Source organism: Bufo bufo, chromosome 1, assembly GCF_905171765.1.
Source record: "Bufo bufo chromosome 1, aBufBuf1.1, whole genome shotgun sequence".
Classification (NCBI taxonomy): domain Eukaryota; kingdom Metazoa; phylum Chordata; class Amphibia; order Anura; family Bufonidae; genus Bufo; species Bufo bufo.
This window is the reverse complement of record NC_053389.1, coordinates 134,041,285-134,113,373: the sequence shown is the minus strand read 5'-3', so window position 1 is coordinate 134,113,373 and position 72,089 is coordinate 134,041,285. Positions and strand designations below refer to the sequence as shown.

Genomic DNA, 72,089 nt, shown 5'->3' with positions numbered 1-72,089 from the left:
ATGAAGCTGTACAAACTTTGTGAGAGTACCTCAGGGCACACTTACAAGTTTCGTGTGTACGAGGGGCGAGATTCCCGTATTGAACCCCCAGAATGTCCCCCCACTGTGGGTGTTAGCGGGAAACTTGCGTGGGACCTTATGCACCCACTGCTAGATAAGGGTTACCACCTGTACGTGGATAACTTTTATACTAGTATCCCCTTGTTTCAGTCCCTCGCCGCCAGATCCACGTCCGCTTGTGGGACCGTGCGGAAAAATCAACGCTGCCTCCCTACCCACCTCCTCAGGTACCTATTCCCAGGGGTGAGACCCGTGCCCTTACCAGTGGAAACCTGTTGCTGGTCAGATATAAGGACAAGAGGGATGTCCTTGTACTGTCCACGATTGACAGTAACGGCATCACCCCTGTCCCTGTGGGAGGTACTGCAGCAAACGGTCCTCAAGCCTGATTGTATCGTGGACTACAATCGGTATATGGGAGGAGTTGATCTCTCTGATCAAGTCCTCAAGCCATATAACAAGCATGGTACAAAAAATTTGCAGTCTATTTGGTACAGGTTGCCTTGTACAACTCTTTTGTGCTGTCCCGAAGCGCTGGCAACACAGTTCTATGAGGCAGTCCTCAAGTCCCTGATCTTTTCTGACCGGGAAAGAGCAGGCCGGAGTGTGACACAGGAGGGGGATACGGAAGGACACCACCACTCAGTGTGACACGTGCCCTGATCATCCGGGCCTCTGCATTGACGGTTGCTTCAGGAAGAACCACACTTCCATGGAGTACTACATTTCTAATCCACTTCCCCAATTTTAATTCTATTTGGCCACAGAAAATCGCCCAGAAAAAAAATAAAAACTATGGCTCTCAGACTTTGGAGACACTAAAAAAATTATATTATTTTGAAAAACTAAAATAAATAAATAAATAAGTATTCATATTAGGTATAGCTGCGTCCGTAAGAACCTGAACTAAAAAAAAAATACCACATGACCTAAACCCTCAGATGAACACAGTCAAAAAAATAAAATAAAAACGGTGTCAACTTACATCACAAAAAGTGTAATAGCAAGTGATCAAAAAAAAGTCATATGCACCCCAAAATAGTGCCAATAAAACCGTCCTCTCATCCCGCAAAAAATTAGCCCCTACCTAAGACAATCAGCTAAAAACAAAAAAATAACTGACTCTCAGACTATGGAGATACTAAAATGTTTTTTTTTTGTTTAAAAAAGGATATTATAGTGTAAAACCTAAATAAATTTTAGGTATTAGGTTAGGTATTGCCGCGTCAGTAAGAATCTGCTCTATAAAAATAACACATGACCTAACCCCTAAAATGAACTCAGTCAAAAAAAAAAACAAAAAAAAAAACGGTGTCAAAACAGCTATTTTTTGCCAAATTTTCAATATTAATCAATTTTCTCCGTTAACAAAGCAAGGGTTAACAGTCAAACAAAACTCTATATTTATTGCCCTGATTATGTAGTTTACAGAAACACCCTATATGTGGTCGTAAAATGCTGTATGGCCAAACGGCAGGGCGCACAAGGAAAGGAGCGCCATATGGTTTTTGGAAGGCAGATTTTGCTGCCTTCCAAAAACCGTATGGAGCTCCTTTCCTTCTGCGCCCTGCTGTATGGCCATACAGCATTTTACGATCACATATGGGGTGTTTCTATAAACTGCAGAATCAGGGCAATAAATATTGAGTTTTGTTTGGCTGTTAACCCTTGCTTTGTTACTGGAAAAAATTGAATAAAATGGAAAATTTGCCAAAAAATTTAAATTCTGAAATTTCATCTCCATGGGTTAACAAAGTTTGTAAAATTAGTTTTGAATACCTTGAGGGGTGTAGTTTCTAAAATGGGGTCATTTTTGGGTGGTTTCTATTATGTAAGCCTCACAAAGTAACTTCAGACCTGAACTGGTCCTTAAAAAGTGGGTTTTGGAAAATTTCTGAAAAATTTCAATATTTGCTTCTAAACTTCTAAGCCTTGTAACGTCCCCAAAAAAATTAATTGGCATTCCCAAAATGATCCAAACATGAAGTAGACATATGGGAATGTAAATTAATAACTATTTTTGGAGGTATTACTATGTATTATAGAAGAAGAGAAATTGAAACTTGGAAATATGCAAATTTTTCGACATTTTTGGTAATTTTTTATTTTTTTTTATAAATAAAAATGAATTTTTTTTACTCCATTTTACCAGTGTCATGAAGTACTATAAGTGACGAAAAAACATTCTCAGAATGGCCTCGATAAGTAAAAGCATTTTAAAGTTATTCACACATAAAGTGACACTGGTCAGATTTGCAAAACATGGCCTGGTCCTTAACCCCTTAAGGACTCGGCCCTATTTCACCTTACGGACTTGGCCATTTTTTGCAAACCTGACCAGTGTCCCTTTAAGTGCTGATAACTTTAAAACGCTTTGACTTATCCAGGCCATTCTGAGATTGTTTTTTTTCGTCACATATTGTACTTCATGACACTGGTAAAATTAAATTTAAAAAAATCATTTTTATTTATAAAAAAATACCAAATTTACCAAAAAAAAATAAAAAAATTGCAAATTTCCAAGTTTCAATTTCTCTACTTCTATAATACATAGTAATACCTGCAAAAATAGTTATTACTTTACATTCCCCATATGTCTACTTCATGTTTGGATCATTTTGGGAATGATATTTTATTTTTTGGGGATGTTACAAGGCTTAGAAGATTAGAATCTTGAAATTTTCAAAAACCCAATTTTTAGGGACCAGTTTAGGTCTGAAGTCACTTTGCGAGGCTTACATAATAGAAACCACCCAAAAATGACCCCATCTAAGAAACTACACCCCTCAAGGTATTCAAAACTGATTTTACAAACTTTGTTAACCCTTTAGGTGTTCCACAAGAATTAATGGAATATAGAGATACAATTTCAAAATGTAACTTTTTTGGCAGATTTTCCATTTTAATAATTTTTTTCCAGTTACAAAGAAAGGGTTAACAGCCAAACCAAACTCCATATTTATGGCCCTGATTCTGTAGTTTACAGAAACACCCCATATGTGGTCGTAAACTACTGTACGGGCACACGGCAGGGCGCAGAAGGAAAGGCATGCCATACGGTTTTTGGAAGGCAGAATTTGCTAGACTGTTTTGTCCCATTTGAAGCCCCCCTGATGCAACCCTAGAGTAGAAACTCCATAAAAGTGACCCCATATAAGAAACTACAACCCTCAAGGTATTCAAAACTGATTTTACAAACGTCGTTAACCCTTTAGGTGTTCCACAAGAATTAATGGAAAATAGAGATACAATTTCAAAATGTAACTTTTTGGGCAGATTTTCCATTTTAATAATTTTTTTCCAGTTACAAAGCAAGGGTTAACAGCCAAACAAAACTCAATATTTATGGCCCTGATTCTGTAGTTTACAGAAACACCCCATATGTGGTCGTAAACAGCTGTACCGGCACACGGCAGGGCGCAGAAGGAAAGGAATGCCATACAGTTTTTGGAAGGCAGATTTTGCTGGACTGGTTTTTTTGACACCATGTCCCATTTGAAGCCACCGATGCACCCCTAGAGTAGAAACTCCAAAAAATGGCCCCATTTTAGAAACTATGGGATAGGTTGGCAGTATTGTTGGTACTAGTTTAGGGTACATATGATTTTTGGTTGCTCTATATTACACTTTTTGTGAGGCAAGATAACAAGAAATAGCTGTTTTGGCACCGTTTTTATTTTTTGTTATTTACAACATTCATCTGACAGGTTAGATCATGTGATGTTTTTATAGACCAGGTTGTCACGGATGTGGCGATACCTAATATGTATTCTTTTTTTTTATTTATGTAAGTTTTACATAATGATTTCTTTTTTGAAGCAAAAAAAATCATGTTTTAGTGTTTCCATAGTCTGAGAGCCATAGTTTTTTTCAGTCTTTGGGCGATTACCTTGGGTAGGGTATGATTTTTTCGGGATGAGATGACGGTTTTATTGGCACTATTTTGGGGTGCGTGTGACCTTTTGATCGCTTGCTATTACACTTTTTGTGATGTAAGGTGACAAAAAATGGTTTATTTAGCACAGTTTTTATTTAAAAATTTTTACGGTGTTCATCTGAGGGGTTAGGTCATGTGATATGTTTATAGAGCCGGTCGATACGGACGCGACGATGCCTAATATGTATACTTTTTTTCCCCCCTATTTTTTATTAATTGTTTTCAACTTTATTTGGGGAAAATTACGTTTTTGTTTATTTTTACTTGAAACTTTTAATGCTTTTTGGGCGGAAAACTTTATTTTTAAAACTTTTTTTTTCACTTTATTTTTTGTCTCACTTTCGGACTTGAACTTTTGGGGGTCTAATCCTTTACAATGCATTCCAATACTTCTGTATTGGAATGCATTGGCTGTATGAGTAATACTGTCTGAATTGACCTGCGGTTTGCGGTGCCGATACGGGGGGGTCACGGGACCCCCCGGCGCATTTAGCCGTGGTGCCTGCTCAATAATTTGAGCAGGCACCGTGTTCCGATCACCGCCCGCCGGTGATCGGAACTATTGATGACGTACCGGTACGTCATGGGTCCTTAAGGACTCGGGATCCATGCCGTACCGGTACATCATGGGTCCCTAAAGGGTTAAAGGGTTTCTACCATCAGAAATACTGTTATGTAGCTGACTGACATTAGCGATGCGCTAATGTCAGCACTACATAACAGTATGTTTTTAACATTTATCCCTGCAGCCGTTCTGATAAAATAAGCACTTTTATAGGTGCTATGTGGGCGTAGAATCAGCACCTAGAGGCTCGGTCTACCAGTGGCGGATCCAGGGGGGGGCAACGGGGCAATTTCCCCCCCCCCCAAGCTGGCGGCGGCGGGGCACAGGGAGATGAGCGCTTCCCTTGTGGAAGCGCTCATCTCCAGTCATCTGTATCGCCGTCCTCAGGACAGCGATACAGATGCCTGTGCTGCGGCAGGGGAGGGAGAGGCGTGTCCCTTTCCCTTCCTCTGATAGGCTGCAGGAACTAGGCCGGCAGCCTATCAGAGGCCGGCGCAGGCGGCGCGATGATGTCATCGCGCCGCCTGAGCCATACAGCGCGGGACACAGGCCGGAAGAGGCCTGCATCGCATCGCTGACATGGAGGTAAGTATAAGTGTTTTTTTTTTTTTAATATATATACAATGCTGTTATTACTGGCACAGAGGGGCTGTTATTACTGGCGGGGGGGCTGTTATTACTGGCAGGGGGGCTGTTATTACTGGCACAGGGGGGGGCTGTTATCACTGGCACAGGGGGGGGCTGTTATTACTGGCACGGGGGGGCTATTACTGGCACAGGGGGGGCTGTTATTACTGGCACAGGGGGGCTGTTATTACTGGCATGGGGGGGCTGTTATTACTGGCACAGGGGAGGGCTGTTATTACTGGCACAGGGGGGCTGTTATTACTGGCACAGGGGGGCTGTTATTACTGGCACAGGGGGGCGCTGTTATTACTGGCACAGGGGGGCTGTTATTGCTGGCACAGGGGGGCTGTTATTACTGGCACAGGGGGGCTGTTATTACTGGCACAGGGGGGCTGTTATTACTGGCACAGGGGGGGGCTGTTATTACTGGCACAGGGGGGGCTGTTATTGCTGGCACAGGGGGGGGCTGTTATTACTGGCACGGGGGGGCTGTTATTACTGGCACAGGGGGGGCTGTTATTACTCGCACAGGGGGGGGCTGTTATTACTGGTACGGGGTGGCTGTTATTACTGGCACGGGGGGCTGTTATTAATGCTGGCAAATGGGGGGCTGTTATTAATACTGGCACATGGGGGGCTGTTATTAATACTAGCACATGGGGGGCTGTTATTAATACTGGCACATAGGGGCTGTTATTAATACTGGCACATGGGGGGCTGTTATTAATACTGGCACATGGGGGCTGTTATTAATACTGGCACATGATTGGGGGCTGTTATTAATACTGGCACATGGGGGGCTGTTATTAATACTGGCACATGGGGGGCTGTTATTAATACTGGCACATGGGGGGCTGTTATTAATACTGGCACATAGGGGGCTGTTATTAATACTGGCACATGGGGGGCTGTTATTAATACTGGCACATCGGGGGCTGTTATTAATACTGGCACATGATTGGGGGCACTATAGGGGCATCTGCTGAGGCCACAAAGAAGGGGTATTTTATATGGGGCGCTCTGTACAGTACAATTTTATACTGGGACACATTATGGTGGGTACTATGGGGAAGGGGGGAGAGGAGTACTATGGGATCATCTACGGGGGGCACTAAGAAGGGGTATTTTATACTTGCAAATTATGGGGGACACTGAGGGCATCTACTGGAGCATTTTATACTGGTACATTATGGGGGACACTAGGAGGAAGGAGTGTGTGGAGCACTATGGGGGCATTTACTAGGGGCACTATATAGGGGTATTTTATACTGGGACATTATGGGGGCACTATGGGGACATTAGATCAACTGGGGGCATTACAAGGGGGTATTTTTTGCACTGTCACATTATAAGGAGAATTATTTCTACTGGGGGGGGGGCTTTATTACTCCCCCATGGTATGACCCCCTAGTAGCAGCACCAGCCTCTCCCTGCTCTGCTATCTCTCTGTCCTTTCTCCAAATCTTTATTATGAAATCGTTCTCATTAGGATAAAACACAACATCAGCTCCGCCGAGCCCCCGGCCAAAGTGCTGAAGTGGTGTCCGAGATCCCCAAGGGCCAAGTCAAGTAATTGTAAGTTTTCATGTGAAATATGTTTCTTATACACATATAGCATACACTGTGCCACACAATATACAGTATACCTCTACACTGTGTAGTCTGTTCTATAAGCACCATTGTTTTGTGGCGGCGGACAGAAAAAAATCTGAAAGTGCCCCTCCCGAGACCAGGCTCTGGGTCTACTCACCCTTTATCCCGCCCAGGTCCCCTGTTCTGTCCGCCCCGCTCCTCTTGATTGATGTCACGGTTCGCAGCATCGCTGCTGAAATCCCGCGCCTGCGCCGTTCACTTCTGTATTTGGCGCAGGCGCAGTGAGTGAATGAAGCGCTCCTGGTGCCGGATTCCTCACTGCAGCTGCTCCGACTACGTCACAGTGAGGAAGCCGACATCAGGAGAGCGGCCTTCACTCACTGCGCCTGCGCCGAATACAGAAGTGAACGGCTGGTTACTGAATTGCTGTTCTCATTCATCTGAATACTCAATTTTCCTTTGCTGAAATCCAAGGAGGATATAGAAAGCAACAAATGCTCTCACTTGGCAGTTTCTATAATTTCTATGAATTTCAATGGTTATAACCACATAATCCAGAAGATGACCACGATAGTTTGATCACACTTTCTTCAACAGCTGTTGGGCGAACAATCATTTGGGTGACAGCTATCTCTCCCCACTCCCCCATACACATACTAGTTTGGCTCAACTGAACGTGTATGTGTATTCAACGGGGAGAGGGGAGAAAGCTGCTGCCAGATACTTCTGGTGGCAGCTTATTTCCCAGGAGAAAATATTCATTCCATCCAATCCTTCTCTCCCCGACATCGCCTGTCGGGAGAGAGTCGGAAAGTCCCCACATTCAACTGTCGGTCGACAATACCCTCATGCATGTGGGGGCCTTAAGGAGGTGTTTATTAAAAGAATAGCTGACCAAAAACCTTTCTGTATTTTGGTAATGTTTTACTCATCGGAGATCTTTATCTGCAGAGATAGTCCGGGTTCTCCTATCTTTTGGACCGGAAACACACGATAACCATACATAGATGGTTGTGTTAATGGGGCCTAAAGAAGTTTTTTCAGACTGGCAAAAGGTTTCAATGGGGCCAGATGTAACATCTCAGAGTGGTGTTACCACTTCTGCACCTTACTACTATCTTTTATGGTCTAACCTGTATGTCACCTATATCTTTATATCCAGGTCCCTCAACACTGTGCATTTATAACAATGTTATGTAACTGTTCATGTAATGTACCTGGTTCACCAACAGGTGGCGGCAAACACGGCAGCGCTATAGTTAGATATAATGGAACTCACCATTCCACTCTCCCCCCCTTTGGTCAGAAGTGGACTAGTGCTACCAGAAGGAGATGGGGCAGTTCTGGTTTGTTCTGGTTGAGACTCCATGTTGGAGCTGCCAGGATTCTAACCTACTTTTTGGCTGAACATAAGTCCAACTACAAGAGTGAAGTGCAGCATAAAGAGAAAAGACACCAAGTGAGCTTGTCAGTACAGAAGAGTGAGAGAAGGATAGAGCAGAGTTGAGTTTGCCTGCCAGTTTAATGCTAAAGCCTGCTGGAACCAAGACAAAACCTGAAACTTTTTGGAGAAACGTTTATTCAAGTAAAGCTGCTATTAAACTTCATCTCAAGGTCTGGACTCAAGTTATTTCTTCAAATCCCTCAATTATTCCCCCTATTTATTGCTTCGGAGCCAAAGCCTGGGGTCCAGCCATATCCAGGTAGGAGCACCGTGACACACATAAAGAGTCATTTAGGCCGCAACATACCACTCAGCATTCCTACTACACCTGGGACAACATAAAGGGCCCTGGGGCGCGGCCGCCCGTTGCACAGACATTACATAACACCTTGGCAGAGCAACCCAGTTCCAGCGTTGCAGTTCCTTTTACAGCAGCTTCAGGTCCTTGCCAAATTGGAAGTGTGACATGATGTCTACATGTAAGGCACCACTGCCAGCCAATCAATGGCCTCAGTGGTGATGTGTGCAATAAGGGTGCCTGACCCCCAGCAGAGTCAGGAAGTGCAGCCCTAGACCCGCAGCTCTCTGACAAGATGAGTGATTTATTTTTTTACAGCATGTCGGGCCCCCTGGCAATTCTTTTCCAGTCACTGACAACCGCTGAAATTTTTGTCCGGCCGCCTCTCTGCATATTTTCCGTGCTGCGGCCGGACCATTATAGTGAATGGGGCCGGAGCAGACTTCTGGCGGCACGGTGGGCTTGCATTAGCATGGATCCGGCAGGCTGTTTCCCCGCCACAAGTGTGAAAGTAGTCTTAGAAAGGTTTTGTCAAAAGTGTCAGAACAATATAAATATGATATTTTACCACTTACCACCCTGCACAATACTATTATGTTGCTTCGGGTACCTAGTTAATGCAAAATGGCTTAATAGAATGGCACTGTAATGGCACAGGCTCAGGAGCTGTAGCTATACCATGAGGTAGTATTTTACAGCTAGAATCCTGCAGTGATTGCCGAGATAACGCCGATCCCAGCATTTTAACCACTCGGATGACGCAGTCAATAGCAACCTCTGCATCTGAGCAGCAGGGTTGCCAACCGTCCAGAAATTTCTGGACAATTTGTAAAAATAGGTGACTTTTTCCTATGTCCATGAAAAAAAATAGATGTGTCTGTGATTTTTTTCGCAGGTAGTACTTGACTAGATTATTTTGGTGATATTTATGAGGTGTTATCAGTATATTGAGCTATAGACATGGATTACTAATAGCTTTATCATTTATTATGGTATTTCAATTTGTCTATAAAAAATGTTGGCTGTCCGTGATTTTGGGATAAGTTGTCCAGAAAAAAACCCAATTCTGGTTGGCAACCCTGCTGTGCGGTTAGAGAGAGGGAGGGGGCTCGCTCTGTCCTCATTTGCCACCCCACAAATGCCAATTGTGGAGTGGCAAGCAGTTATGGCAGCTAGGGGCCTTCTGTCTCTGGCAGGATTTAACAGAATGCCTGTGAAAATCCCTATATACCGTAAGACCCCATGTACACGACCATATCCGTTTTGTGGTCCGCAAATCGCAGATTCGAGAAAACACAGAGGCAGTCTGTGTGCTTTCAGCATTTATATGGTAGTTCCACAAACTGATAAAATATGTTCTATACTTGTCTGCAGTTTTCAAACCAGCACCTGGATCTGAATACTTTTGTAATTGCATGTAATTAAAAATTTTGCATAGCCACTGAGTTATTCAATAAAATGTATCTGCATAGCGCCACCTGTTTGTTTATTTCTTTGACCTGGTTAATTTCTTTGACTTGCTCAATGAGAAGGCCGCACATGCTCAGTTCCATCCTTTAATTGTATCCTGAGCTGTGATAGTGAGAGCTGAGACACGCCCCCTTATCTGCAGCAGAAAAGACACTCCCTTGAGCTGTCAGCTTGACATACAGTACAGACCAAAAGTTTTGACACACCTTCTCATTCAAAGAGTTTTCTTTATTTTCATGACTATGAAAATTGTAGATTCACACTGAAGGCATCAAAACTATGAATTAACACATGTGGAATTATATACATAACAAACAAGTGTGAAACAACTGAAAATATGTCATATTCTAGGTTCTTCAAAGTAGCCACCTTTTGCTTTGATTATTGCTTTGCACACTCTTGGCATTCTCTTGATGAGCTTCAAGAGGTAGTCCCCTGAAATGGTTTTCACTTCACAGGTGTGCCCTGTCAGGTTTAATAAGTGGGATTTCTTGCCTTATAATTGGGGTTGGGACCATCAGTTGTGTTGAGGAGAAGTCAGGTGGATACACAGCTGATAGTCCTACTGAATAGACTGTTAGAATTTGTATTATGGCAAGAAAAAAGCAGCTAAGTAAGGAAAAACGAGTGGCCATCATTACTTTAAGAAATGAAGGTCAGTCAGTCAGCTGAAAAATTGGGAAAACTTTGAAAGTAAGGGCTATTTGACCATGAAGGAGAGTGATAGGGTGCTGCGCCAGATGACCTGGCCTCCACAGTCACCGGACCTGAACCCAATCGAGATGGTTTGGGGTGAGCTGGACCGCAGAGTGAAGGCAAAAGGGCCAACAAGTGCTAAGCATCTCTGGGAACTCCTTCAAGACAGTTGGAAGACTATTTCAGGTGACTACCTCTTGAAGCTCATCAAGAGAATGCCAAGAGTGTGCAAAGCAGTTATCAAAGCAAAAGGTGGCTACTTTGAAGAACCTAGAATATGACATATTTTCAGTTGTTTCACACTTGTTTGTTATGTATATAATTTCACATGTGTTAATTCATAGTTTTGATGCCTTCATAGTCATGAAAATAAAGAAAACTCTTTGAATGAGAAGGTGTGTCCAAACTTTTGGTCTGTACTGTAAATCTAGCAGAGCAATGAATGTGGAGATCTCTGGATCCATGTGAGGTACAGGGCTGGTTTTAACTTTGTTAGAAAGAGATTGTCATGTACTATATGATGTCTGATTATCATTGTATACATAAGTCATGGGATAAACCCTTTAAAGTGGTGTTCCCATCTTGGACATTGGGGGGATATTGCTAGGATATGTCCCCAGACTCCCCAATGTCTAAAAGTAGTGATGAGCGGCAGGGGCAATATTCGAATTTGCGATATTTCACAAATATTTCGTCGAATATTCGTCATATATTCGTGAATTTGAGAATTCACATTTTTCAAGCTGGTATAAATTTCCTGAGACTGGAGAAAATGGTTGACATGGCAGAACATTAGAATAGCTTTATATGAAGATAGAGTGCTCCAATATATTTGCGCTTGTGAATTTTCGGCAATTAATGATGCGCATATTTTTTTGCAATACGTGCAACTTGTATAGTAAGGGACAGGCAAATTTTCTATTGGTTGCTAGGGATGTTGCTAAGCTGTGACAAAGCCTTATCATTGGCCCACAAGCTAGAAGAAGGGAGGAATGATCACCTGATGTGTACTGTTAAAAAAAAAAAAGCACTATATTCTAAATATTTGCTAATTCTCGAAGTGCCGATATTCACAATAAAAATGTGCTTTTCGAATATTCGCGCTCAACACTATCTAATAGGTGCAAGGCCTGCACCTAGATTTAGAACGGAGCCTGCAAAGTTCTGGAGGGCTGGCGGCCGCCATCCAGTAATTTCTATGGGACTGATGAAAATTTGCGGAAGACCCACTTAAATGAACTTGAAGCGCACTGCGCAAGCACAGCCACAGCTCCATTTATTCTTTGGGGCTTACCGAAATAGCCGAACCAGCGCTCAGCTATTTTCAGCAGTCCCAAAGAAATAAATGGAAATCAGCCGCACTTTGCCGAGGTGGGACCTGCACCTATCAGACACTGGGGTCATATCCTAGCAATATACCCCAAATGTCAATGATGGGTATATTTAACACTTTAAGAAAAAATTAATCCCATTTCTCGTGTATAAAAAAAAAAAATACAAAAGCTAAACATAATTGGTATGGTTGAGTATGTAATTGCCCATCTAGTTTCTCAAAAAATTATAAATGAAAAATGTTCAAAAGGTCACGTGTCCTAATATGGTATCAATAAAATCTACCGCTCTCCCAGCAAAAATAAGTGCCCTCACACTGCTCTGTTGGTAGAAAAAAAGTTAAGGGTGTGAGAATATGACATCATAAAGCAGGGGCGGACTGGGAGCTTAAAGGGGTTGTCCGGGTTCAGAGCTGAACCCGGACATACCTCCATTTTCACCCAGGCAGCCCCCCTGACTTGATCATCGGAGCAGTTCATGCTCCGATGCTCTCTTTTGCCCTGCGCTAAATCGCGCAGGGCAAAAGCATTTTCCAGCGTTCCGGTGACGTACTGGGTTCTCCATGGGGCTGCCAGGAAGCCTGGTGACATCACAGGCACTGATGGGTGGGCTTTAGCGCTGCCCTAGCCAGTAAACCGGCTAGGGCAGCGAGTCACTGAACACACTGCCGGGCAGAAGCTTATGCCCGGCAGTGTGTTATTGCAAACAAAAGAGCCCTTGCCCATGAGATGCTCCGATGCTAACATCAGGGGGGCTGCCTGGGTGAAGTTATGGGTATGTCCGGGTTCAGCTCTGAACCCGGACAACCCCTTTAAAGTGGCCCTGGAAAAAATGCTAAAAGTGGCCCCGTTTTGTAGTCAGGTCCAAACTGATGGAAGGCAATGCCAGCAATACCATATTGTGGCACATTATGCCACCCCAACCGAGCTAAATACCACAGTCCATCACAAAATACATACCCAAAAACTTCCACTAGCCAGCTGTGAGGAGGACCCAGGCGGCCCCCGGGCATTGGCCCACCGGGAAATTTCCCTGTAAGGTCTATGTACGCCCCTGTCACAAAGCAATTTCAATAAAAAAAGAAAGGAAGGCTTTTTTTTTTTAAGCTAAAAGTGGTGGAATTGCTGCATTTTCCCACACTGTCACTTTTTACATTATACAAGACATTAGATGTACCTCAAAATTGTGTGACTTAAACATACTACTGGTACTGCAAAAAAGCATGGATATGTTGATTGAAAAATAAAAAAGTTATGGCTTTTGAAATTAGATCAAATGGAAAAAAAAAATTATCATGTCCTCAAGTGCCAAACTAGGCTGCGTCCTTAAGAGGTTAAACTGCTTTCGCACTACACAGAAGCCCGTCTACTAGGTAGGTGGGATCTTAGGGGCTGTGGAGGCCCGCCTGACTTGGAGCTAAATCCGCACAGAGGATAAAGTTGTCCCTTGCAGTCTATATATAGTTCTCCCTCTACCTATCCCAGGTGTGTCACACTCACCCTGCTGGCAGCCGATGAGAGAATCCAATGTATTATGGAGGAGATTAACCCTGAGCCTGCCAAGAGTTACTGTAACTATTGTCCACAGGGTAAACAGATCCAGAACAGGTAAACAGTGAGCATGGCCGGTGATATCAAAGGGTCACATGGATAGTTGGATGAATAGATAGATTTCTGGAGAAAACAGTTAACAATGACTACCAATATAGCCACCAGTAAGGCTTCTATGAGGTTACCCTATCTAGTATTAAAGCAATTTGCTCATCAGGCCCTAGGAAAGCTGAGTGATAACCTCTATAGGTGACATATTGGAGCTTATACAGTTACAAGAACAGTCTCACTGACATTTCATGATGCATTTTGGCCACTGCTGTATCTGTATCTTCACAACTCTGTTGATACCTGTGGCAGCCGAAATCTGCAGCCTGTGGTTAAATGCATGCTGATTTTTGTAGTTCCACCCCAGGTGGAGGCATAGGTTGTACAGCAGCTATGAAGTTTATATGTTTAAAGCAAAACATTAATGCAAAAGAATACATGTAAAAACAAGTACAATAAATCAATATTTCATGTAAGTGCCTGGTGTATGCAACATGACCTACCTCAAAGTCACATCCACCCTGGGTCAGCAACCACTGCAGGCAGGCCAGGTTGCCTGTAGCTGCTGCATCATGCGCAGGAGTAGCGCCATTCCTTGCTCTAGAGTTCCCCTCCAACTGCACCTCATCCACTAAATAGCGCAAACATCCGACTTTCCCTCCACGAGCCGCATGATGAACAATAGAAGCCTCCATTGGATCCTTCAGATCAGGCTGCAACTTGCCTTCTGCATGGAGAGTCCTCAAAGTCTCCAGATCCCCTTGCCTAGCAGCTTGCAGGATCCTCTCCAGAGTCATTGTGCTCTGCAGGTCACCAGCAGATCCCATGTGCCCGTTTGTAAATCACTTACCCATGGGCACCATCCAAGGGGAGAAGGAGCCACATTGAATGGTCTGCACCAAGCTGGGATGATCTAGAAGAAAAGACTACTTCCAGGAGGTCTTTATCTTGCAGAAACCCTAATTGTATCCTCAGAATCGACTGTCTGGGTCTTCCAAAAGCCAACAACCTGTAGGCTGCACATTTGCAGAAAGATATGGAAACTCACAGCCTGGAGAAGTATTTTCCAAGTTCTCATAGACATGGAGCAGAGGAGATCAGAGCTGGCTTCTCTGGAGGAAGTTGTTGGGTGGTAAATGTAGCTTTTGGCACATGGCCCTCAAGTGAACCTAAATAGGGTGGTATTGTAGTGTGACCTCTTCTTCTGCTGCTTGTGCTGGAAGGCTGGAGCTGGACATTCATCCCTCTGTGCCTCTCAGTTGCTTCTCCTGTGACAACTCCTCCTCCTTCCTTTCCCTGTCTACACAGCAGCAGACTGCCTAAATGAGTTTAGCCATTGTAATCCGTCCCTTCATCCTTCAGCATTCTTGATCCACCTGCTGTTCACTTACAGCTAAAAGGAAAGATAACATCAAGAATTTTAGATCTGTTCCTAGAGTTATAATAGGTCTACAAAACTAATAGTAACTTCATGGGGACATTGATATTAGCACAGCCTCAACATAAGGTGCTAATACTTGTCTACAGCACTACCCTCAAGTGTCACCTCTTATAGAAGAAGAGTCCCAAACCCTCTGTAGTCCTAAAATATCTACAATGATCAAGGCACTATGCTGGGACAACTCAAATTTTCGTCTCACAGACTTGGAGGTATACAATAGAATGAAATGAACCCTAGTGGCATGTATTTGATGCTAGAACAGGGTGGAGTGTGTTACAGCCCCAGCAATAAACCCAGGACCAGAATTGGTCATACTGTACATAAAAAAAATCACCCAAAAAAAGTAAACAAAATTGACAAAGTTTCTATAAAGTTAAAATATTTCATGACGGGGGTATTGGCTACCTGACGTCCGATCTAATACTCACCTGCCCCTGAAACAATCCCCCTTTCCACCAATCCATCCCCACCCAGTGCCTCATCCACCTTAACCTTAATAAAAACTCGGACACCAGGCTGGAATGAATCAGCGACAGCAGCCGTTTTAATTAACAAACAACATAAAAAAAAAATATATATATATATATATATATATATATATATATAAAGTCCGCAGCACTCCTTGAAGTAAAAAATGTGCAGTTTATTCACACATGTCAGAAAATTGACTTCAATGTCAATTTTCTGACATGTGTGAATAAACTGCACATTTTTTACTTCAAGGAGTGCTGCGGACTTTCTTTATTTGTTTATCCGTCCTGTATCGAGGGACCACCGCGGGCACCGTATAACTGTGAAAAAAGGAGTGCTGCCTGACCTTTTCTATGGATCTATATATATATATATATATATATATATATATATACAGTCAGGTCTATAAATATTGGGACGTTGACACAATTCTAAATTTTTTGGCTCTATACACTACCACAATGGATTTGAAATGAAACGAACAAGATGTGCTTTACCTGCAGACTGTCAGATTTAATTTGAGGGCATTTACATCCAAATCAGGTGAACGGTGTAGGAATTACAACAGTTTGCATATGTGCCTCCCACTTGTTAATGGACCAAAAGTAATGGGACAGAATAATAATCATAACTCAAACTTTCACTTTTTAATACATGGTTGCAGATCCTTTGCAGTCAATTACAGTCTGAAGTCTGGAACACATAGACATCACCAGACGCTGGGTTTCATCCCTGGTGTTGCTCTGCCAGGCCTCTACTGCAACTGTCTTCAGTTCCTGCTTGTTCTTGGGGCATTTTCCCCTTCAGTTTTGTATTCAGCAAATTAAATGCATGCTCAATCGGATTCAGGTCAGGTGATTGACTTGGCCATTGCATAACATTCCACTTCTTTCCCTTAAAAAACTCTTTGGTTGCTTTTGCAGTATGCTTTGGGTCATTGTCCATCTGCACTGTGAAGCGCCGTCCAATGAGTTCTGAAGCATTTGGCTGAATATGAGCAGATAATATTGCCCGAAACACTTCAGAATTCATCCTGCTGCTTTTGTCAGCAGTCACATCATCAATAAATATAAGAGAACCAGCTCCATTGGCAGCCATACATGCCCACGCCATGACACTACCACCACCATGCTTCACTGATGAGGTGGCATGCTTAGGATCATGAGCAGTTCCTTTCCTTCTCCATACTCTTCTCTTCCCATCACTCTGATACAAGTTGATATTGGGCTTATCTGTCCATAGGATGTTGTTCCAGAACTGTGAAGGCTTTTTTAGATGTTGTTTGGCAAACTGTAATCTGGCCTTCCTGTTTTTGAGGCTCACCAATGGTTTACATCTTGTGGTGAACCCTCTGTATTCACTCTGGTGAAGTCTTCTCTTGATTGTTGACTTCGACACACATACACCTACCTCCTGGAGAGTGTTCTTGATCTGGCCAACTGTTGTGAAGGGTGTTTTCTTCACCAGAGAAAGAATTCTTCGGTCATCCACCACAGTTGTTTTTCGTGGTCTTCCAGGTCATTTGGTGTTGCTGAGCTCACCGATGCGTTCTTTCTTTTTAAGAATGTTCCAAACAGTTGTTTTGACCACGCCTAATGTTTTTGCTATCTCTCTGATGGGTTTGTTTTGTTTTTTCAGCCTAATGATGGCTTGCTTTACTGATAGTGACAGTTCTTTGGATCTCATCTTGAGAGTTGACAGCAACAGATTCCAAATGCAAATAGCACACTTGAAATGAAATCTGGACCTTTTATCTGCTCATTGTAATTGGGATAATGAGGGAATAACACACACTTGGCCATGGAACAGCTGAGAAGCCAATTGTCCTATTACTTTTGGTTCCTTAACAAGTGGGAGGTACATATGCAAACTGTTGTAATTCCTACACCGTTCACCTGATTTGGATGTAAATACCCTCAAATTAAAGCTGACAATCTGCAGTTAAAGCACATCTTGTTTGTTTCATTTCAAATCTATTGTGGTGGTGTATAGAGTCAAAAATGTTACAATTGTGTTGATGTCACAATATTTATGGACCTGACTGTATACCATAAACTCTATAATTACTTCCTTACAAGGGAAGGTCCTTGAAGCCCCAAATAACTGACTTACCCCACCGGGGTGCCTTTTTGCCTCCAGTCGTTACCCACCAGCTCGGAAGCACCACTGAATGGCCCCCTCTTTAATTCCGCCACAACTGGGAGTCCAGCCCCAACTGCGGAGCCCTCCCATCATCCTCGCCAGTGAATAAAACCAACTTCAAGGACCTCCCCCCACCACAGCCGCCGTGACAAAAATCCTCCCCCTTATCTCCACACCTCACCATCCAACAATCCTACCCCTAACCAACTTCTACAATCTGCCACTAACCCCCCCCCCAATAAAAGGAAGGGGTGGGTGGGCAGGATTCCTTTCTGCTCTACCTAAAATGGCACCCTTCTTCTCCCTGTCTCAATCTTTTAATCCCTCGACCCCACCCCTAAACTCAAATTACCCAATCCCTATACCCCCATGATCCCCTTAAACCCGTCCCCTTGACCAACTATCCTATCCCTACCTCTGGCGTCTCCCTGAGCCAAACCCCTCATTATGCTGGCCTCCCCTAAAGCTCTGCTCCCAGTCCGGCCATAACTTGACGGGGGTATTGGCTACCCGATGTCCGACCCCATCTAATACTCACCTGCCCCTGAAACAATCCCCCTTTCCACCAATCCATCCCCACCCAGCGCCTCATCCCCCTTAACCTTAATAAAAACTCGGACACCAGGCTGGAATGAATCGGCCACAGCAGCTGTTTTTATTAACAAACAACATAAAAATATATTAATATATATATATAACCATAAACTCTATAATTAATTCCTTGCAAGGGTAGGTCCTTGAAGCCCCAAATAACTGAATTACCCCACTGGGGTGCCATCTTGCCTCCAGCCGTTGCCCGCCAGCTCGGAAGCACCACTGAATGGCCCCCTCTTTAATTCTGCCACAACTGGGAGTCCAGCCCCAACCGTGGAGCCATCCCATCATCCTCACCAGTGAATTAAACCAACTTCCAGGACCTCCTCCCGCCACCAACGCACAGACTTGAACCCTTAAGTCTGTGCAGCCCTCCATACTCCCAAAGCCATCTCAATACCTTCCGATAAAACCAAAATCCACATGTCTAACCCGACTGCATTTAAATGTACTCCATCCGACCTCCAAAAACCCCCAACTCCCTTCTTAAGCTCCGTATGCCTCACCGCCACCGCCCCATTCCTGGCCATAAAACGACCCATTGCCCAGTTCAACTTCACTCTCGCCCTATTCACCCCTTCCACCGATCTAGCCCCTCTCCATACCATCAGAAACAAAGCTCACAACCGTAACAAATCAAATTTCATGTCATGTAGTAGCTCCCGCAATGGCCGTACCGCCAAATGGTTGCCGCCAACATGCAGCACTAAAACATCAGGTGCCCTAATCCAGCCTCGCAAAATGATGCACTTCAGGCAGGACCCCACTCCAAACCATGCCCCTACGCCCCAACCACCTTACCACCATCTCGGACCGTGAAAATCCCAATTGTTGACCCGGCCGAACCGCCCCCCCAGACAGTCCCCCAAAAAACGTAAGAGTGTCCGAGGATCCACACCAGGGCTGGTACCGCACCTGAAACAAGAAAAACCAGAACACAGAACAATACAACCCCCATTAACAACCACCCCAATTGTAATACCCCTGCCCCACAAAAAATTAATTTAAACTACAGCCGATTCAATCGGATATAAGACCTGAACCGAACAGACTCCCAACGCCCAATCCGTTTAATAATCTCATCGTCCAAACCCCATCGAGCCACCTCCGTCACCGCTCCGACCCCGCCTGACCCAACCCTAACCGCTCCAAACATTTTGAAAAAACAGCCGTAAACGGAAAACGGGTCAAAATAGACCATTCAGAATGCACTAACAGTGGTCTAATCCCCATCCTCATATCTGCCCCGTAGTCACGCATACATTGCACCGGACACATTTCACAGCCTGGAATACCGAACAAAACCACCCTCCGCCCCCTTCCTTCCACATCCGTCTTTGACCGGCTGATAACAAATTCCACCCTATCGTGAAATAAATCTATATCATCCCTAAGCAACCCCCCACCCGACTAACCGTCGGACAAACCAGCTCCCCCAATCGCAACGCCCCAAAAAATGCAAAAGAAAATGCCAGTCTAAATAACCGCTCTTCCCAAGCCGAACTGCAAACCCTCCTTAGCTGTTCACCCAAAAGCAATTCAAAAGACACCGGCCTCCTGCTAACCACCCTTGCCCCTAACCGACGCCAACCTTTTAGGGCCCTTGTGACCAAAAAGGACTTAGTAAAGTCTGTCATCTTTCTCAACTTGAATCCAAAGGCCAACCCAGCTATGCAACTATTTATTTTTGCCACTGACCACCCTTCCTCCCTACAATGCCCTAGGAACAGCAACAGCGGAACTTCCAACTCCCCATTCCCAACAACCAGCCTACTACACCATTCCTCCCAGTACCCCAACGCCTTTAAATATGTCGCCCACGTACCGGGCGCCAATGATGCCTGAACGAGCCCTGCTATGGTCCGTCCAGAAGATCCCACAGACAGCTCGGGCACTACTCCCAAACTCTTCTGCCTTTGGGGCCAGTTGCCGGAATCGATCCCACTGTGAACGAGAGAGAGCGTCAGCAACACAGATGTCAACCCCCGGCACATGCACCGCCTCAACCCAAGCATTGATCGACAAACACTCCAAAACCAGCCGCTGTAGCAGCCGTACCATTAAAGGCGACGAGGCCGACAACCCATTTATCGCCTGAACCACTCCCAAGTTATCACAGTGGAAACAAACCTTTTTATCCTGAAAAAACTCCCCCCTAACAGAACTGCCACCACAATGGGAAAAAGATCCAATAACGCTAAATTTTTTTAACCAGCCATTCTCCGCCCAACTCTCCGGCCATTTGCCAGCACACCATTGTACCAGCTCCCCCATCCCCTCCCCCTGTAAACGCCAAAACCACAACCCCCCGCCGCCTCCGGAAATAACTCACAATCGAACGAGTTCACTACCTCACCCATGAATAGTGAGCGACCATTATAATTCTCCAAAAAGGAACTCCAAACTTGCAAGTCCGCTCTCAATTCTTTTCCCAAATGAATGTAGTGATGTGGTGAAACAACGCCCGCTGTCACCCCCGCTAACCTCCTACAGAAAAGCCTCCCCATGGGCATAATCCGGCATGCAAAATTAAGTTTCCACAGGAGTGACTGAAGCTCGTGCAATTTTAACTTTTTTAACCGAGCTGCCCTCGCAACCTTCCCTTTTAGGTTCTCCAACTTGTCCCTCGGCAATCTACACTCCATCTCAATAGTATCAATGACAATCCCCAGAAAACTCAATTCCGTGACCGGCCCTACCGTCTTCTCTGTTGCCAATGGGACCCCAAACGCCGCAAACAATGTATGCAGCAATAATGCACACACTTTCTAATCCGGAGGGCCGATACAAAGGAAATCGTCCAAGTAGTGAATGATAGATTCACAACCAGACGAATCCACCACCACCCATTCCAAAAATGAACTAAACGCTTCGAAGTATGCACATGACAAGGAACAGCCCATAGGCAAACACCTATCGACAAAAAATCCCCATCCCAAAAACACCCCAATAAATGCAAACAATCCGGATGCACTGGCAATAACCTAAAAGTCGCCTCAATGTCAGTCTTCGCTAGCAGAGCCCCCCTCCCAAACTTCTTAACTCACGCAACTGCCATGTCAAATGAGGTATAGACCACGGAACACAAGGCCGGATCAATACCGCCATTGACCGACGTTCCCTTTGGGAAAGACAGGTGGTGAATAAGCCGAAACCTATTCACTTCCTTCTGCGGAACCACACCCAGTGGAGACACTCGCAAATCCCCTCATATACCCAATATGCATCCCCGATTGCGTCCAAATAACAAAACAATGCCAAACAGCATTCCGGCGCCTTCTCCCCTATCACACTCGCTAATATCGCAAACACCTGCAACCAGTTCTGAAAGGTTTGCGGTATTAGTCAATATCTACGCTTCTCCTTCTCCTCTTTTTTGCCCTCTTTCTTCCGTAACCTATCCAGGTTAAACTTATCCAACGGGAGCAAAGAAGAAATCTCCACATATTCACCCTTCCAAATACACTCCCTTATCTCCTGCTTTAAATGAGCCCCCAACAGACCCTCAAAGCAGACATATACCTCCCCTCTAGCTTTGTCATCCAACCGCACCATTTCGTCGTCCTAAACCCCCCCCCCCCCCCGTCTGCGTTTGCACCGATGCTCCCTAACCCTAAACTACCTCCCCGCACCATATTCGACCCTCCAGGGCCCCCCGCCACCCCCCATGCTGGCAATGGGGATATCCCCTTCATACCCTAACCTGCTAATCCCCCCAACAGTTGCCCTAAGCCCCTACCCAAATCCACGAAATCCACAAAATCTCACCTGGCTGCCTGGGTGCTGTGATCCCATCAGCCGAAAATCCTGAGTCCAGGTGTCCAGTCCTCTGCGCTGATCCTCCAGCTTCAGACCCAAACGCTTTCACACGCTGTCCCCTAGCTGTGCTCCTGCCAGGGACGTTAGAGCTGCTATCCTCCATGGAAAGGTCAGAGGGGACAGAGCTTCTTCCCTGCCGCAGACTGGGTGATGGTGATGGGGGCCTGCTTCATGACACCACCGGACCCACAGCAGGCCTGTGCCTCCCGACATCTTGCTCCCGCTGGGGGGCACCTTCCTCCCCAGCACATGGGAAGGTGCCCGCCGTTCCTGGTCCCGCTCCCACACCGCATCCCGATGTAGAACGAGGTGACCGGACCTGGCCACCTCGTGGGCTCCGCCTGCATGTCGGATTCCTCCCACGCTGGGGAGGAAGCTTTCCCCGCTGTCCACCGGCGTGGAGGGTCCTCTGAAGGGCTCCAGGGGGGGGGGGTTAGGACTGTGTGCTGAAGCGCGTTGGTGGTCTGGTCAGCCGCGACCGGGTCGCTGAGGGCTGAGGCGGTACTGAAGCCTCAGCTGCCTTCCTTAAGAGAAGCTGCAGCTGGTTCTGAACCCAGCCGGATCCCCGAACCCCCGCAGCCTCCTGATGGTGTCCTCCACTGGCTCCATTCTGGTAAGTTTAGCTTGAACAGCATGGACTCCTTTACTCCTTTCTGCTCTACCTAAAATGGCACCCTTCTTCTCCCTGTCTCAATCTTTTAACCCCTCGACCCCCACCCCTAAACTCTAATTACCCAATCCCTATCCCCCCATGATCCCCTTAAACCCTCCCCCTTGACCAAATATCCTATCCCTACATCTGGGGTCTCCCTGAGCCAAACCCCCGTCATGCTAGCCTCCCCTAAAGCTTTGCCCCTAGTCTGGCCAAAACTTTATGTGAAAGTTGAATTACAGCCTGTTTATACTCCAGAGCTGCATGCACAATTCTGCAGCCTTCAGACATAAAATCTCCCAGTATTGGTTGTTGTTTTTCACTCTTTACACCAGGCACTGTACAGTAGTCTGATATCCTGACACTATTCTGATGCAGGAATTACAAATTATTCCCATGTATTATAGCAATTTGTCGGCTGTATCCAGTGACAGTACTGGCAGAATTGTGAATTCCGCTCCAGAGTATACCACAGTTGGAAATTCAGGATAATGACAAGATAATGTATGCACACAGTGACTGCACCAGCAGAATACTGAGTCCAGCTCTGGAGTATAATAGAGAATATGAATAAGGAAGTTTTCTCTGTGACCTGTACAGAGGTCACGATGGAGTAGATAAGCTGTGATATCTTCTATTGTGATTCCTGTGTATAGCTGATATCTGTCATTCTAATCTTTCCAGTAATGATAAGCAGATAACTGCAGTAAAGTGATCTGTACAGACCAAGAAGTGGTGCCTATTATAAGCCTTAGTGGCCAGAGCAAAACTGCAGGATTTTTTTTAAATCTAGATAGTGACATGGAAAATAACATTGTAATGGGCAGTGGTTGTGGGCCCGCTGTGCCAACTAACCAGTTTGACTTTGGGCTAAACCTCATGGTAGCCCCCAGTATTTACCCTGTAACCCCAAGTAACAAATCAGGTCGCTACCTCCTCGAGTAGTCTTAGTGTAGTTAGCAGGTGACCCACGGGGGTCAGGACACCGGTGCAAAGCACCAAGGGGTCAGGCAAAACTCAGGAAAGTAGCCCAGGTCAGGGCAAGCAGAGATTGTGCAAATCCATAAAACAGGTCCGATATCTGGGCAGACTGCAATGGGTCAGAATGGAGATCAAGCTGTGGTCAAGGCAGGCAGTGGAGAATCAGAATCGTCAGGCAGGCTAGGGGTTCAGTACACGCCGGTCAGAGTAACTAAACACAACACTTTCACTGGTAGAGTAGGAACTAGACACCCTCCCATTTGGCAGGCTGCTCTGTATACTCAGTGACATCCAGCCATTGAGCACATGCACGTACCCTAAAGAACAGGTCGGGGGGCTTAAGCAGACATACACAGCCTGCAGAACCAAGAAGGATGCTGGCAGCTGAGAGCGCCACTGGAAAAAAAAACTTTAAAAATATGTTTAACATAAAAACTTGAGTTACAGAACAAGTAACTTACTGATAGCACGTTCCCTTTAAATGGAGAGCGGAAGATACAAGTAGAGCTGCCTCTCCATCAGCCTCTGCCTGGACGTGAAGGCCACCAATTTACGTTTTTTTACTGGCCATTGTCTGGGCCACTTCAGACTCCATTCATGACACAGCCAAGTATCCACCAAATGACTTGGTTGCCATGATGTGAAACTAGGTTTATTCTAGAATGTTATTTGGATGATTATAATGATCCTTATGAGGAAAAGGTCAATTTAAAAGACACAATGAATTTACAGTAGTGAATTCAAACTAAAAACAATCTTTGATAGAATCATCGGTTTATTAACACAATGGAAGACATTCATGTGAAGATCCACTTTTCGGTTATTTTGGTGAAATCTAACATCTGGGTCTGTTTTGCGGTCTTCATATATACAGTATGTATTCACTCACTGCTGTTTGACACTGTGTAGAAATCTTTTCTGATCTGTTTCATCCTGGAAACTGTCATCAAGTAGATTGGTTGTTGATGGATCCTTTTTCAGGTTCATTTTTAGTCTAATTAAGAAATGTGTGAATTTCCAAGTCCTTTCTGATCATATAAAAGCTTGTTTTAACAATCCCCTAATATATCCTGTATTAGGGCGTATGAATATAATAGAGTGGGGTCTGCTGCTTGGGACCCCCCCCCCCCCCCCCCACTGCTAGCCTTGGTGGAGAGGTAGATCGCCCCCAAGCTCATCCTTGAATTACATGGCCTATTGGTTTCAACGGACCCCATGTAATACTTCATATAACTTTAGGGAAGACTTGCGGGACACTCTTCCTATCAGATTCACACATGATCATCTTTAGGGATCTATATGACGGGGGGGGGGGGGGTTGTTGATGGTTTCCACAAGATACTGCACAGTGGAAAAATGACATCATATGTTAACCTAAGATAGAGCTTTTTGATATCTTGAGTTGACAGTTTGTACAATTGCTCAGAGAACACTCCTTCAGATGCTAAAAGTATGGCATAATGACCATGAGAAAAGTAAATTGGACATTTTTTGGGGGGTGCTTATTCAGTTGTGATATTACACATAGGTCTTCAGTACATCTGGTCCTTCACACTCTTGGCTTTCAGCTTTTGCTTTTCCCATTGTTGATTTATTTTTCTGGAGACCCTGGTAGCAGGTTATTACAGCTGTGGTGATGGCCCCTAAATTGCCACCTACTGCCATCCAAAGAGAGTAGCCATATTCAAAACTAGGGAATCCTGGGATTTTCAGAGATACCTATGGAAACATAGACATCAGATCATGAATACAAAACACACAGGCTTCCTCTATAAATTGGGTGGAGTAATTGAAAAGGTGCATGGAAAATGTTACCCACTGAGCCATGCTCTATGCAAGGTGAATGGGAACCTGTCACTAACTTTATGCTGTCTCAGGGGCGGACTGACAACTCATGGGGCCCCCGGGCAATATGAGATTATGGGGCCCCTGTGTCCCCGCCCACCTTCAAGCCACACCCACACACAGCCCCACACACATCGCACCGCCCAGATCACCTACACTTGGTACAGAATTTCTCTTCACTATGTCACTATGTTCAAAATAAATGTTTACTAATTTTTTTTTTAAATCACGCCCTCCACCACAACACAAGCGTATCTCAGACTCAGTGTATCGCATAGCTCCACAGCAATACAACGCACAGTAAAGTACATCACAGATCACCTCAGCAAAGAAAAGTGCAGTGTGTGAGTATCGCAAGCTCTACAGCAATACAATGCACAGGAATGTGCGGTGTGTGAGTATATCATAGCCAACTATTGCGCATGCGTGGCTTCATAGAGATGCTTTGAATCAATGCATTTCTATGAGTGTTTAGCGTGAATGCCAGTGTTGCACAGTTGTGCAGCACTGGACTAGGAAGCACCTCTAGTGGCCGTCTGATGAGTGGCCGTCTGATGAGTGGCCGTCTGATGAGTGGCCACTACAGGTGTTCCTTGGCAGTAATGTAAATACTGCCTTTTTTCTGAAAAGGCAGTGTTTACATTAAAAAGCTTGCAGAGACATGTTATAGCCACCAGAACTACTACGTTTAGCTGTTGTGGTTCTGGTGACTATAGTGTTCCTTAATATAGAGGGGGGGGGGGGAAGAATCAGCACAAAAGTATCAAATAAAATGGCTGTATCATTATTCTAAAAATTAAAAAAGCACAACTCCTCAGATGAGAGACCCATGCCTCTCATCACCCACATATCAGCCCCCATGCCTCTCATTAGCCCCCATAATCAGCCCTTATGCCTCTCAGCCCCCATTATAATCCCTTATGCCTCTCATCAGCCCCCATTATGCCTTTCAGGCCCCCCATTATTCCTCAGACCTCATTATGCCTCTCAGCCAGCCCCTATTATGCCTCTCAGTCAGTCCCCATTATGCCTCTCAGCCAGCCCCCATTATACTTTATGCTGCCCTCAGTGATATCAGCATAATGTTGATGACAGGTTCCCTTTAATAGATTAGGGTACGACCATACGGCGCGGTCCTGAGCCATTCAGGGCACAGCCGGCTGCGGTCGAGAACTGTGTATACATATTTAACTAATGAAGACCGCACCGTATAGCCAGTTTTTAGTGTTCAGGTGCCGCATGGCCATTAACAATGCACACCAGCTATACAGTGCAGTCTCCACTAGTTAAATAAGAGGCAGCCTAATTGGTCGCGTGGTTCTCGAGCTCAGCTAGCCGCGCCTCGTATGGCTCATGACCAAGTTGTGTAGTCGTACCCTAAGGAGCGGCATCGTTTAGGAATCATAGGGTGTCAGATTTCAGGAAACGTCTAGCATTCAGCTTAATTGTTGGAGAGGGGTAAAAGGAAAGCAGATTTGCATAAAAATGGTTTTCTGAGATTCTGTTTTACCTAGTATCTGATCGGTGGTGGTTTGACACCCAGGACCCCTGCCAATCAGCTTTTTTGAATAGACACCAGTGCTCCTGTGAGTGCCGCGGGCTTCTTGCAGTTTACCAAGCACAGCACCGTACATTGTATAGCGGATTCGCTTGGCATCGCGGCTCAGCCCCATTCACTTCTATGGGGCTGAACTGCTGTTAGGCCATGTGAACTATGAATATGATGTCACTGGCCTAGGAAAAGCAGAAAGAAGGTTGCGGCGCTCACAGGAGCACAGTTGCTTTCTCAAACAGCTGATCAGTGGGTGTCGGACCCCCACCGATCAGATACTGATGTCCTATCCTGAGGAAATCCTGAAAAAACTCTTTTAAGTGTACTTTCACACTAGCGTTGTTTGAATCCGGTGGGCAATTCCATAGCCGGAACTGCCCGCCGGATACAGAAAAACGTGGGAAAACGGATTACATTTGAATCCTGATCAGGATTCTGATCACAATGAAAAAATGCATTGGAAAAAACTGATCCGCCATTTATGGACTTTAACTTTTTTTGCAAATTTTTAGGTTTTAACATGCAAAAGCCTGATCCGGTTTGACGGAACACACAAGCCTGATCAGTAAAAAAGACTGAACTGGATGCATCCTGAACGGATTGCTCTCCATTCAGAATGCATGGGGATAAAACTGATCAGTTCTTTTCCGGATTTGGGCCCCTAGGACGGAACTCAGCGCCGGAAAAGAAAAACGCTAGTGTGAAAGTCCCCTAATGCACTGTGGGCGAAAGGAAGCCAGCAGGACTACTCTCGCTCCTAGACCACTTTAGGTACAGCGCTCATGAAGAGCTCAGTCTAATCACAGAAACAAATGTGCAACTGTTAAATAACTGTATAATCTACACCAGTGTATTACTGTACATCGGCAGCAGGAAGCGCACGGCGTCATAGCAACCAATGATGCTATGACATGAGGCTTTACTGGGACTTTTCACTGCTTGAGAAAGTCCCAGTAAGAGGACTGAAACATTGCTGTTTGCCGATTTAAACACACTTTATTTAATTTACTCCTTGGAAGTGCCATGGAATTATTATTATTTTTTGTCTTTTTGGAAGTTGGATCGCTTCCACAGCTGCTGGCACCCTTCTACAAAGTTTTCTGCTGTGCTGCTCACAACCTTTGGACTTTATAGCTATCTATCTATCTATCTATCTATCTCTATTATCTATTTCTATCTATCTCATATCTATTTTTCTATCTATCTATAACGCCCCAGAGTGGCATTACCACTCTATGAGGAGGTAAGTTCTAGACTTGACAGCGGTGAATCAATGGATGTCGTATATCTGGACTTCTCCAAAGCATTTGACACTGTACCACATAAAAGGTTAGTATATAAATGAGAATGCTCGGACTGGGAGAAAACGTCTGTATGTGGGTAAGTAACTGGCTCAATGATAGAAAACAGAGGGTGGTTATTAATGGTACACACTCAGATTGGGTCACTGTCACTAGTGGAGTACCTCAGGGGTCAGTATTGGGCCCTATTCTCTTCAATAAATTTATTAATGATCTTGTAGAAGGCTTGCACAGTAAAATATCAATTTTCGCAGATGACACTAAACTGTGTAAAGTAATTAACACTGAAGAGGACAGTATACTGCTACAGAGGGATCTGGATAGATTGGAGGCTTAGGCAGATAAGTGGCAGATGAGGTTTAACACTGACAAATGTAAAGTTATGCACACAAAAAATTACTTAAATGGAAAATCTGCCCAAAAAGTGAAATTTTGAAATTGTATCTCTATTTTCCATTAATTCTTGTGGAACACCTAAAGGGTTAACGACGTTTGTAAAATCAGTTTTGAATACCTTGAGGGGTGTAGTTTCTTAGATGGGGTCAATTTTATGGAGTTTCTAGGGGTGCATCAGGGGGCTTCAAATGGGACATGGGTGTCAAAAAAAAAGTCCAGCAAAACCTGCCTTCCAAAAACCGTATGGCATTCCTTTCCTTCTGTGCCCCGCCGTGTGCCCGTACAGCGGTTTACGACCACATATGGGGTGTTTCTGTGAACTACAGAATCAGGGCCATAAATATTGAGTTTGGTTTGGCTGTTAACTCTTGCTTTGTAACTGGAAAAAAAAAATTAAAATGGAAAATCTGCCAAAAAAGTGAAATTTTGAAATTGTATCTCTATTTTCCATTAATTCTTGTGGAACACCTAAAGGGTTAACGACGTTTGTAAAATCAGTTTTGAATACCTCGAGGGGTGTAGTTTCTTAGATGGGGTCACTTTTATGGAGTTTCTACTCTAGGGGTGCATCAGGGGGCTTCAAATGGGACATGGGTGTAAAAAAAAACAGTCCAGCAAAACCTGCCTTCCAAAAACCGTATGACATTCCTTTCCTTCTACGCCCTGCCGTGTGCCCGTACAGCGGTTTACGACCACATATGGGGTGTTTCTGTAAACTACAGAATCAGGGCCATAAATATTGAGTTTGGTTTGGCTGTTAACCCTTGCTTTGTAACTGGAAAAAAATTATTAAAATGGAAAATCTGCCAAAAAAGTGAAATTTTGAAATTGTATCTCTATTTTCCATGAATTCTTGTGGAACACCTAAAGGGTTAACAAAGTTTGTAAAATCAGTTTTGAATACCTTGAGGGGTGTAGTTTATAGAATGGGGTCATTTTTGGGTGGTTTCTATGATCTAAGCCTCGCAAAGTGATTTCAGACCTGAACTGGTCCCTAAAAATTGGGTTTTTGAAAATTTCTGAAAATTTTCAAGATTTGCTTCTAAACTTCTAAGCCTTGTAACGTCCCCAAAAAATAAAATATCATTCCCAAAATGATCCAAACATGAAGTAGACATATGGGGAATGTAAAGTAATAATTATTTTTGGAGGTATTACTATGTATTATAGAAGTAGAGAAATTGAAACTTGGAAATTTGCAATTTTAATTTTTTTTTGGTAAATTTGGTATTTTATTATAAAAAAATGATTTTTTTTTTACTTCATTTTACCAGTGTCATGAAGTACAATATGTGACGAAAAAACAATCTCATAATGGCCTGGATAAGTCAAAGCGTTTTAAAGTTATCAGCACTTAAAGTGACACTGGTCAGATTTGCAAAAAATGGGCAAGTCCTTAAGGTCAAATAGGGCTGAGTCCTTAAGAGGTTAAGTTATTTAAGCACTTTATGATCTCTCTGAGAGGTATATCTGAGGTCTAATAGTTCACTTGCTGAATTTGGTCGCAATTTGCACATTGCAGTTAGTAGTAACTATTTGCGGATTAGTTGAGTATGATCGGGTATGGTTTTATGCAATTTGGATTGCAATATGGAATTTGAATTTGGATTGTGAACTTTGTAGTTTGCAATTGGTGGAACTGTAAGTAAACACATATAACTGGTTCAGTATACAGTTCTTATCACTATATTAACAGTAGGAACATTACAGGGTTTCTGTCATGGGAAAAATCGTTATGTAGCTGATTGACATTAGCGATGTGCTAATGTCAGCAGTACATAACAGTATGTTTGTTAACTCCCTGCCTGCTGCCGTTCTCTTAAAAAACAGACTTTTATAATATGCTAATGAAGCCTCTAGGTGCTATGAGGGCGTTGCTGCAGCACCTAGAGGCTCGGTCTACTCGCCTTTTGGCACGCTGACGTCCACTTGATTGACGTCCTTCTTCTCCGCATCGTCCTCATAATCCCGCGCCTGCACCATCCCGTTTAGTATTCTGTGCAGGCGCAGTGAGTGAAGATCGTTCGGCTGCTGCCAGCTTCCTCACTGCGCCTGCGCCAATTACGTCACAGGCCTGGCAGCAGCCGAGCATCCTTCACTCACTGCGCCAAATACTAAACAGGACGGCGCAGGCGCGGGATTATGAGGACAATGCGGAGAAGAAGGACGTCAATCAAGTGGACGTGTGCGTGCCAAAAGACGAGTAGACCGAGCCTCTAGGTGCTGCAGCAACGTTTTTTAAGAGAACGGCGGCAGGCTCGGAGTTAACAAACATACTGTTATGTACTGCTGACATTAGCACATCACTAATGTCAGTCAGCTACATAACGATTTTTCCCATGACAGAAACCCTTCAAATATCTATTTTGGCCTCTCCATAAAACTCAGCTCTTAGTGGAGTGAATGTCTGTTCAGGTTCTCTCCTCTGGTCTAATGATTCTAGCAGCTCCTGCTACTGGGATTTCCCACACAGGCTGTGTGTGAGGCTGGCTGTGATTGGTCATAACTCCTACTGTGTGTGAGGCTGGAGTTTGTTATAGTTTGTTGCAACCATGCAGTTAACATGTAAAGTGTCAAGTTAAAGTTCGTTGGATCTGTCCATCTCTACTGCTGAAGCAGTGGGCCTGTGATGAACATCTTGGACTGACAGTGAGTCCTCAAGTAAGCACACAAAGAAGAAAATATCTACGGCACGTCACTAACAGGTTTTTATTCTTTCATGCAAAGCATTTACATATTCAGGAAGATGGTAAGCAGTGCATGGCGAGGGCTGTTTCACATACTAGTACGGAACCGCCAAGTATGTGAAGCGGCCATCGCTGTAACCTGCTTACCATCTTCCCACATTAATGTGGATATTTTCTTCTTTGTATGGACTTCATCATGGATCTGGATTACCACTGACCAGTCCGTACAGGTTTATAGGCTCTACAGGTGAGTTGGAGACATGCCATTGGTCTAGACTCCTGCCTAGCAACAACAGTTTAACTATATGCTTTCTGTTGTTGCTGCTGTGTCATTGAGCTTACTTCACATTATATAATGAATCTTAAAGGCATATTATCTTTCCTGCTTCTGTGAACACAATATATAACAGTTATATGACATCCAAACATGAAGTCACTGTAAATAACTCTGCTTTTGTCTTTAACACACAAACATAGGAACTGTATAAAGGTTATTGGCAGGTCTAGCTGTATAAACATATAAGCTATATTAGCAACCTAGGACAAGTCTTAGCTGGCCAGCTACAGGTGCACGGTTCTGTTGGACGGGCCTTGCCCAGGCCAGCTGGAGCACCTTCAGCTCAGCTGGATGTGGAGGCAGAAGCTTGGAGGCTCTAAAGCCAGGAGTATAGATCCCTGGACTAATTTAGAGTGAGACTACAAAAAAGAGAAGTTGTAGCATACAGCTAAAGCCTGTCAGCACAGCAGAGTCATAGAGCAACAGATGTAGCAGAGAGGAGTTTGCCTGCCACAGTTAATGCTAATGCCGGCTGGAACCAAGACAAAGTTCGTAAATCATTTGGAGAAACGTTTATTGAAAGTAAATCTGTTTTTGAACTTCATCACAAGGTCTGGACTCAATTTATTCTTTATCCCACAATTCAACCACCCCCTTTGTCTGCGGACAACAGCGCCTACGTTCCAGCGTATCCAGGTAGGAGCACCGTGACACGTTCACAAGACATTAAGGGACATTATAGGCCACCCTACACCACTCTGGCATTCCTACACCTGGGTACCATCCATAATATCACTAAAGGGGCAGTGTGCTTCACTGCAACTGGCATCACGAAAACACATAGTCGCATATTATCTATCTGTCTATTACATATTTATCTATCTATTATCTATCTATCTATCTATGAAGACAAAGCTGAGTGACAGCCAATATAGCTGAATGTTACTATTCAGGAAAAGCTGAGTATAGTGTCAGTTGTAGGTTGCCTCCCAGCTTTTCCTGAAACAGATACAACTAAGAAACTACTAAATTAACTTTTTGACAAACTTGACAAAAAAACAAGGATTCATTTTTATTGGTGATTTTTATGTTTTTTTTTTTAGAGATGACAATGTCTATAAAACACTGTGGAATATGTTGGTACTATATAAATAAGATTTTTTTTTTTTGCCATCAGGTATACAAAACCTGATGACATACCTCATATTGGTGAACGTGATACACATAGATGCAGTATCTTATGATGGCAGCCGAGGAGGACATTCCTGAAAGAGAAAGGAGACATTAGACTCGTATATCCTGGTTTGGCAGCTTCAGTGCTTCTTCTATGGGTGACAGACACCCGGACAGATAAGATGACTGGTTTATTATGACAGCTGACAGCCTGGTAGAAGAATGGTGGATATGACCTTATCTTTCATGGGCAGGCACCATCGTGTCATGTCTCTGCCATGAGAAAGGCTCTGAAAGCATGCCATTTACATTACAATGGTGTCCAATAGGCTTCCTATACTGAGAATTTATACCTTCAGCAGCCATATGGTGTGCAGATTACTCCACGGCTGATTGTCTCCTCTGGATGATGGGTGTTCTCAGTTACCATTTAGGGTTTAATCATATTGCGTTTGCAGCGTACAACGTGGGTAAATGTTGGGAGCATATGTCCAACAGATGATTCTGATGTATGACACTCTTTAGGCATGTACACTGCGTGCAGAATTATTAGGCAAATGAGTATTTTGACCACATCATTCTCTTTATGCATGTTGTCTTACTCCAAGCTGTATAGGCTCGAAAGCCTACTACCAATTAAGCATATTAGGTGATGTGCATCTCTGTAATGAGAAGGGGTGTGGTCTAATGACATCAACACCCTATATTAGGTGTACATAATTATTAGGCAACTTCCTTTCCTTTGGCAAAATGGGTCAAAAGAAGGACTTGACAGGCTCAGAAAAGTCAAAAATAGTGAGATATCTTGCCGAGGGATGCAGCACTCTTAAAATTGCAAAGCTTCTGAAGCGTGATCATCGAACAATCAAGCGTTTCATTCAAAATAGTCAACAGGGTCGCAAGAAGCGTGTGGAAAAACTAAGGCGCAAAATAACTGCCCATGAACTGAGAAAAGTCAAGCGTGCAGCTGCCAAGATGCCACTTGCCACCAGTTTGGCCATATTTCAGAGCTGCAACATCACTGGAGTGCCCAAAAGCACAAGGTGTGCAATACTCAGAGACATGGCCAAGGTAAGAAAGTCTGAAAGACGACCACCACTGAACAAGACACACAAGCTGAAACGTCAAGACTGGGCCAAGAAATATCTCAAGACTGATTTTTCTAAGGTTTTATGGACTGATGAAATGAGAGTGAGTCTTGATGGGCCAGATGGATGGGCCCGTGGCTGGATTGGTAAAGGGCAGAGAGCTCCAGTCCGACTCAGACGCCAGCAAGGTGGAGGTGGAGTACTGGTTTGGGCTGGTATCATCAAAGATGAGCTTGTGGGGCCTTTTCGGGTTGAGGATGGAGTCAAGCTCAACTCCCAGTCCTACTGCCAGTTTCTGGAAGACACCTTCAAGCAGTGGTACAGGAAGAAGTCTGCATCCTTCAAGAAAAACATGATTTTCATGCAGGACAATGCTCCATCACACGCGTCCAAGTACTCAACAGCGTGGCTGGCAAGAAAGGGTATAAAAGAAGAAAATCTAATGACATGGCCTCCTTGTTCACCTGATCTGAACCCCATTGAGAACCTGTGGTCCATCATCAAATGTGAGATTTACAAGGAGGGAAAACAGTACACCTCTCTGAACAGTGTCTGGGAGGCTGTGGTTGCTGCTGCACGCAATGTTGATGGTGAACAGATCAAAACACTGACAGAATCCATGGATGGCAGGCTTTTGAGTGTCCTTGCAAAGAAAGGTGGCTATATTGGTCACTGATTTGTTTTTGTTTTGTTTTTGAATGTCAGAAATGTATATTTGTGAATGTTGAGATGTTATATTGGTTTCACTGGTAAAAATAAATAATTGAAATGGGTATATATTTGTTTTTTGTTAAGTTGCCTAATAATTATGCACAGTAATAGTCACCTGCACACACAGATATGCCCCTAAAATAGCTAAAACTAAAAACAAACTAAAAACTACTTCCAAAAATATTCAGCTTTGATATTAATGAGTTTTTTGGGTTCATTGAGAACATGGTTGTTGTTCAATAATAAAATTAATCCTCAAAAATACAACTTGCCTAATAATTCTGCACTCCCTGTAGTAGAATATGTCACCCATAAGCTCTCAAGTAAAAAAAAAAAAAATACATACAGATGTAGCAAAGGTGAACTTGCCACTTAATGGACAAAATACACAGTTGTACAAACTTTAAATTGACGCTTAAAGGGATTCTGTCATCAGAATTTAGGCCTATAACCTAAACATATGGCGAGGTCCCTACTAATACACTGAATCCTAAAGTGACCTTATCAAATGCGCCTGTGGCTCTATAATCATATAAAACAGGTTTATATCACCTGTCACTCACGTCACAAATGTGTCCAAGGGGACGTCTTATGATGCAGGGTGCCGGGCTGCAGCCATCTCGTTTTGGTGCCCAGCGCCGCCTTCTGAATTGAAATCGCCGCCCTCCCTTTCATTAGAGCCGCCTACCTCAGTTCATCGCCGCCTCTCTAACGTCCACTCTCCTCAGCCAGATTCCGCGCGTGCGCACTAGGTATAACCTGATGCGCCCGTTCGGACTCCTGGCAGCGGCCTCGTTAAGCGAAGTGCGCATGCGCCGGCCGGCGCACTTCGCTCGAACCTGCCTTGACGCATGCGCACTTCGCTTAACGAGGCCGCTGCCAGGAGTCCGCACGGGTGCATCAGGTTATACCTAGTCCGCACGCGCGGGATCTGGCTGAGGAGAGCGGACGTTAGAGAGGCGGCGATGAACTGAGGTAGGCGGCTCTAATGAAAGGGAGGGCGGCGATTTCAATTCAGAAGGCGGCGCTGGGCACCAAAACGAGATGGCTGCAGAATGCTATTATAACCATGTTATAAGGGAAAATAATACAATCTACACAACACCTAACCCAAACCCGAACTTCTGTGTTCGGGTACCGAACATGCCGATTTTTCTCACGCGCGTGCAAAACGCATTACAATGTTTCGCACTCGTGCGGAAAAATCGTGCATGTTCCCGCAACGAACCCGCATCTTTTCCCGCAACGCATGTGTGAAACCAGCCTAACAGGTTTTTATTCTTCCATGCAAAGCATTTACATATTCAGGAAGATGGTAAGCAGTGCATGGCGAGGGCTGTTTCACATACTAGTACGGAACCGTCAAGTATGTGAAGCGGCCATCGCTGTAACCTGCTTACCATCTTCCCACATTGATGTGGATATTTTCTTCTTTGTATGGACTTCATCATGGATCTGAATTACCACTGAGCGGTCTGTTCAGGTTTATAGGCTTTACAGGTGAGTTGGAGACGTGCCACCCAACTTTTTGGATGGTCAAAGAGGGTCCATTAGCTGCATTTCAAGATATTATCAGGAATTGAGGGGCAGAGGGGACCTGTCGCCATCAGAACCGCAGTAGCTGGGGATCCGTAACATGAGTAGAAGTTCTTTCATTTTTTTACAGCATGTGTAGCCCATGGAACAGTTTTTTTTATTTCACTTTAATATTCGTTTAAATAGTAGCACACAAATAATCTGATTATAGATATTTTAAGGCAGGAGGGTAGCTAAAGGCTCATGGGCCCTGGTGCAAGAGTTCAGCTTGGGTCCACTGTCCCTCAGTAGTTGTGGCCAGGGGCAGGGAAGCACATAGCTTTCTATTATACCAGTGTCTTCTTATGTAGCTCAAGGGTCTTTGGGACCCCTCAGGCTCCTGTGCCCGATAGCCACTGCTACCTCTGCACCCCTTATAGCTACTCCCCTGTCTAAATTGCACCAAATAATGAAGTTGACGCCTAAGGCCTCTTGCACACGACCGTATGTATTTTGCGGTCCGCAAAAACCGGATCCGCAAAAAATATGGATGACATCTGTGTGCATTCCTTTTTTTGCGGAACGGAACAGCCGGCCCCTAATAAAGCAGTCCTATCTTGTCGGTAATGCAAAATTAGGACATGTTCTACAGTCAGGTCCATAAATATTGGGACATCAACACAATTCTAACATTTTTGGCTATATACACCATCACAATGGATTTGAAATGAAACGAACAAGATGTGCTTTACCTGCAGACTGTCAGCTTTAATTTGAGTGTATTTACATCCAAATCAGGTGAACGGTGTAGGAATTACAACAGTTTGCATATGTGCCTCCCACTTAGTAATGGGACATAATAATAATCATAAATCGGTCAGGTGATTGACTTGGCCATTGCATAACATTCCACTTCTTTCCCTTAAAAAACTCTTTGGTTGCTTTTGCAGCATGCTTTGGGTCATTGTCCATCTGTACTGTGAAGCACCGTCCAATAAAAAAATTTGTGGAACGGAAATACGGACATACCGAAACTGAATGCACACACACTACCTTCCATTTTTGTTGCAGACCCATTGAAATGAATGGCTCCGTATACGGTCCGCAAAAAACAAAAACGGAACGGACACGGAATGAAAATACGTTTGTGTGCATGAGGTCTAATATAAAGGTAGAAACCATACAGATAGATTTTAAGGAGCAAGTTAGTAATTTATTAATGCACATTCCCAGGCCAAGAAGAGGGACATTTAAAGGCTATGTACACCTTTGGGTACATTTTCTTTCATTATTGCATTGTACTCTTTTTGAGCTAAAAATACGTTTTTTTAATAGTTTTTTTTTAAAATATGGCATAGTTTTTTTCTGTACATAGCTGAAATGCTTTAGTAGTACCCGTCAGACCAGGAGCAGATGGGCTCCTCATCTCTGCTCTCTGACATTGTAAACACTCATTATAGCTTAGTTCTTATCTTACTGATAAGAATGTGGCTTAAATAAGTGATTATGACCTCTCAGTAGTTTAGAAGTTTATTTGCGGTCCGCAAAAAACAGGTCCACAAAAAATGCGGATGACGTCCGTGTGCATTCTGTATTTTGCAGAATGGAACAGCTGGCCCTTAATAGAATAGTACTATCCTAGTCCGTAATGCGGACAATAATAGGACATGTTCTATTTTTTTGCAGAAAGGAAATTCGGACATACAGAAACAGAATGCACACGGAGTAACTTCCATTTTTTGAAATTAATGGTTCCGTATATGGTCCGCAAAACGGAATGGACACGGAAAGAAAATACGTTTGTGTGCATGAGGCCTTAGGGAGGCGTGCAAATTGCATTTTAGGCTACGTCCACACTCATCTGAGGATGAGATTCAGAGAATTGGTGTGGTTATTTGGTTGCTTAAGGGGGACGCTCAGTCATGGGCTTTTTCTCTGCCGACCGGATCGCAGTCTCTCCGGTCGGTGGATGAATTTTTCAGAGCTCTGGGTCTCATCTGTGATGAACTGGATCGGACCTCCCTGGCCAGGACCAAGCTACATGGCCTTCGTCAGGGAGAGTGTTCTCCTGAGATCTATTGTGTGGAACGATCCGGCTCTCTGTAGTCAGTTTTGTCAGGGATTATCAGAGAGGCTGAAGGACGTTTTGGCCTTTCATGAGAATCCTGAGTCTCTGGAAGCCGCTATGTCTCTTGCCGTACGCATTGATAGACGCCTGAGAGAGAGATCAAGGGTTCTCCACTCTTAGGACGTACTATCACATAACGTATCGTCTTCCTCTGACACTTTGGGTGAAGATACTCCTGGGTTTATGTCTGGGGATGAACCTATGCAGTTAGGGGGAGCTACTCCCGGATCCACTTTTAAGCATTCTGGTCGTAAGAAGGGAGTGTGTTTTTTCTGCGGACAGAAAGGATAATTTATCGATGTATGTCCATGCATTCAGCCTAAAAAAAAATTAAAAAGGGGACGTTTAATTCCCATTTGACTTTTGGAGGGATGGGAGGGGAGTCAGAAAATGTGCATTTGTCTTTGCCTGGTAGTACCCGATTTCTTCTGACTTCTGAGGAGGCGCTAGAGTCCAAGACTGTGGGCATTGAGGTGTTTATCGACAGTGAGGCAGGGGTGAACCTGACTGATGCTCAGTTTGTCCGTATGCACGGGTTGTCACTGAGTGCTTTAGAGAAAAACTTTTTCATTTTTGCTATTGATTCTGCAGCTGTAACTCAGAAGTGTTTATCTCAGATGGTGCATGACATCCGATTAAGAGTGGGTGACTTTCATTAGGAATTAATCTCGTGTTTTGCATTGACAATTGTCTGAATACATATTTTTCTGCTTTAACCACTAAAACATTACCCTCTTTTATATCTGATTTTGACTATGTATTTTCTGAAAGTGGATGCCAGGATTTATCTCTGCATTAGGAATATGATTGTCCTATCAACCTTATTCCCGGAGCTAAGTTGCAGAAATCTAGGTTGTATGACCTTTCTGGACCTGAAAGAACGACCATAAGAGAGTATATTGCCGAAGGTTTGGCTAAAGGACACACAAGACCTTCCAAATCTCCAGTGGCAGCAGGGTTTTTCTTTGTTAAAAAAAGGATGGAACTCCTAGGCCATGTCTGGATTTCCGTGAGCTTAATCGGATTACTGTACGTGATCCTTACCCCCTTCCTTTGATTCCTGATTTGTTTAACCAGATTGTTGATGCCAAGGTGTTCTCCAAGTTGGACTTAAGGGGGCATATACAGGGAGTGCAGAATTATTAGGCAAGTTGTATTTTTGAGGATTAATTTTATTATTGAACAACAACCATGTTCTCAATGAACCCAAAAAACTCATTAATATCAAAGCTGAATATTTTTGGAAGTAGTTTTTAGTTTGTTTTTAGTTTTAGCTATTTTAGGGGGATATCTGTGTGTGCAGGTGACTATAACTGTGCATAATTATTAGGCAACTTAACAAAAAACAAATATATACCCATTTCAATTATTTATTTTTACCAGTGAAACCAATATAACATCTCAACATTCACAAATATACATTTCTGACATTCAAAAACAAAACAAAAACAAATCAGTGACCAATATAGCCACCTTTCTTTGCAAGGACACTCAAAAGCCTGCCATCCATGGATTCTGTCAGTGTTTTGATCTGTTCACCATCAACATTGCGTGCAGCAGCAACCACAGCCTCCCAGACACTGTTCAGAGAGGTGTACTGTTTTCCCTCCTTGTAAATCTCACATTTGATGATGGACCACAGGTTCTCAATGGGGTTCAGATCAGGTGAACAAGGAGGCCATGTCATTAGATTTTCTTCTTTTATACCCTTTCTTGCCAGCCACGCTGTTGAGTACTTGGACGCGTGTGATGGAGCATTGTCCTGCATGAAAATCATGTTTTTCTTGAAGGATGCAGACTTCTTCCTGTACCACTGCTTGAAGAAGGTGTCTTCCAGAAACTGGCAGTAGGACTGGGAGTTGAGCTTGACTCCATCCTCAACCCGAAAAGGCCCCACAAGCTCATCTTTGATGATACCAGCCCAAACCAGTACTCCACCTCCACCTTGCTGGCGTCTGAGTCGGACTGGAGCTCTCTGCCCTTTACCAATCCAGCCACGGGCCCATCAAGACTCACTCTCATTTCATCAGTCCATAAAACCTTAGAAAAATCAGTCTTGAGATATTTCTTGGCCCAGTCTTGACGTTTCAGCTTGTGTGTCTTGTTCAGTGGTGGTCGTCTTTCAGCCTTTCTTACCTTGGCCATGTCTCTGAGTATTGCACACCTTGTGCTTTTGGGCACTCCAGTGATGTTGCAGCTCTGAAATATGGCCAAACTGGTGGCAAGTGGCATCTTGGCAGCTGCACGCTTGACTTTTCTCAGTTCATGGGCAGTTATTTTGCGCCTTGGTTTTTCCACACGCTTCTTGCGACCCTGTTGACTATTTTGAATGAAACGCTTGATTGTTCGATGATCACGCTTCAGAAGCTTTGCAATTTTAAGAGTGCTGCATCCCTCTGCAAGATATCTCACTATTTTTGACTTTTCTGAGCCTGTCAAGTCCTTCTTTTGACCCATTTTGCCAAAGGAAAGGAAGTTGCCTAATAATTATGCACACCTAATATAGGGTGTTGATGTCATTAGACCACACCCCTTCTCATTACAGAGATGCACATCACCTAATATGCTTAATTGGTAGTAGGCTTTCAAGCCTATACAGCTTGGAGTAAGACAACATGCATAAAGAGGATGATGTGGTCAAAATACTCATTTGCCTAATAATTCTGCACGCAGTGTAATCTGGTCAGGATCAAGGAAGGGGATGAATGGAAGACAGCTTTTAATACCCCAGAGGGTCACTTTGAGAACCTGGTCATGGCTTTTGGGTTGACCAATGCTCCTGCAGTTTTCCAGCATTTTGTGAATGACATTTTTCATCACCTGCTGGGGAGGTTTGTTATCATGTATTTGGATGACATACTAATTTATTCTCCAGACGTGAAGACTCATCAGGATCATGTTAGACAGGTGTTACAGATCCTAAGAGATAATAAATTGTACTCAAAATTAAAGAAGTGTGTTTTTGCTGTACAAGAGGTGCAATTCTTGGGCTACCTGCTGTCATCTTCAGGTTTTCAAATAGATCCAGAGAAAGTCTGTGCTGTATTGGACTGGGATCGACCCAAAAATCTGAAGGCATTTGTGGTTTCTGGGGTTCACCATTACCGAAATTTATTCAGAACTATTCGGCAGTGGTGAAACCTTTAACTGACATGACTAAGAAAGGGACGGATGTCTCAGTGTGGTCTGGTTCTGCGTTGCTAGCCATTTCTGTGGTTAAGGAGTGCTTTTCTTCTGCCCCTATATTGGTGCAGCCGGATGTATCACCACCTTGCATTGTGGAAGTTGACGCGTCCGAGGTGGGGGTAGGAGCAGTTTTTTCGCAGGGCCCGTCACCTGGTAAATGGCGCCCATGTGCCAAATTACGATGTGGGTAGCAGAGAGTTGCTGGCCATTAAGTTGGCTTTTGAGGAGTGGCGCCATTGATTGGAAGGGACGATTCATCCGAAAGGAAACAGGCCAGATGGTTTTGTTTTTCACCAGATTCAAGTTCATTGTCACTTATCGTCCTGGGGTTATGAACTTCAAGGCAGATGACTTTGAAAATCTGAGTCTAATACTGTCGGAAGGGGTGGTGATATCCTGACCTAGAGGTGAAGGTGTTAGAGGCTCAGGGAGACGCACCGGAGTCTTGCCCTTCTGGGAAATTGTTCCATCAGAATTACGTCATAAGGTGTTTGAGGAATATCACTGTACGGTTCTTACGGGACACCTGGGAGAAGATCCACTGCCGACCTCTAGTAGATTCTGGTGGCCGGGGTTGCGTAAGTGTGTTGAGGACTATGTGTTGGCCTGTAGTATCTGTGCACGCACTAAGGTGACACATACTCGACCTTCTGGATCTCTACTTCCGTTACCCATTCCGTCCAGACCATGGACTCACTTATCTATGGATTTTATTACTGATCTGCCTAATTTGTCTGGAAAGAGAGTTATTCTGGTGGTAGTTGATCGTTTTAGTAAAATGGTGCATTTATAGCATTGCCTGGCCTACCTAATGCTAAAACACTTGTGAAACATTATGGCATTCCCTCTGATGTGGTCTCGGATCGTGGGACTCAGTTTGTGTCCAGATTTTGGAAGGTGTTCTGCACTCGGCTGGGGGTACAACTGTCTTTTTCTTCTGCTTTTCATCCTCAGACAAATGGACAGACGGAGCGCACTAATCAGAGTCTGGAGACTTACTTAAGATGTTTTGTCTCGGAGAACCATGACACAGGTATTGGCTATCGCTTTCGCTTCCCAGACCACACCCCATCCCCACCATATCCCAAAATAATGACACTAACACCAGGTTGGATTGAATCGGCCACAGCAGCCGTTTTATTATTACATATTTAAATTTCCCAATAAACAACTGTACAACCAAACCATATGCAACGGCATATGACACCACACCCCTAACATATGTATAACATATATTAACGACAAGGGAGGTCCTTGAAGCCCCAACTGTTTTGTTAAACCCTCTTCCGCGGAGTACTCCATCTTGCCCCCAGCCAATAAGCGCCAGATCAGAGGCACCACTGATGGATCTAGAAACCTGCCCCGAAAATACAACAATGGGAGTCCAGCACTAACCATGGAGCCCTCCCATCCTCCAGAACCTGTTATTCCACCAACTCCGAGGACCTCCCACCGCCTCGACTGTCGTGACAAGGGCTTCACCTATCCGCAAACTGTAACCTAAAAAACTAAAACAACCTGGCCGCACACCATAACGGAATTGCAACAAAATAAAGGGGAGGGCTGGTGGTAGCTGCCTGCTCTTCATTGTGCCCCTTGTATGTCACTTTCTCTTCTAAAATGGCCTCTTCTTCATCCACTGCCCTCCTATTTAAAACTTCCTTTTCTCTGCCCCTACCTTTAAACCCACCAATCCCCCCTTGACCTGTCTAGCCGACGTCCCCTCGCCTCATGCTGGCCTCCCCCCAGGATGCGCCCTCTAGTCCAGCCACACTTGACTTAGGTATTGGCTATCGCGCTTGCTTCCCAGACCACACCCCATCCCCACCATATCCCAAAATAACAACACAAACACCAGGTTGGATTGAATCGGCCACAGCAGCCGTTTTATTATTACATATTTAAATTTCCCAATAAACAACTGTACAACCAAACCATATGCAACGGCATATGACACCACACCCCCTCAACATATGTATATGTCCGCGGGGTACTCCATCTTGTCCCAGCTGATGATAGCCAGCTCGGAGGCACCACTGATGGACCTAAAAAACTGCCCCAAAAATACAACCATGGGAGTCCAGGCCCAACCATGGAGCCCTCCCATCCTCCACAACCTGTTATTCCACCAACTTGGAGGACCTCCCACCGCCAAGAAAGCCCTTACGCCTGTGCGTCTCTCCAAACTCCCAAAGCAGTTTAATTTCCCCCTGCAGGCCGAGGCACCAGAGATCGATTCCAATCGCATTGAGATGCACCCCATCACTACGCCAAAAAAAAACTGAACCTTGTTCCAAATCTGCGTGTCTCACTGCAACAGCACCATTTCGTGACATAAACCTTCCCACCACCCGATTCACCTTTATCCGAACTTTCTTCAAATGGTCTGCTGACCGTGCCTCCCGCCACACATGCCTGTAGACCACATCGGACCAAATGGTTACTACGCCAGAGAATAATGCCCAGATCTGCTACAAATCAAAAATTTTTTTATCCCTATCTAACTTGCGAAATGGTTGTGCCCCCAAATCATTTACACTTACATGCAAAACCAACACTTCAGGGGGTCTATCAAAACGCACAAACCTATGTATCGCTGGTAAAACGCTACTCCACACTATACCTCTCTTTCCTAGCCAACGGATCACTGCCACGTCCCTTGAAAAACATAGCTATCGCCTGTCCTGCCTCACCGCCGCTCGCAATGCACCCCAAAAAACGAATGAATGGCCCATTATCCAGACTAAAGCCGGCCGCAAATCTGCAAAGAAAAAGAAAAGAAAAAACAGGGCACCCCCCATTAGCCTAATGTAAAAACATAATTGCCCTTTAAAGTCAACCAAAACACAACATAACCTCCTACCCCTTAAAGGCGAGCCGGGGCGTACATAAGACCGAAAACTGAGGGATTCCCACCGACAGATCTGCTTATCAACCTCATCCCCTGCCCCGCGCCTTGCGGCCTCAGTGGCCGCCCCTATGCGGAAGGAACGACCCGTATAACGTGCCCCATGCAAACCCAGACGAGCCAAACATAGATGGAAAACCACAAGAAACTGGAAACAGGACAGGAGAGAGCCGTCATCATGAATCAAAAGAGGAGCAAACCTCCCCTTCCTAACTGAGCAGTAATCCTCCAAACATTGCACTGGGCACATTGCGCATCCTCGAACCGCATAAAGAACCACTCTATAACCCCTCCCACTCACGTCTATCTTAGCCCATCTAATTCTAAACTCTACCCTATCGGGATAGAGGTCGACATCCTCCTGCAATAAACCCCCCGCTCTCCAAACACTAAGACTAATTCCCCTAAACGCAAGGCCCCAAAGAAGGCCAACGAAAAAGCCAGCTTAAACAAAGAACCTTCAAACGCAGACAGGCACACAGACTCCACCTGCCTGCCTAAATCCAACAGCATGGCGAAAGATACCGGTCACCTCTCATCCTCAGCTCCCCTTTGGCATCTCCAACCCTTCAAATCTTGACCCACTAAAAAACATTTAGTAACGTCAGGTAGACCACGTAAGCGAAACCCAAAAGCTAACCCTGCTACCACTGTGTTCAATTTTGCTACCGACCAGCCCTCCTCCTTACAATGCCCGAGAAAAAGCAGCATAGGGGCCTCCAAATCACCTCCCATGCCGTCGACATCCACCCCTATCGAGCTACACCAATTCTTCCAACCAATCCAAGCACTAGCATATGCGTCCCACGTTTTTGGGGCCAACGATGACCGAATCAGCCCTGCTAGTGTTCCTCCAGCTGATCCCACAGAAAAGTTGGACAGGCCATGGGGACCTCCTCCCAGCAGCCCAAATCGCTCCCACTGGAAATGAGAAAGCGCGTCAGCGATACTGGAACATGAACTGCTACCACCCACGCATTCAGCGCCAAACACTTTAGGACCAAACATTGTAATAACCGCACAACTTGTGCCGACGATGCCGACAATAAATTGATCGCCTGAACCACTCCCAGATTACCGCAGTGGAAGCGTACTTTACGGTTATGAAACCTCTCCCCCGACAGAAAAACTGACACCAGGATTGGAAAAAGCTCGAGCAAAGCTAGATTGCGTATCCAACCCAGTGAAAACCATCCCTCCCGCCATCTCTCTTCGCACCACTGCACCCCACAATAGACCCCAAACCCCAACCCACCTGCCGCATCCGAGAATAGTTCAAAATCGAAACAATTCACTGCCTCGCTCAAAAATAGCGGCCGCCCATCGAAGGATGCCAAAAATGAACCCCAAACTCTCAAGTGACCACGCAATTTCTTTCCCAACCGAATATAGTGATGAGGCGCCGACACCTTTGCATTGCCATCGACAAACGCCATGAAAAACCCTGCCCATTGGCATTATCCGACAAGCAAAGTTTAGTTTACCCAAAAGCAACTGCAAGCGTAATTATATCTTGTTCCAATGTTGCGCCCGCTGCACCGTATTTTTTAAATCCTCCAGTTTGTCTGATGGCAACCAACATTCCATCCTTTCGGTATCAATAATGATACTCAGAAAGCATAGCTCAGTCGCTGGGCCCACCGTTTTCTCTGGTGCCAATGGGACTCCAAAACCCGCAAACAATGTTTTCAGCGTATGTAACAATAAAGAGCAAACCGTCGAGTCTGGCGGACCTACAATGTATGCAAAGAAAGTCATCCAAGTAATGGATGATAGAGGTCCATCCGGCCACGTCTGCCACTGCCCATTCCAAAAAGTAACTAAAAGATTCAAAATACGCACAGGACAGCGAGCACCTCATAGAGAGACATCGATCCACGAAAAAATTCCCCTCCCAAAAACAGCCCAACAAATATAAACTGTCAGGGTGTACTGGCAGTAACCGAAAAGCTGCTTCGATATCTGTTTTCGCTAACAAAATTTCTTAACCCACCCGACTGCCGCGTCAAATGACGTATACACCACCAAACACAGTTCGGGATCTATCTGTGGCAGGCGCAGCACTATGAAGTGCCTTTTGCGCTGTGGCATTAGAAGAATTCTGATATCTCTGACTTTTTAGTCTAACAGACTGTCTATCACTCTGTAATTCCTCTAGTGCCGTTCTATGGAAACAGTAGGTTTAAAGAGCCCACCAAATGCTTGAAATAACTTCTTTATTAACTTCAACTTTTCTTCATATATAACACTGTCACCTCCGCAGCAGATAGTCCATGTACATAACACATGTTGAAAAGATATCACAAAATGGCGGTATGCATAAGATGGTGGTTCAACTGTTCAATCTTGTCATTCAACATAAAATGGTGTATATACTGTATTTCTATCTTAAGTATCTGTACTCTCACTTTAAGTTATTTAAGCACTTTATGATCTCTCTGAGAGGTATATATGAGGTCTAACTAATAGTTATACTTGCTGAATTTGGTCGCAATTTGCAGTATGTAGTTAGCAGTAACTATTTGCAGATTGGTTGAGTATGATCTAGAATGGTTGTATGCAATTTGGATTGCAATATGGAATTTGAATTGTGAACTTTGTAGTTTGCAATTGGTGGAACTGTAAGTAAACACACATATAACTGGTTCAATATACAGTTCTAATCACTATATTAACAGTAGGAACATTATATAACTGTTTTAAATAAAACAGTTATACATTTTGGCCTCTCTGCTTCCATAAAACTCAGCTCTTAGTGGAGTGAATGTCTGTTCAGCTTCTCTCCTCTGGTGTAATGATTCTAGCAGCTCCTGCTAGGGGGATTTCCCACACAGACTGTTGGAGTCCCGCCGTGCACGTGGATTCCTGCCACAGCGGGACGGACGAGCAAGAGGCTGCCACTTTGACGGCCGGTGTGGAGGGTCCCTGGAGGGGCTCCTGACCCGGTGCCGGACTCTGGGGACCAGCTCTGGACTGAGGCACACCGGCGGCCATTCGTGCTGTTGTCGGCGCGTCTCATGCTGCAAGGACCTGTCCCCTAACTCCTCCGCACTGAGCAGGCCCTGGAGCTATGCCTGCAGCCACTCTGGACCCTGCACCTCCACCTTCGCCGCAGCTGCCTAAATAACCCCTCCATTTCAGCCATTTAAGGTAAGCTGAGCTGCCTGCTCTTCACTGTGCCCCTTGTCTGTTACTTTTTCTTCTAAAATGGACGCTTCTTCATCCCCTGCCCTCCTATTTAAAACCTCCCTTTCTGCCCTCCTATTTAAAACCTCCCTTTCTCCTCCCCTACCTTTAAACCCACCAATCCCCCCTTGACCTGTCTCACCGACGCCTCCCCTCATCATGATGGCCCCCCCAGGCTGCGCCCTCTAGTCCGGCCACTCTGGAGGAATGGTCCTCGTTTTTGTCTTTGGCGGAGTCCACTGGTAAGTCGCCGTTTTTTTGGGGCATATGGGTTTCACCCGCAATTTGGCACATTCTCTGGTTCGGATACTTCCGGTATCCCTGAGGAGGAACGTTTTTCGTCATCATTGTCTTCTATATACCGGAAAATTCTAAATAACTTGATGAATATACAAGTATAAACGTGTGGCTGACAGGAAACGTATGAATGGTCCGGACCTAAGTGTGGGTGATTTTGGGTGATTTTGTGTGGCTGTCCACAAGAAATATTAAGTTGAAGGTTCCTTCTTGGAAGTTGAGTCCAAGGTTTATTGGTCCATATAAGATCACTGCCTTTATTAATCCTGTAGCTTTTCGTCTTGAACTTCCTCAGGCTCTGAAGATTCATAATGTGTTTCACAAATCTTTGTTGAAGAGATATGCCTTTGGAGTCGTCCCCCTTGCCATCTGCTCCTGTCATGGTGGACGGCAGTTTGGAATTCCAGATCGCCAAGATTATTGACTCTCGAGTTCTCCGTAGATCTCTTCACTATCTTGTTCACTGGAAGGGTTATGGACCAGAGGAGAGGATGTGGGCACCGGCATCTGACATGAATGCCAGTCATTTGGTGAAAGCCTTTCATAGGTCTCATCCGGATAAGGTTGGTCCTGGGTGCCCGGAGGTCACCCGTAGAAGGGGGGGTACAGTCATGGACGTTCCCATGATAGGTGGCAGGAGATCTGTGAGACTGGCAGCACGTGGTTTGATCTGACATGTTTTCCTTTTGGATCAAATTACATCTGTGTTGTTTCTGGTGCTTGCCACACCTTCTATCCCCAGGTGTTGCTATTGTGGTAATTTAACCTTCTCTATTTATTGTTGTTTTTCCCACTATGCTATGCGGTTTATAGCTTCTGCTGGACTTGTGGTTAGCTTGTGTTTGGTTCTCGGCTATGTTCCTGGTGCTACCAAAGCTTCTTTGAAGATAAGTGTTTCCGTTCCATTTTTTATTTTGTTTTGATATATGTGTGTGTTGCCTTTCCCTGTTGTTTGTCATTATGCCTGAGGGAGACTCCTGTTCGTCCTTCCCTTTGGAGGAATAGGTAGACTCAGTCCTGACATTATATTATTCAAAAAGGCAATCCTAAAACATAACATTTATTGGTAATGCAAATAAAATAAGTTGTGTCCACAGATAAAGTGCAAAACAAGATCAACAATTGGGATCAAGGGTGTGTAAACCCCCAATTATACAACAATTAGTATCCCAAAAGGAAAAAATAAATAAAGTGCACGGCGGCACTGATAACCAGCACGTCCTACCAGTACCAAGGGACGGTCAGCAAATCTGTGTCCGATTACTTTAGCAGTATCATACCCATCTGAAGGTGATGTCCAATCAGCAGGGAGATGGCAGTGAAAATACGCTACGTAGGGTCCCTATTGATGCCCTGTGGCTAGCTAACCGCTTCACCCTGATACTCGGAGATATGTAGCAGCCTGACCACAGGGCACTCGTCCTGATAAGGGCGACCCTGTCCGGAACCTGTCCCTCAGCAATAAAGTTCTGTATGTCCCTATATACAAAAAACACTCAGTCCTGACATTAGTTCCAGAGTCCTATACGGTGAGATAGGATTCTAGGTATCTAGTGTATGAACTTGCCTACCTTTGGGGCCTGTTCATACTGGTAGTCTGTCAGGACTGGAGTTAGTGTTTTCTCTAGCAGGTGTCCATCTTTCTTCCCTAGTTTCCAGGCCTTATTCCGGTATCCCCTTTCCCTCCTATGCTCGGTGTGGTGTTTTACTCCCACACATGAGCGTGACAACAGCTCAATATTTTTAATAAGGGCCAACTGAAAAAAATATTTTTAGCCAAAAATGAGTAACATGCGATCATAATTATTTTTTTGGCCTCTGAAGGTGTACATAGCCTTTAAGGAGGAAAAAGGGACAGAGAGACTCAAAAAGAAGGACTGTCCTTCCTTTCACATGCCCCCCATAAGAGGAATATTTGGGGGGCATGTGGATATTTTATCACAACTATACTGAAGGTGTGTCTGTTTTATAGACTGAGTACTCAAATAAAAAGACATGGACTCCAATCCTGAGTGCTATCGTGGTCAGAGCCCTATTTACCAGAGTGAGGGGAAGCAGAAACCCCTGCAGGTAGGACAAGCATCATCACTTGTTGGCTGCAACCAGACTGTAAAGGACAATAGAGCAGACGTAATATGACTGACGTTGCATATGGGGGATGAGACTTCTGGTCCAAGCGCCAAAAACTGAAATGTGCGCTAGTTGTGAGCCGGTATAGATTTCAGTTATAATTTACAGCAGTTTCTGTCATAAATTATAGTAAATGTGTTGGACCACGGGATGGCATGCCCCACGCTGCTCAGCCTTGCCCACCTTTCTTTCCAGTTTTAAAAAGCGTTAAGAAGTAGAGAAAAGTCGCAAATTATTGCACAAATATGGAATGCACCACAATTGCTAACTATTTTATGCTACTTTTGCAGAATGGCCAGAATTTAATACTGCACTTTGCGGCAGTGGTCTATCATAAAAAAAAAAGTCTGTACAATGCTGCTATTTTATGCGGCTATCACCATTGCTTAAAACTGACAAGACTGTAGCATCGTGGGAGGAGGCGGGACCCTTGCAGTCCAACAGATTTACTATAATTTAGGGCAGAACTTGGCATAAGTTATAATGCAAATCTACCCCAGTCCATCTTACTGCTGCATCTTCATATTTACCAACATTGTAGTTGGTAAATGCGGGTCATTTAAAATAATACGAGTGAAGTCCATGTTGCATCCGTTTTTTTGCGGATCCTTTATAACAATGCCTTTTCCTTTCTGAAAAACGGACAAGAATAGGACATGTTCTATATTTTTTTGTGGAGATGCGGAATGGACATACGGATGCGGACAGCACACAGTCCGTATTTCCGTTCTGCAAAAAATGGGTGGAGAGACCAGAAATCCCCTTTAATTATCAGTGGTTGCCCTGCTCGCAGACTAGTCCAGTCCATTTATTACATGGACCTGCATTTTGATGGCTACCATGTAACATTTCTATTTGGCCTCTTTCACACGACCGTTGTGTGCACCCATGGCCATTGTGCCGTTTTCCGTTTTTTTTTTCGCGGACCCCATGACTTTCAATGGGTCCGTGGAAAAAACGGAAAATGCACCGTTTTGCAGCCGCATCCGAGATCCGTGTTTCCTGGCCATGAAAAAAATATGACCTGTCCTATTTTTTTCATGGCCAACGGTTCACGGACCCATTCAAGTCAATGGGTCCGTGAAAGAACACGGATGCACACAAGATTGGCATCCGTGTCCGTGATCCGTGGCCGTAGGTTACTTTTTATACAGACGGATCCGAAGATCCGTCTGCATAAAAGCTTTTTCATAGCTGAGTTTTCACTTCGTGAAAACTCAGAACCGACAGTATATTCTAACACAGAGGCGTTCCCATGGTGATGGGGACACTTCTAGTTAGAATACACTACAAACTGTGTACAAGACTGCCCCCTGCTGCCTGGTAGCACCCGATCTCTTACAGGGGGCTGTGATCAGCACAATTAACCCCTTCAGGTGCGGCACCTGAAGGGGTTAATTGTACTATCATATCCCCCTGTAAGAGATCAGGGCTGCCAGGCAGCAGGGGGCAGACCCTCCCCCCCTCCCCAGTTTGAATATCATTGGTGGCCAGTGCGGCCCCCCCCCTCTATTGTAATAATAGGTTGGTGGCCAGTGCGGCCTCCCCCCTCCCTCTATTGTAATAATTCGTTGGTGGCACAGTGTGCGCCCCCCATCGGCCCCCCCTCCCTCTATAGCATTAACAACATTGGTGGCCAGTGTGCGGCCTCCCATCTCCCCCCCCCCCCCCCATCATTGGTGGCAGCGGAGTTCCGATCGGAGTCCCAGTTTAATCGCTGGGGCTCCGATCGATAACCATGGCAACCAGGACGCTACTACAGTCCTGGTTGCCATGGTTACTTAGCAATAGTACAATAGTAGAAGATTCATACTTACCTGCTGGTGGCTGCTGCGATGTTCGTGTCCGGCCGGGAGCTCCACCTACTGGTAAGTGACAGGTCTGTGCGGCGCATTGCTAAATGAACTGCCACTTACCAGTAGGAGGAGCTCCCGGCCGGACACAGACATCGCAGCTCCCAGGTAAGTATGAATCTTTTACTATTGTACTATTGCTAGTAACCCGCTGCCACCAATGATCGGGGGGGGGGGGGGAGATGGGAGGCCGCACACTGGCCAGCAATGTTGTTAATGCTATAGAGGGAGGGGGGGGCGATGGGGGGCGCACACTGTGCCACCAACGAATTATTACAATAGAGGGAGGAAGGGGGGGCGCACACTGTGCCACCAACGAATTATTACAATAGGGGGGGCGGGGGGGGGGGCGCACACTGTTCCACCAACGAATTATTACAATAGAGGGAGGAAGGGGGGGGCCGCACTGGCCACCAATGATATTCAAACTGGGGAGGGGGGGGTCTGCCCCCTGCTGCCTGGCAGCCCTGATCTCTTACAGGGGGATATGATAGTACAATTAACCCCTTCAGGTGCGGCACCTGAGGGGTTAATTGTGCTGATCACGGCCCCCTGTAAGAGATCGGATGCTGCTAGGCAGCAGGGGGCAGTCATGTACACAGTTTGTAGTATATTCTAACTTGAAGCGTCCCCATCACCATGGGAACGCCTCTGTGTTAGAATATACTGTCGGAAATGAGGTTTCACGATCTAACTCATATCCGACAGTATATTCTAACATAGAGGCGTTCCCATGGTGATGGGGACGCTTCAAGTTAAAATATACCATCTGATTGGAGAAAACTCCGATCCGATGGTATAAAGGGACTCCAGACTTTACATTGAAAGTCAATAGGGACGGATCCGTTTGAAATGGCACCATATTGTGTCAACGTCAAACGGATCCGTCCCCATTGACTTGCATTGTAATTCAGGACGGATCCGTTTGGCTCCGCACGGCCAGGCGGACACCAAAACGACTTTTTTTTCATGTCTGTGGATCCTCGAAAAATCAAGGAAGACCCACGGACGAGAAAACGGTCACGGATCACGGAAAAAACGGGACCCCGTTTTGCGGACCGTGAAAATATACTGTCGTGTGCAATAAACCTTTGTGTGTAGAAATGGGGACAGCCATATTCTATGATCATCTTTAGTATACTATGATTGCACCTGTACATGTGCTATACAGGAATACCTACCTATTAGAAAGTAAAGCCCCGAGGTGAGCCGCAGACATTGTAGTTTGGTGAATGTGTCTTGGCACCAGCTGAGGTTTTTGAATCCAAGAATTAGGAAGAAAAATGCAAAAACGCTTATTATACTGGAGATGATTATTAATGCTCTGGTGAGGACGATCGTAGCTGAAAACAAACGAAGACAAACATTAATGCAGCAAGTGATCAGAGATACACGTGTAAATAGCATCATCTGGTATATTCTACAAGTATAAATTATGGCTCTGTATATTATGTCCCTACTTGTGCTGACATAAAGTATACAGTATAATAAGACTAAGGGCTCATTCAGACAGCCGTAGTGTTTTGCAGTCCGCAAATTGCAGATCCACAAAACACCAGACCTTGTGCGTTTCGCATTTTGCGGACCACACATGGCCGGAACTATGATAGGAAATGCCTATTCTTGTTGGCAATTGTGGACAAGAATAGGACATGCGCTATCTTTTTTTTTGCGGGGCCATGGAACGGAACAACGGATGCGCATCTTTTCTGTTCCCATTGAAATAAATGGGTCTATACCCGTTCCGCAAAATTGTGGAACGGATGTGTGTCCATTCATACGGTTGTGTAAATGAGCTTTAAGGGCGTTTTAATAACCCCTATATCTGGTGGTGGATCTGCCGCAGTTATGAAGAGGCACTGGCCGCTACATAACTTCGGCGCATCCGGAGCCAGTTCTAAATATAAGGCAGCTTCCTTGCTGTCTTACATTTAGACCATTTTCTACGCCACGCCCACATTATTTAGACCTGGTCTGAGCGGGGAAAAGTTGCAGATTGCTGTGTAACTAACCGTTGTGCCCCAATCTGCGCCAGAAATACCGCTAATGTAAGCGTATTTCTGGATATCAAATGACACCTAAATAACTAAACCCATTGTATACCTGGTTTGAAGTTGCCTAGCAACTACTTGACTTCTAGTCTCGGTGACCACCATTTATATACATGCATTCACCTGCCCACTGTCTGTTGTTCTCAGTGATAGATGAAGGCTCTGCTTACCTGGATGTGGGTTTAGATAGGAGCTGAAAACCTCACAAGTCCAGATTTTTACAAAGCGGTCCCAGACACATTCTCTCCACAGACCTTTGCAGCGAGTGCTTAACATTACAGATCCTTTGCTATTGATCTGAGAGCAAATAAAAAAGATGTTTGATTTGTAATAATGTTTTTTTATTTAGTGGCAGTATTTGTTCTACATTACATTGTTCTGTTGTTTCTGTTCGTGGCCCCATTGAGTTGAATGGGCTCTCTTCTGGGGGTAAATGGAATCAGTGGATAGGGATGAGCGAATCGACTTCGGATGAAACATCCATAGTCGATTCGCATAAAACTTTGTTTGAATACTGTATGGAGCGAGCACTCCATACAGTATTAGAATGCATTGGCTCCGATGAGCCAAAGTAATAAGTCTCGCGAGACTTCGGGTAATAACTTCAGAAATTAATTTCTACCGTAAAATTTTTTTTACCAAACTCAGGTTCGGTTCCAAGGTACCACCTAGAACCAAAACCGAGTTCGGTAAAAAGTTTTTTGCAGTAGAAATACATTTTTGAAGTTATTACACGAAGTCTCGCGAGACTTCGTGAAGTAATAACTTCGGCACATAGGAGCCAATATATTCTAATACTTAATGGAGCGCTCGCTCCATAAAGTATTCAAACAAAGTTTTATGCGAATCAACTTCAGATGTTTCATCCGAAGTTGATTCGCTCATCCCTATCAGTTGACATCAGTCACCCCCACATTCTACCTAGTAAATTAAAAGAAAACCTGATATTAAAGGGGTTATTTATCCTCAAGATAGGTAATCATTATCAGATTGCCGTGACCCAAACCCCGCCACCCCCTGGAACTCTGGTGAGCACTGCAGGCTCTCGATAGAGACAGGGCCGTACATCATATAGTGGTTGTGCTTGGTACTGCAGCTCAGTCCCATCTACTTGAAAGAGGCTGAGCTGCAACTAAGCCACGTCACCGATACAGTGATGTCTCTGCTCTTGGAGCGCCTGGCATCTTCTAATAGCTGATCAGCACTGATCTGATATTAATAACTTATCCAAAGGATGCCTTCCCAGATAATCCCTTTAAAAGGGTTGTCCCATAAAGACAACGTATTGCTATCCAATTATAGGGTATAAGCGTCTGATGAGCTGCGATCCGACCACTGAGACACCCGCTGATCATGACAATGGAGGCCTGTTCTCCCCCGTTTAAATGGAGCAGCGGTCATGCATGCAGGGGCGTACCTATAAGGGGTGCAGAGGTAGCTGTGGCTAAAGGGCCCAGGAGCCTGAGGGGGCCCAAAGACCCTTGTGCCACATAAGAAGACACTGGTATTATAGAAAGTGCATGCTGGTCAAGTTACACCTCTGGCGGAGGGAAGGGGTTAGGTCACGAATTTGGCATGGGGGGGTGTTGGTTCAATTATTGCCTCGAAGACTATGTGCACCCCTGGCCACAAAGCACTGAGGGAAGGGGGCCCAAGCCAGGGGCATTGCTAGGTTAAAACATTGGGGGTCTGGGCCCCTGATGTTTTGTCCCAGGCCCCGAATGTCCTGCCTGCCAGCTAGATACAACTGTATTGCCGTCCCGAGGACGGCAATACTATTGGATCTAATGCACTGGAAGAGCTGAAGGATCTGTGATGACATCCAGGTCATGTGACCAGTAAAACAGGCAGTGGTTGAGAAGGACCTGCGATGATGTTGCCACCATTATGTGACGAGTGCAGGAATGGACGGCAGTGAAGAGGAGAAGTCCCAGGGGAAGATGCTGTGGTGAGGTCTGCACATGAGGAGAGGTAAGTGAAGGGAGAGGCAGAGCAATACTGGGAGTTGTGGTTATTTAACGGACTGTATGTTAGGGCTGAAGGGAGGGATGTTATTTACATGGAACTGTGTGTTGGAGGTGGTAGGGGGAGGGAGTGATGTTATTTACCTGGGACTGTATGTTGGAGGGGGCTGGGGCAGGGTGATGTTATTTACATGGGACTGTATGTTTGTAACAGCAGCTGCTGTGCGCCGCTGTTCCCCTGCTTCCTGCCGCGGTCCCGGGCGCCGTGTTCAGCAGTGATCTACTGCCATTGTTTCCTTTCAGCCCTGGCCACAGCATGCTTGCTGCTTGTTTCCTGCAGAATTTTCTTACGGGCCGCCGCATGTCACTTCCTGTGTTTTATGGGTTGGGTCATGTGACCTCGCCAACCAATCCTATCCCTCCTGCACATAATAAGTGGCTCAGCCCCCTTCCCAGATGCCTCAGTGTCAAGGTCCTTCTGTCCTGCTAAGGTTCCTGATATCCACTTGTGTGCCTGTGTTCTTGACTTGTACTTGTGTTCCTGGATGATTCTGCTACCCATTTTATCCCTACCTGCTTGCCTTGACTCTCCTGTTGCCACCCTGGATTGCCTGACCTGTACCTGTGCTGCCTGCCCTAACCTGTTGCCTGTCTGACTTCAGCTCTGCCTCATCCTTCAGTCCTGCACTGTTGTTCCTGCTGACAATGCCTTTACCTCTGGTACCTTTCTCAGGTACCTCCTGGTCCACCTGGACCAGCTGCCTCATGTGCCTATCCTCCTCAAGAGGTAGCGACCTGGTGTTCCCCTCGGGAAAGTCTATTCCCACCATCAGGGGTACTGTAAAGATCGAGGGGTTTACTTAGACAACGTCCTTAGAGGAGGTAGGACACGTGGCACAGTGGGTTCATACCTGCTGGTTTGTGACAATGTTGATCATGGCTGTAGGAGGGAGTGATCTTATTTATATGGGACTGTATGTTAATGACGTCTGTGGGAGTGATGTTATTTACATGGGACTGAATGTTGAGGGGGCAATGTTATTTACATGGGACTGTATATTGATGGTGGCTGGTAGGGGGGAATGATGTTATTTACATGGGACTGAATGTTGAGGGGGTGATGTTTACATGGGATTGCATGTTGGAAGCAGCTGGTGAGGGGTGATATTATTTACTTGGGACTGTATGTTGAAGGCGGCTAGGGAGGAGGTGATGTTATTTACATCGGACTGTATTGTGGAGGGTGGAATATAACTACAGGGGACACTGCAGGGGGCATTATAAATACTGGGGGCACTTCAGGGTGAGCATTATAGCAGTAGTGGGCAGTATAAATACTGGGGGCACTGTAGGGGTTTTATAAATTCAGGGGACATTATAGGCGTTCTTATTACTACTGGGAGCTCTAGAGGAGGGACTTATAGATCTGGCTTATTTCTACTAAGAGCACTATGGGGGCCTTATTACTACTGATGGGTCTTTAGAGAGCTTTATTACCACAGGGGGGGAAATAGAAGGCCTTAGTTCTACTGGGGGCTCTGTGAGGGTATTATTAATACTGGAGGGCTCTTCTAGTAATGGTGGCTCTTGGGGAGCATTATCACTGTTGGGGGCACTGTAGGGGGCAGTATTACTAATGAGGGCATTCTAGAAGGGAATTTCTATTGGTGGGACTATGAGGAGCACTATTACTATGAGGGGCACTAATTTTTCTTCAGGATAGTATTTGGGGGTATTGGGGAGCAAGCGAGCAGCAAGATAACATTGTGGGGACTCAAGGTTGGGGGATGATGATAGAAATGTGAGGAAGCTAAGATGTCCGTGTGTAGAGACGAGGCGTGACTGACAGAAGTTGTCTGGACCGTATGGAGAAGATGGTGAGATCTACAGTGGGATGCGAAAGTTTGGGCAACCTTGTTAATCGTCATGATTTTCCTGTATAAATCGTTGGTTGTTACGATAAAAAATGTCAGTTAAATATATCATATAGGAGACACACACAGTGATATTTGAGAAGTGAAATGAAGTTTATTGGATTTACAGAAAGTGTGCTATAATTGTTTAAACAAAATTACGCAGGAGCATAAATTTGGGCACCACAAAAAAGAAATGAAATCAATATTTAGTAGATCCTCCTTTTGCAGAAATTACAGCCTCTAAACGCTTCCTGTAGGTTCCAATGAGAATCTGGATTCTGGTTGAAGGTATTTTGGACCATTCCTCTTTACAAAACATCTTTAGTTCATTCAGGTTTGATGGCTTCCGAGCATGGACAGCTCTCTTTAAGTCACACCACAGATTTTCAATTATATTCAGGTCTGGGGACTGAGATGGCCATTCCAGAACGTTGTACTTGTTCCTCTGCATAAATGCCTTAGTGGATTTTGAGCAGTGTTTAGGGTCGTTGTCTTGTTGAAAGATCCAGCCCCAGCGCTGGTTCCTGGACATTGGTCTCCAGAATCTGCTGATACTGAGTGGAATCCATGCGTCCCTCAACTTTGACAAGATTCACAGTCCCTGCACTGGCCCCACAGCCCCCAGCATGATGGAACCACCACCATATTTTACTGTAGGTAGCAGGTGTTTTTCTTGGAATGCTGTGTTCTTTTTCCTCCATGCATAATGCCCCTGGTTATGGCCAAATAACTAACTTTTAGTTTCATCAGTCCACAGCACCTTATTCCAAAATGAAGCTGGCTTGTCCAAATGTGCTTTAGCCCACCTCAAGCGGCACTTTCTGTGCTGTGGGCGGAGAAAAGGCTTCCTCTGCATCACTCTCGCATACAGCATCTCCTTGTGTAAAGTGCGCCGAATGGTTGAACGATGCACAGTGACTCCATCTGCAGCAAGATGATGTTGTAGGTCTTTGGTGCTGGACTGTGGGTTGACTCTGACTGGTCTCACCATTCGTCGCTTCTGTCTATCCGAGATTTTTCTTGGTCTGCCACTTCGAGCCTTAACTTGAACTGAGCCTGTGGTCTTCCATTTCCGCAATATGTTCCTAACTGTGGAAACAGACAGCTGACATCTCTGAGACAACTTTCTGTATCCTTCCCCTAAACCATGATGGTGAACAATCTTTGTCTTCAGGTCATTTGAGAGTTGTTTTGAGACCCCCATGTTGCTACTCTTCAGAGAAAATTAAAAGAGGAGGGAAACTTACAATTGACCCCCTTAAATACTCTTTCTCATGATTGGATTCACCTGTGTATGTAGGTCAGGGGTCACTGAGCTTACCAAGCCAATTTGAGTTCCAATAATTAGTTCTAAAGGTTTTGGAATCAATAAAATGACAACAGTGCCCAAATTTATGCACCTGCCTAATTTTGCTTAAACAATTATAGCAAACTTTCTGTAAATCCAATAAACTTAATTTCACTTCTCAAATATCACTGTGTGTGTCTCCTATATGATATATTTAACTGACATTTTTTATCGTAACAACCAACGATTTATACAGGAAAATCATGACGATTAACAAGGTTGCCCAAACCTTCGCATCCCACTGTACATCTGAGGAGACGTCACCTGGAGGCCCTGGATGTGACAGGTATGTGCTGCTGTATAGTGAGTACAGTGGTGTACGGGGGAAGAGGGGGGGGGCCCCGGATCTTTTGAGACCCTAGCAACGCTCCTGGCCCAAGGTGAACACTTGCACCAGGGCCCATGAACCTTTAGCTACGCTGCTGCATGCATCTATTCAGCTATATGGGGCTGGCAGAGATAGCCGAGTAATTGTAGGTGGCTGTCTCCATTAGTCCCCTATAGTTGAAGTGAGCATGATTGTCCCGGGGCCCCCCAGTTATCAGACCTCGCTGATCAGACACTTATCCCCTATCCTTTGGATAGGGGATACATTCTCTTTATGGGAAAACCCCTTTAATTGTATTATTATAAGTCTAGAAGTAAAAGAAGAGCACAAGATAAACATGTTTAGGATAATAAACCCTTAAAAGGGGCAGGGCTACAAACCAAGGCCCTACGTCCTGAACACTGACACCGTGTACGTTCCTAAAAGTATCGCTTCCAAAGTATTTTTTATTTGAACATTTTTGCTAGTTTTCACAGGAAACAGTCAGCAAGCTTGTTGTCGGACACAACTCTAACAGCATAGTGTGGGGTACAAAAATGACATTATACATTGAGAATATGCTTTGTGCAGTCACTAAACTAGCATGACATTATGGATGATTTCTGCTCTGAAGTCTACAGAATGATGAATTCAGCTCTGGATATTTTTTGGGCAGGATGTGACTGTGAATCACTCACTTGGTAGCAAATACACTGCTCAAAAAAATAAAGGGAACACTTAAACAACACAATGTAACTCCAAGTCAATCACACTTCTGTGAAATCAAACTGTCCACTTAGGAAGCAACACTGAGTGACAATCAATTTCACATGCTGTTGTGCAAATGGGATAGACAACAGGTGGAAATTATAGGCAATTAGCAAGACACCCCCAATAAAGGAGTGGTTCTGCAGGTAGTGAACATAGACCACTTCTCAGTTCCTATGCTTCCTGGCTGATGTTTTGGTCACTTTTGAATGCTGGCGGTGCTTTCACTCTAGTGGTAGCATGAGAAGGAGTCTACAACCCACACAAGTGGCTCAGGTAGTGCAGCTTATCCAGGATGGCACATCAATGCGAGCTGTGGCAAGAAGGTTTGCTGTGTCTGTCAGCGTAGTGTCCAGAGCATGGAAGCGCTACCAGGAGACAGGCCAGTACATCAGGAGACGTGGAGGAGGTCGTAGGAGGGCAACAACCCAGCAGCAGGACAGCTACCTCCGCCTTTGTGCAAGGAGGAACAGGAGGAGCACTGTCAGAGCCCTGCAAAATGACCTCCAGCAGGCCACAAATGTGCATGTGTCTGCTCAAACGGTCAGAAGCAGACTCCATGAGGGTGATATGAGGGCCCGACGTCCACAGGTGGGGGTTGTGCTTACAGCCCAACACCGTGCAGGACGTTTGGCATTTGCTAGAGAACACCAAGATTGGCAAATTCGCCACTGGCGCCCTATGCTCTTCACAGATAAAAGCAGGTTCACACTGAGCACATGTGACAGACGTGACAGAGTCTGGAGACGCCGTGGAGAATGTTCTGCTGCCTGCGAAATCCTCCAGCATGAGCGGTTTGGCATTGGGTCAGTAATGGTGTGGGTGGCATTTCTTTGGAGGGCCGCACAGCCCTCCATGTGCTCTCCAGAGGTAGCCTGACTGCCATTAGGTACCGAGATGAGATCCTCAGACCCCTTGTGAGACCATATGCTGGTGTGGTTGGCCCTGGGTTCCTCCTAATGCAAGACAATGCTAGACCTTATGTGGATGAGTGTGTCAGCAGTTCCTGCAAGACGAAGGCATTGATGCTATGGACTGGCCCGCCCGTTCCCCAGACCTGAATCCAATTGAGCACATCTGGGACATCATGTCTCGCTCTATCCACCAACGTCACGTTACACCACAGACTGTCCAGGAGTTGGCAGATGCTTTAGTCCAGGTCTGGAAGGAGATCCCTCAGGAGACCGTCCGCCACCTCATTAGGAGCATGCACAGGCGTTGTAGGGAGGTCATACAGGCACGTGGAGGCCACACACACTACTGAGCCTCATTTTGACTTGTTTTAAGGACATTACATCAAAGTTAGATCAGCCTGTAGTGTGTTTTTCCACTTTAATTTTGAGTGTGACTCCAAATCCAGACCTCCATGGGTTGAAAAATTTGATTTCCATTTTTTTTATTTTTTTGTGATTTTGTTGTCAGCACATTCAACTATGTAAAGAACAAAGTATTTCAGAAGAATATTTAATTAATTCAGATCTAGGATGTGTTATTTTTGTGTTCCCTTTATTTTTTTGAGCAGTGTATATTAAAAGGGTTTGCTGTGATTTTACATGGCTGGCCTACTCTTATTATAGTCCGTCAAGGCGTGATTTCTGGGCGTCTGACTTGTGTGGCTGTGTTGGGTGCTGCCGCTGAGATCATTCAGGTGAATCAGTCTATGCTGCAGTGCAAGACAGATCTGCAGCTCAATGGAGGACCCAGTGTGGGAATCTGCAGTAAAGGGGCTATTGTGGCCCGGGGGTGATAGGGTCACAGCACTTCCAGCTCTCACGTACCTTCTGATGAGTACCCTAAGGAAAAGCCGTCTCTAAACTCCTGGGAAACCTTATACATTTTTAAATAATGAATAAAAAAAACCTAATATATACAGAATAGTATCATATAGTAACATTTTATACAATATATGCAAAATACTGTCCTAGCATTCATCTTGGGAGGTGCTACAGTATGTGGTTGAGCTATGGCCCAATTACACATGGATATAGTGTTCTCTTTGGGAAGACAATATTACAAAATATACATAAAGAACAATAGGAGAGATTTTTGAAAATTATCTTAAAAACTATCTAAAAGAAAAGTTATTTTTGTGACCCACAGCAACCAATCACAGCTTTCATCTTTTAAAGGGGTTGTCTCATCTCAGACAATGGGGGCATATTGCTAGGATATGCCCCCACTGATTGTTGATAGGTGCGGGTCCCACTTTGCGGGGCTCTGTTCCCTGGAACCGGCACCTAAAGACAAAGGGGGCATACCCTACTTATATGCCCCCATAGTCTGAGATGAGAAGACCCCTTTAAGGGCACTCTAAGGCTAGTTTCACATAGGCCGTAAGATCTGGCAGGCTCTTCCAGCAGTCCCTGCATCTAAACTGAAGTCTATGGCATCTCCAAGATACCGTAGATTTCAGTCTTATTTTACGCCAGAACACTATGCCAGACGCACTGAGCCTGCCCTCATTTAATCCCAGTTTCTGAAAGTAACAGGGGCAGCTTGTGCACCTAGGCTTAGGCGTAATCTTTTTACGCCAGAGAACTGGGGAAGGGGGGGGGGGGATAAAATCTCCTACTGAGTCCCCTCCAGACCATGGTGTCTGTTGTCCATGGTGGCTGCTGTAAAGCATCTCTCTAAGTGCTGCAAACTACAACTCCAGGCAAGATGGCCACCCTATGATCATGTTCAGGAAATAGAATAAAAAAATCTGAAAATAAAAACTGATTAGAACAATAAAAGGATATTCGTCACTATCTGAAAAAAAAATGTTAGGTGACACATTCCCTTTAAGAACTGTTCGTCCGCTGCCCATAGTACGTAGGGCACTACACCTGCTCAGCTATCGTAGTCTGACTAAATACAAATTGTAGAAATCTACTGCAGGAAGTGACAATGATTCCCCATTTATTTACCTGCCAGCAGTCGGTCAGAAGCGCGGCGATGGTGCTCGCCATGGTGAATGATCCGCAGATGATCAGAAGAAAGTTTAACTCGTTGGCCATCACATAGACGTCTCAGGTTGGACTCTCTGTCTGCTACAAGTCACGGTCACGCCAGGCGTCTTGAGAAGCAGCCACTTGGCATTTAGATTGTTTTAAAGGGAACCTTTCCATAAAGCAGGACCTATGGCGGAACCAATCCAGCAGCCGCAGCAGCCGTGTCCTACATGTTACATATGGTGCGACATGATGATCATGTGTCCTTTTATAGGATTTCCATGGAATATTATTCTATTCTGTTAAATTAGTTGCAGTAATTAAAAGCAGAATCGCCTCTTTTTTTTTTCAAGTTCTCGGCTTTTCCCCTTTAAGATGTCAAGCATAACCAATCTTTTCACAACCGGTTGATTAATCACTTAGCAACAAAACTCAGAAGAAAATCCCAAGAGTTTACGTAAGACATGCAAACCCGCTACTTCCAGGAGGAGGTGACAGTCCGGGGACAAAATCCCCTATAGTACAGCAATACCCCTCCTTCAGTCCGTCAACAATTTCAAGATCTCTGCTTGCTGACAATGAATAGAACAGAGCATTCTCCTTTGGCACATGGTGGCCATTAGCAAGTAGGAAACAGGTTTCACAGGGTAGCTTTCACATCATTATAGTAATGCTAGCCACAAGACGTCAATGTCATGGGACAACCCCTTAAAGTGCCTCAGGCTGCATAAGCAGCTTTCCAGCCTCTTAATGTGAACAAAGATGTCTCCATTCATTGGTAGCAAGCAAAAATCTCAAACATGTTGACACACAGAAACATCAAGTATACAAGACATTTTAAGGAAGTCTCATTATACGACGACCCATACCAGTTTATTACCTGCTGTCCATAAATGACGCTTAAGCATGGCATAATGCAGAGTTCTGCAGCTCTCCGTTATTCCAGTTCCTCTGCTTGCTGTCAGTATATGGCAATAGTCTTAGGACAGATAATGTGCTGCTCACACAGTTTGAGGCTTGTTCAGTAAATGAGAGCTCTTGTAAACAATAAGAACTGCATGTTAGAAAGTTGCAGTCTTTTTCATATTATAATAATTAGCTTCATTTACAGAGAATTTTAAATTCCCTTGTTATAATTTATTCCCCCACTAGGTGGCAGTAAGAATGCCTCAATTAACCACTTCAGCCCCCAGTGCTTAAACACCCTGAAAGACCAGGCCACTTTTTACACTTCTGACCTACACTACTTTCACCGTTTATTGCTCGGTCATGCAACTTACCACCCAAATGAATTTTACCTCCTTTTCTTCTCACTAATAGAGCTTTCATTTGGTGGTATTTCTTGGCTGCTGACATTTTTACTTTTTTTGTTATTAATCGAAATTTAACGATTTTTTTGCAAAAAAATGACATTTTTCACTTTCAGTTGTCAAATTTTGCAAAAAAAACTACATCCATATATAAATTTTGCTCTAAATTTATTGTTCTACATGTCTTTGATAAAAAAAAAATGTTTGGGTAAAAAAAAAATGGTTTGGGTAAAAGTTATAGCGTTTACAAACTATGGTACAAAAATGTGAATTTCCGCTTTTTGAAGCAGCTCTGACTTTCTGAGCACCTGTCATGTTTCCTGAGGTTCTACAATGCCCAGACAGTACAAACACCCCACAAATGACCCCATTTCGGAAAGTACACACCCTAAGGTATTCGCTGATGGGCATAGTGAGTTCATAGAACTTTTTATTTTTTGTCACAAGTTAGCGGAAAATGATGATTTATTTTTTTTTTTTTCTTACAAAGTCTCATATTCCACTAACTTGTGACAAAAAATAAAAACTTCCATGAACTCACTATGCCCATCAGCGAATACCTTGGGGTCTCTTCTTTCCAAAATGGGGTCACTTGTGGGGTAGTTATACTGCCCTGGCATTTTAGGGGCCCAAATGTGTGGTAAGGAGTTTGAAATCAAATTCAGTAAAAAATGACCTGTGAAATCCGAAAGGTGCTCTTTGGAATGTGGGCCCCTTTGCCCACCTAGGCTGCAAAAAAGTGTCACACATCTGGTATCCCCGTACTCAGGAGAAGTTGAGGAATGTGTTTTGGGGTGTCTTTTTACATATACCCATGCTGGGTGAGAGAAATATCTTGGTCAAATGCCAACTTTGTATAAAAAAATGGGAAAAGTTGTCATTTGCCAAGATATTTCTCTCACCCAGTATGGGTATATATAAAATGACACCCCAAAACACATTCCCCACCTTCTCCTGAGTACGGAGATAAAAGATGTGTGACACTTTTTTGCAGCCTAGGTGGGCAAAGGGGCCCATATTCCAAAGAGCACCTTTCGGATTTCACAGGTCATTTTTTACAGAATTTGATTTCAAACTCCTTACCACACATTTGGGCCCCTAGAATGCCAGGGCAGTATAACTACCCCACAAGTGACCCCATTTTGGAAAGAAGACACCCCAAGGTATTCCGTGAGGGGCATGGCGAGTTCCTAGAATTTTTTATTTTTTGTCACAAGTTAGTGGAAAATGATGATTTTTTTTTTTGTTTTTTTTTTCATACAAAGTCTCATCTTCCACTAACTTGTGACAAAAAATAAAAACTTCCATGAACTCACTATGCCCATCAGCGAATACCTTGGGGTCTCTTCTTTCCAAAATGGGGTCACTTGTGGGGTAGTTATACTGCCCTGGCATTCTAGGGGCCCAAATGTGTGGTAAGGAGTTTGAAATCAAATTCAGTAAAAAATGACCTGTGAAATCCGAAAGGTGCTCTTTGGAATGTGGGCCCCTTTGCCCACCTAGGCTGCAAAAAAGTGTCACACATCTGGTATCCCCGTACTCAGGAGAAGTTGAGGAATGTGTTTTGGGGTGTCTTTTTACATATACCCATGCTGGGTGAGATAAATATCTTGGTCAAATGACAACTTTGTATAAAAAAATGGGAAAAGTTGTCTTTTGCCAAGATATTTCTCTCACCCAGTATGGGTATATATAAAATGACACCCCAAAACACATTCCCCACCTTCTCCTGAGTACGGAGATACCAGATGTGTGACACTTTTTTGCAGCCTAGGTGGGCAAAGGGGCCCATATTCCAAAGAGCACCTTTCGGATTTCACAGGTCATTTTTTACAGAATTTGATTTCAAACTCCTTACCACACATTTGGGCCCCTAGAATGCCAGGTCAGTATAACTACCCCACAAGTGACCCCATTTTGGAAAGAAGACACCCCAAGGTATTCCGTGAGGGTCATGGCGAGTTCCTAGAATTTTTTATTTTTTGTCACAAGTTAGTGGAAAATGATGTTTTTTTTTTTTGTTTTTTTTTTCATACAAAGTCTCATATTCCACTAACTTGTGACAAAAAATAAAAACTTCCATGAACTCACTATGCCCATCAGCGAATACCTTGGGGTCTCTTCTTTCCAAAATGGGGTCACTTGTGGGGTAGTTATACTGCCCTGGCATTCTAGGGGCCCAAATGTGTGGTAAGGAGTTTGAAATCAAATTTAGTAAAAAATGACCTGTGAAATCCGAAAGGTGCTCTTTGGAATGTGGGCCCCTTTGCCCACCTAGGCTGCAAAAAAGTGTCACACATCTGGTATCCCCGTACTCAGGAGAAGTTGAGGAATGTGTTTTGGGGTGTCTTTTTACATATACCCATGCTGGGTGAGAGAAATATCTTGGTCAAATGCCAACTTTGTATAAAAAAATGGGAAAAGTTGTCTTTTGCCAAGATATTTCTCTCACCCAGCATGGGTATATGTAAAATGACACCCCAAAACACATTCCCCACACTTTTTTGCAGCCTAGGTGGGCAAAGGGGCCCATATTCCAAAGAGCACCTTTCGGATTTCACAGGTCATTTTTTACAGAATTTGATTTCAAACTCCTTACCACACATTTGGGCCCCTAGAATGCCAGGGCAGTATAACTACCCCACAAGTGACCCCATTTTGGAAAGAAGAGACCCCAAGGTATTCGCTGATGGGCATAGTGAGTTCATGGAAATTTTTATTTTTTGTCACAAGTTAGTGGAATATGAGACTTTGTATGAAAAAAAAAAAAAAATAAATAAAAATCATCATTTTCCACTAACTTGTGACAAAAAATAAAAAATTCGAGGAACTCGCCATGCCCCTCACGGAATACCTTGGGGTGTCTTCTTTCCAAAATGGGGTCACTTGTGGGGTAGTTATACTGCCCTGGCATTTTCCAGGGGCCCTAATGTCTGGTAAGTAGGTAAATGACCTGTGAAATCCGAAAGGTGCTCTTTGGAATGTGGGCCCCTTTGCCCACCTAGGCTGCAAAAAAGTGTCACACATCTGGTATCTCCGTACTCAGGAGAAGGTGGGGAATGTGTTTTGGGGTGTCATTTTACATATACCCATGCTGGGTGAGAGAAATATCTTGGCAAACGACAACTTTTCCCATTTTTTTTATACTAAGTTGGCATTTGACCAAGATATTTATCTCACCCAGCATGGGTATATGTAAAATGACACCCCAAAACATATTCCCCAACTTCTGCTGAATACGGAGATACCACATGTGTGACACTTTTTTGCAGCCTAGGTGGGCAAAGGTGCCCAAATTCCTTTTAGGAGGGCATTTTTAGACATTTGGATACCAGACTTCTTCTCACGCTTTGGGGCCCCTAAAATTCCAGGGCAGTATAAATACCCCACATGTGACCCCATTTTGGAAAGAAGACACCCCAAGGTATTCAATGAGGGGCATGGCGAGTTCATTGAAAAAAAAAATTTTTTGGCACAAGTTAGCGGAAATTGATTTTTTTGATTTTGTTCTCACAAAGTCTCCCTTTCCGCTAACTTGGGACAAAAATTTCAATCTTTCATGGACTCAATAAGCCCCTCAGCGAATACCTTGGGGTGTCTTCTTTCCAAAATGGTGTTATTTGTGGGGTGTTTGTACTGCCCTGGCATTTGAGGGTCTCCGCAATCATTACATGTATGCCCAGCATTAGGAGTTTCTGCTATTCTCCTTATATTGAGCATACGGGTAATGAGATTTTTTTTTTCCGTTCAGCCTCTGGGCTGAAAGAAAAAAATGAACGGCACAGATTTCTTCATTCGCATCGATCAATGTGGATGAAAAAATCTCTGCCAAAAAAAGAAAAAGGAGGGGAAAGGCGTCTGCCAGGACATAGGAGCTCCGCCCAACATCCATACCCACTTCAGCTCGTATGCCCTGGCAAACCAGATTTCTCCATTCACATCAATCGATGTGGATGAATAAATCATTGCCGGGATTTTTTTTTTTATATATACAAAGTGTTTGCCAAAGTATATGAACACCGCCACCTCCTCAGCTCATATGCCTCGGCAAACGTATCTTTTACTGCAGAGGAGAAATCTCGTCTTGCAGCGCCGCATACACCGACTTGCGTGTAATCTGACAGCAGCGCAATGCTTCTGTCCGAATGCACATCAGTGCTGCAGCTGGTCGATCGGTTGGTCCACCTGAAAGGTAAAAAAAAAAAAAAAAAAAAAAGAAAAAACCAGGCCGCAAAGCAATAACTTTATTAACTGTTGAACAGAACATAGAAACTTTTTTTAAACTTTTTTAACTGAACGTTTAACTTTTTTACTTACCGGTATTTTTTTTTTTTGTTTAGTTTTTTTTACCTTTATAGAACAAACCTCTCCTTCCCCATGGGACAATGTGCAAAGCGCAAATCGCCCAAAGATGTGGCGAAGTACGTTATGCACTTTATCCCAGGTGAAAGGAGAGGTTTGCAGCAGCTGTGAGTGAATGGGCCCTAATAGCCCTGTGTGCCTGTCCTGGTGAGATGTGATCCCTATGCTAGGTGTACCTGTGTGTGGTACTTCCGGAAACACTCTCCACAGCATAGGGCAGGGTGGTCAGCACAGTCAGGACAGAAATAGCGGGTGTCACGCCTTATTCCACTCCTGCTACAGACACGACATCTTTTTCGGGGTGACGGTTGGGTTGAGGTACCAGGAACGACACTGGGGAAATGTCGCTCGTGTAGACGGCTGACTACACTGGTGGATGGGGCCACGGAACCTCCTGGGTAAAGGAGGTTCTCGATGATCTCTTCCTGGAATTTGAGGAAGGATCCTGTTCTCCCAGCCTTACTGTAGAGAACAAAACTATTGTAGAGCGCCAATTGAATTAAATATACAGACACCTTCTTATACCAGCGTCTGGTTCTGCGGGAAACTAAATACGGAGACAACATCTGGTCATTGAAGTCCACCCCTCCCATGAGCGCATTATAGTCGTGGACACAGAGGGGCTTTTCAATGACACGGGTTGCTCGCTCAATTTGTATTGTCGTGTCTGCGTGAATGGAGGAGAGCATGTAAACGTCACGCTTGTCTCTCCATTTCACCGCGAGCAGTTCTTCGTTACACAAGGCAGCCCTCTGCCCCCTTGCAAGACGGGTGGTTACAAGCCGTTGGGGGAAGCCCACGCGACTAGTTCGCGCGGTGCCACAGGCGCAAATCCGTTCTAGAAACAAATGCCTAAAGAGGGCCACACTTGTGTAGAAATTGTCCACATAAAGATGGTACCCCTTGCCGAATAAGGGTGACACCAAGTCCCAGACTGTCTTCCCACTGCTCCCCAGGTAGTCAGGGCAACCGACCGGCTCCAGGGTCTGATCTTTTCCCTCATAGATCCGAAATTTGTGGGTATAGCCTGTGGCCCTTTCACAGAGCTTATACAATTTGACCCCATACCGGGCACGCTTGCTTGGGATGTATTGTTTGAAGCCAAGGCGCCCGGTAAAATGTATTAGGGACTCGTCTACGCAGATGTTTTGCTCAGGGGTATACAAATCTGCAAATTTCAGGTTGAAATGGTCTATGAGGGGCCGAATTTTGTGGAGCCGGTCAAAAGCAGGGTGGCCTCTGGGACGGGAGGTGGTGTTGTCGCTAAAGTGCAGGAAACGCAGGATGGTCTCAAATCGTGTCCTGGACATAGCAGCAGAGAACATGGGCATGTGATGAATTGGGTGCGCTGACCAATATGACCGCAATTCATGCTTTTTTGTCAGGCCCATGTTGAGGAGAAGGCCCAAAAAAATTTTAAGTTCGGAAACTTGGACTGGTTTCCACCGGAAAGGCTGGGCATAATAGCTTCCCGGGTTAGCGGTTATAAATTGTGTGGCATACTGGTTGGTCTCTGCCACGACTAAGTCCAAGAGCTCCGCAGTCAAGAACAGCTCAAAAAATCCCAGGGCCGAACCGATTTGAGCCGTCTCAACCCGAACTCCAGACTGGGCGGTGAAAGGGGGAACTACTGGTGCGGCTGAAGTTGGTGACTGCCAATCAGGATTTGCCAGCACCTCAGGGACTCTAGGGGCTCTACGGGCCTGTCTGTGCGGTGGCTGCGACGGGGTAACTATTGCACGTGCCACCGTACCAGCTTCAACTGCCCTTCTGGTGCTCGCTACTTCACCAGGTTGTACGGCAGTGCTGGTACTAGGTCCAGGAAGGGCTGCGCTGCTGGTGTATGCCTCACCACGTGATCCGGCAGCGACAGCCCCACTCTGCTGCTCTTGAAGCGGATCCTGCGTAACCTGTGGTCTAGCGACATGGGGCCGGGTACGCCTGGTGCTGCCAGGGACCTCCACCTCCTCGTCCGAACTTTGGGTCAGAGAGCCACTGCTTTCCACAGGTTCATATTCTGACCCGCTAGATTCGTCAGATGAGGGTTCCCACTCCTCATCCGACTGGGTCAGAATCCTGTAGGCCTCTTCAGAAGAATACCCCCTGTTTGACATTTTGGACTACTAAATTTAGGGGTATTCCCTGAGACTACCCAAGAAAAAAAGCAAACCTGTCTTACAAAGGGGAGGCTAGCGAAGTACCGGAGGCCGCTGCGGTTGATAAAAAATATCAAAACTGATTTTTTTATCGCCGCAGTGCGTGTAAAATGAATGTGCAGTGATCAAAAAATATATATTTTTTGTCACTGCGGTGGGGCGGGCGTGGGTGAATGCACGTGTGGGCGACCGATCAGGCCTGATCGGGCAAACACTGCGTTTTGGGTGGAGGGCGAACTAAAGTGACACTAATACTATTATAGATCTGACCGTGATCAGTTTTGATCACTTACAGATACTATAAAAGTACAAATGCTGATTAGCGATACGCTAAACAGCGAATAAAAGTGACTGCGGTGGGGTGGGCGCTAACTGACGCTAACTACCTAACCAAGGGGCCTAAACTATCCCTAAAACCTAACAGCCAATACCAGTGAAAAAAAAAAAGTGACAGTTTACACTGATCACTTTTTTTCCTTTCACTAGTGATTGACAGGGGCGATCAAAGGGGTGATCAAAGGGTTAATTGGGGTGCAGGTGGGTGATCTGGGGCTAAGGTGTAGTGTTGGTGCTACTCACAGTTCAGTCTGCTCCTGTGCTGGATCCAACCGACGAAAAGGACCAGCACAGGAGCAGACAAGCCATATAACAGATCATATTTACTAATATGATCTGTTATATGACTTTGGATTGGATTTTTTGAAAATCGCCAGCCTGCCAGCCAATGATCGTTGCTGGCAGGCTGGTGACGAAATACTTCTTTTAATTTTGCCGGCCCGCGATGCGCATGCGCGGGCCGGCTTTGAGCGAAATCTCGCGTCTCGCGAGATGACGCGTATATGCGTGACTCTGCGCAGCGCTGCCACCTCCGGAACGCAATCCTGCGTTAGGCGGTCCGGAGGTGGTTAACAATTTGATCCGCTGTCCCCTAACTGTGCTGTTTATAGCTTGGGCCATGTTACAAACTTGAGACAGATACATCTCAATAAATTAGAATATCATTGAAAAGTTAATTTATTTC

At 44.8% G+C, this 72,089-nt stretch overlaps 1 protein-coding gene and 1 long non-coding RNA gene across 3 annotated transcripts in view; both read right to left on the bottom strand.

Moving 5' to 3' along the window:
• Positions 1–14,417, bottom strand: part of ESPN (espin) — a 257,573-nt gene extending 243,156 nt beyond the window's left edge. For both annotated transcript variants that reach the window (XM_040429692.1, XM_040429684.1), the window contains exon 1: positions 14,124–14,417. In XM_040429692.1, coding sequence (XP_040285626.1) covers positions 14,124–14,417 — 294 coding nt within the window. The remainder of the gene's footprint in view (positions 1–14,123) is intronic.
• A 10,909-nt stretch (positions 14,418–25,326) lies between these two features.
• Positions 25,327–53,262, bottom strand: LOC120986882. Its single transcript, XR_005775829.1, has 3 exons — positions 53,135–53,262; positions 32,979–33,043; positions 25,327–25,439 (listed from the first exon to the last, which is right to left on the bottom strand). It is a non-coding gene; the product is annotated as an uncharacterized LOC120986882 (long non-coding RNA).
• Between the last annotated feature and the right edge of the window lie 18,827 nt (positions 53,263–72,089).